Raw genomic sequence first — 72,089 nt, 5'->3', positions numbered from 1 at the left:
TGGTAAAAAGTTAAAAAAAAGAACACTTGTTAGTGAACATGTTAGTAAACGTAAAACAACAAACTAAATCTAAATCTGAAATAAGAACATAATAAATGTCAACATATCAAAATTAAAACTTCAAAGTTTAACTATGTAATGGAACTTTGCACTTAGATATCATATAAACCTAAAACAGAAATATCAACATACACTCAAAAACAAGCACAAGACAAAAACATAAAAAACATTCAAATTTGTAAATGGCACTTTGGAACCCCTAAACTCTTCCATACTGCACGATAAAAATATTACAAAATGGTTGAGGAAGGGATTATTGAATGAATTTTCCCACTAAATCAAAATTAATCAAAAACAACAACGAAAGAAACATAATTACAACACAAACTTCCATGACATCAAAACAGACACAAAGAAATAAGCTCATGCTTTCTTGGAACAACCCACTCTTTATTTTACTCTCAAGTGTTTGCACCCGTTTCCACTTTAATTTCTTGCTCTTAGAGTCTAACTCTATTTGTGTTTCACTGAAGATGCTTCTCCTCATAGCAGCTCCAAAGTTCCTTCAATATGAAAATTGGCACCTTGGCATGCCTCAAATGTGAGTTTTCCAAGTAGTCAAATAGGAAGCAGGGAAAGCCAAAACTTTTCTTCCACAAGAGATTATACAATAACAGAAAAGCAAGAAAAGGTTCAAATGAGAAATAAAGACAACATCAAATGATAGAATTAATGGACATACTCTATAGAAAAATCAAGAATGACAGCAAGAAAATAAGGCAAAGGAACAAAAAGGCACTCAAAATGAACCAAATGAATAGTGTAAGACCTGAGAAATTTAAATAATTACATAAATAATTGTTTAATAAATGTGGGTAGTGGGAACCTTTATATCATTTAATGTTGGGGTTTATGACGTGGAATGGTACTAGTTCAAGTAGTTGAGAGTACTTAGTTATGTGAAGAAGACTTGGGTTTGAGTCCTTTGTATGTTATTTTAATAGTTTATTAATTTTAATGATATGCTTAATCATGATGAGTGATTATAAATTCCTAGATGTATAAGAATTATCACGAAACATGAATTTGTTGAATGGTTGTGCATTGACTTGACAATGGTGTAGTTGTGTGTTTAAATCTTGGCTTATGCAAAATAAGGTTCCTTTTTGCTAAAATTATTTTTGGCATGGATGGATAAAAACAGAAAACCCTAGCCGTAATTGAATGATCATTAAGTTCCTTGTTAATGCAAAATTCGCTAAGAGGGCATTTAGACGCCATTAGACGTGGAAAAAGTATAAGATGCCAAGGAGTGGGATTTTGCTATCATCAAGGATTATAAGCTTTGCAAATTGGAAGCAAGAAAACCATATTAGGGGAGTTGTACCTCTTGTTTTTCTAGTTTAATTGTGTAAACATGTATACAATGTGAAATATCATTACTTGATTATCGTGTTTTCTGGAACTGGGTTGAGTTTTTGGAAATTTTTCAGAAAACGTCTGGCGGACCTTTGAAGCTGTCAAGTGGACCTTCGAAGCCACCAGGCGACACATACCTTTTGATGTTCATTTTTGAGTTCCTGATGGGAATTGTCTGGCGGTGATGAATTGGCGCCAGGCGATACATGGATGTGTGGTGTCGCAACAAAAATCGTGGCGGGACCACGAAAATAATTTAAAAAAAAATAGAGGAGTCGCCACCATAGTTTATTATGGAAAACTATAGAAAAACCTTAAAAAAAGAATAATCTTCGAAACCAAATTTGGATTCGGGAGTCGGTTACGTGTGGGGAATGTATTAGCACCCCACAACGCCCGTCTTAAGACGGTTCCCTCTTTAATTAAGTATGCAAGATAAAATTTGATGTTTAAAATATTATTTGTATTTTTTGGGCCCAACGAGGACTGTACCTCGTTCCTACGTATTTTCGTTTGGAAAATCTGGGATAACGTAGTTCTTTATACAAATATTTGTTGTTTGATATTATTATTAATTTTTTTAAATTTTAGATTATATATATATATATATATATATATATATATATGTTATTAATATCAAAAGAAACCGAGATTCTACATGATAAAAGATTTAGTTATCAAGCAAATCCCAGACTTGACATGATATTAAAAATAATTTTATAATTTTTATTTTTTATTATTATTAATTTTTTTTAAGAAAAAAAAAATTAAAAGCCTGTGAAGGAGTGTTTTGATTACCAAGCAAGTCCGAGACTTGACACGGTATGCAATACTTATATCAAAGAAATAATATAATTTTTTATTTTTTTTATTTATTATTATTTTTTTAGAAAGAATTAAAGCCTACGAAAAAAACCTTTTTAATTACCAAGATAATGACATTCCAAATAAAAGGCAAGAGAATGGTTGAGCATATCAATGACAAACCCAAACCCAAAATCATGACGTCTAGACCCCAAACCCCAAACATATTTACTCATACAACATGTCAATCGATCATACATTTGATATTATAAGAGAATCTAAGCAGTACATGAATAACATTAGGAGCAAAGAGAATTTACCTTAAAGTGACCCCTTTTGCGTGTGTGCTCTGGTAATAAAAAAGAAGAGGGGTTTTCTGAATTTTTTTTCTATGTCTTGCATTGGAGAAATTTTGTACTTATATAGGCATATTGGGGTACCACTGAAATCCTAGTCTTTAATTATAAAAACACATATGAGGAAGGAATTAGTCCTGATGAAATATATCATAGCAATTAAATCGTTACATAATATCCACAATATTAATTATAATTATTAATGAAATATTGCTTGTAATTACTAGAATCATATTTTCCGTCACATAAAGATCGTGATCAAATCATAACATATTATTCATTCTAATTATTACTAGAAAAATTTTCTTCTAATTATTAAAATCGTACCATTCTCTAAAAAACATTATTATCGGGAATATTTACTTCTAATTATTAAAATAATATCTTCTCTGACTAAAAATCCAATGAGACACATCACATAAGCGTAAATTCAAGATATTATACCCTTCTCTAAAATTAGAAATTATAAAATGTCTTTTTCTGACATATCATGTGAAGAATGTAAATAGTAAAGAGTGGAGTGAAAGTATGTACAAGACATTTTGGTTCATGAAAACAGTGTGATGACAAATTAGATTCTCTCTTCTTTTCCTTTATTCATGGTATAATTAAAATTAAAAACCTAACATATTTTTTTATTTTATTTTATTTTTTATTTAACAAAACAAAATGCATTCACCCGAACGAAATTGGATGTTGACATGTGGAATAAGGTATTTTCATGAAAAAACGTTGTTTCTTATGTTTTTTTCACGTAGTAGGGATCGCTGGGTGTTGGTTTCCTATCACCAGGTGCTAGGTCTCTGGTGTATTTTCGTTGGGCTGCAAGATCTAGTCGCTTTGGCGACTACGTTTATTCTGGTCTGCGTAGTTTCGTCAAATTGCGTTTCCCGGTTCGTTAATCGTCCGATTTAGGTGAAATTTTGACAGGTGATTCATAACATATGTGGCTTCAAATATGTTTTATCTAAGTTTAGATTCTTTAGTGAGTTTTTTTATGTTGTCCTCTAGTATAACTTCAAAATACACTAATATTGATACTTTACAAATCTTTTTAATATATTTTAAAACATCAAAATCAATATCCATTGGTGTATTTTCAACGCAGAACAAAGGAACAACTCATAAAACACAACAATCCAAATTTATTTTATCTTTAGTTGTTATGAGATATGTAACACATCTCTTCATGTTGAAACATATATATTTTTAGCGTGAGACTAGACATGAGTTAAATATGTTTTTAGTCCTTTAACTTTAAGTGAAAATTTGAATTAATCCATCTTCAAAACTTTGACCCAATTTACACTACAACAAATTTGCAGATTTTTTTAAGGAATAAGTTGTAGTTAATCCCTCGTTGATCCCTTACAAAACGATTCAAAAGGATCAACAAGGAAACAACGAGGACACTGAATCATAGCTAATTAGCAAATGAACTACTTCGTAGTTAATCCCTAGCAAATTGGTTGTAGCAAATCCCTAGTTAATCCCTAGCAACTAGTTTGTAGCAAATCTCTAGCTAATCCTTAGCAAAAATATTTGTAGTAAATTCGTAGTTAATCCCTAGTAAAATGTTTGTAACAAATCTCTTGCTAATCCCTAACAAACTAGTTGTAGCAAATTCCTAGCTAATCCCTAATAAACTAGTTTTAGCAAATCCCTCGTTGAATCGTACCAAATTTTTGTAACAAATCCCTAGCAAAGTGGGTTAACAAATGTCTCACTAATTCGTAGGTAATGTTCTCTTTTTGTAAGTAATGCGTTGTTATCTACGAATTACCTACGGAACAAATTTCGTAGGTATTGAGCTGGTAGTTTATCTACGAAATTGTGTTTGGTAGATAATTTACATACAACCATTATCTACGAAATTGGAGCGTCCATAACTTATCTACGAAAATATTCATCGAAAAGTTTGTCATCCAGTATTTGAATTACCTACGAAATACTTCATAGATAAATTACCTACAAAATTTTTCATAGGTAATTTACCTATGAAATTTTTCGTAGATAATTTACCTACGAAATTTTTCGTAGATAACAATAAATATATATAAATAAAAAAATCAGAATACCATATATGTTATCTAAATCTTTGCAACATTATTAAATATTTTAAAAAATCACCATTGTAATTATAAAAGCTTATTAATTATTTAAAAGTTAGAATACATTTTATTTAAACTTATAATTAATAAAAAAGATAACGAAATTAATACAAAATAAGTCTGAATACTCGATCAAGAAAGTAATATAAGAAGAAATATAAAGATGAGAAAAAGATACATACAAAAATATCAAATATAAAAAATAAAAACTTCATGAATATACATAGTAAATTAACATAAAAGTTGGGAGTATTATTTGTTATAACACTTGAAGACATTAAATATCTGAAAGGAGAACTTGATTCAAGTGAGAAGCTCCTTTAATTTCTCACGCCGCCTTCTTTTTTATATCATACATTGGTGACACTCCTGCTCTACCAAGTTTGATTGACAGTTCCATAATATACTAAAAATGATCTAGATAAAAAAAGTTACCAGCAAGTCTCTCCTGCCTTCTTTGCTTTAACCATATGATTGCATAATTTTTCAGGAGTTCCATTTTGAATCTATAACATTCAAAAGTCAAGAGAAAAAGAGAAGACATCATAATGAATCTAAATACAAGAGATGGAAATGACCATAAGTTAAAGCTAAAGTCACAAAACTTACAGCTAAAACAGCAACATCAACCACTAAATACATGAAGTCTCCATCTCTTTCAAGATTCTTGTAATACTACTTTGCATTCAGCACCTGCTGACGCACCAACCTGCATGTTAAACATACAACTAACTCAACTTAAAATTTTAGTGAAATAAAATAAAAGGGATTATCAATCACATGTAACTTTCAGCAAAGTATAAAAGTAATGCATAGAATTACTTACCATCCATTCATTTACCTAGCAATTTTCAAACACGTAAGGTTTCGTGACCTTTAGCTACCCATGAGAAATTGATACTTTATTTCAATAGTTAGGCAATAACAAAATGATGTGACAAAAAGGTGTGTTATAATATGTTAATGGTCAAGTAAAAGGGGGAAATATGCCTTCTAATCTACTCTTTCCAACGCATTTTTTAAAGAGAAATATTAAGACTTATGAATATATATTCATATTTTATTTTTTTAATCAATATATTTTATTCTAATTTTAATCTAGAATAGAATACATCTTAAAAAATGTTATCGTTATACAAAATATTGGAGAATTAAACTCTCACATTCAGCTACTAAACTCCAAAAGCATCTCCTATTTGGTGGGCAGAAATAGAAATTATGTCCACTGACTTAAGTTCAGAGGTGAATCCATAACTCCAAATGAAAAATATGTCCTTTGGAATAATAATCTGATCAACAACTCTGAGCGATAAACAAACACACCAAAATAATTTTTTTCAACCAAACAAATGATATACTTCAGCTCTTGCATTACTGGTTTGCAAATGTGCATACGTATTATTTAACACTTTTAAAATTGTTAGTAGTTTCAACTTTTAAAAATATGAAATTATTTGACTTACTATGCATGTGACACCGAGAAGTTTTTGTTAAGTTAGATGTGATGGTTTTAATTTATGAAAATATAATTTGTGGATGTGAAAAACAATAAAAAAGAAATAAAGGGGAAAATCTACCGAAGGTGAAGAGAGGATGTGGTTGTGAAAGAGTTGAAAGAGTTAGGAGTGGCAATGGTGGTTGGACATGAGATAGAAGGTGACCCTTGAAAGTGAAACCAGCACTGCCCACTCTGTTGTGACAGCGGCAGAGGAAGGCGTCGCAGACAAAGAGATAGGAACGTGTGGGTAAAGTCCAGTTGTTGGAGAAACAGGGAAATAGAGAGATCAAAAGCCAGAGAAGAAGACTTTTGTGGTTGCCGGAGAACAGTTGTCTGACCAGAACTCATCGACGACGTAGTTTTCAGAGTTAGTACTTTTTTCAGAAGACGGCCACTAGGACTTCCAAAAATCCAACACTTCCGACACACAACAACGACCACGGTAGGTAGAAACCTTTTTCTGGCCTTATTGTATTTGTTAATCGTTGATTTTTTTAATAACCTCTTATATGGCAGAAACTGTCCGATTTGAATTCGGTTTTACTTATCTGTAGGGTTTCCCAATCATGGAATCATGTATTGAGAGTTTGGTTCAGTAAAGTCAAATTTCCATTTGGGTGTATTGCTGATTTTGTTTTTATCAGTGTACAAAACAGGGCAGTTTGGGTGTTGAATTAATTGATTGAGGTGTTGAAATAATTGTTCATTTAATGTATCTAATTTTTGTGAAATTCGTAAAATTATGATTTTTTACAGAGATGTATTTTCGTCATTGCTGTAAAGCGAAGTGCATTGGTGCTTTGAACGAAAAGTTAACTGTGCCACAAAAGGAGTATATTGCAAGCACCCCGTTTTGGTGGTTTCCCATGTTAAAGCAATCATTGAAGATAAATAGAAATGTTTTATCTCAGTTATGTATTAAATGGGTTGAAAGAAGGGGTGGTTTTGATGTTGGTGGTGAAGTGGTGGACTTTAGTTTATTAGACGTTTGTTTAGGGTTAGGATTGAGAGTGGTCGGAGAAAAAATTGATTTAAATGAGGAAGTTCTGGAGAGTGAGACGTGGAATACTTTTGGGCGTCAAAGAGTTGATGTTAAGTTGATATATGATTTTTTGATGAAATTTGATGATGATGTTGGTGATGTTGAATTATTTTGCAAGCTATATGTTGTGTTAGGAATATCAGAGTTCTTGCTTTCAAGTAAAAAGGGTTGTGTTTTCCCCGTTATTTTTAAAATTGTTGATGACATGGAAAATATTGGAAAATATAATTGGGGTACATTAGTGTACGAGTATTTGGTGTTTAGCTTGTGTAGTGCTTCGTTGGCATTGCAGAACGAACCAAGTCGATTTGAGTTCTATGTGGTTGGATGTGCCTATTTGCTTGAGGTAAAGTGATTTATGTTTTTTAATGTTGTTTACATATGGTTTTTATTTTCCATAAATTGATTTTATTAATGATTTATGTTTTCAGTTATGGTCATTTGATCATTTGGTTGTTTGCTAGTCAACGTTCAAGTGTAAGATGAACTTGTTCCCACGATTGTTGTATTGGATGAATGTGACCGTGGGTGACAAGGTCATGAAGACTGCGTTTGATTACGACATGGTGTGGACGTGTTTAACTATATTAGTTATGTTTGAAATCTGTAAGTTTTTATTGAAGTCAGACATGTGTTTTCTTGTATAGGCTATTGTTGATGTGGCAGTGTCAAAGGAAGAACTTGATCATGCTATTGTAAGAGAAGCATTTGAACAATTTGGCACTGAATACAAAACTCAAGATTTGAAGGACAAGGAAGAGGTTGAGCATTTACTAGAAGATCATGAAGCAGGGATAGTTGATTTGGAACAATCTATGTCCGCATTAGATGACTTGGTTGGAAATTGGAAGGGTCAACAGCCGAAGGATGAGGTCCGAGATGAAGTTGGTGATGATGTTTTCAATGATCGACGTGATGATGTAATGAGTGATGAAAAAGATGATGGTGCACAACAAAGTAATATGTATGATCGTATGAAGGCCCGACCTCGGATGCGGTTCAAGAGTGTTGCCACAAAAACACCATATTCTGTTTATGGAAAGAACAAGTTGAAATCACTACAAATTGGTTGATGTTGTCAATTTGAAAACACCATTGGTATTTTATTTTGAGTTATTTATGAATGTTTGTTATGGATTGATTTTACAGAACAAAGTTTGTCCATGATTCTGTTATCTGTTTTTGTTATGAAAAAGTATGTTGCAGGTTTTTAGATGTTTCGCTTTTATTTTGCGCAGCAGTAATATTTTTTTGTTTATTGTGGGTGGTAGAACCAAATTATTTAACACAACACCCCACTTAATTTCCCTTCACTCCCCATTATCGTGTGAGATAAAAAATATGTAATAGAAGTCCTCACTGAATCTACTGGGGAATTATATTTTGGAGGTCAGGAATTATCAACCATATGAAGTTTACTTTGAGCAGTTTGTGGTTGGCATGTATTTATCATTGCTTACGCAGGATGGGGCTGTGAACCACAATGTTGAACGTAAGTCCCCAGGAAATTGTTTTGTAGTCCCCAGTTTTAACCCATTTATGAAATTTTGTAATTTCAATTGCATGAAGTTGAGTTTGAGCAGTTTGTGGTTGGCACGTATTTGTCATTGCTTAAGCAGGTTGGGGGTGTTTACCAAAATGTTGAAATTTAAGATGGTTATTAAAACTGTTATTCTAAATTTGAATTGGTCATAATAAAAAAAAATTAATTGGTCATAATTGATAGTTTAAAGAACATTTTATTTCCTTCCAAAAATAAAATGTTATTAAAATTGTTATTCTAAATTTGAATTGGTCATAATAAAAAAAAATTGCTGAACAAAATTTTCAAATTTAAGATGGTTATAAAAACTGGTACTGTCAACCAGAATATATAACAACACTCCCAGTTGAGGTACTTTTACTTCCCACTTTCTAACGTAATTGATAGTTTAAAGAACATTTTATTTCCTTCCAAAAATTACATGTTATTAAAACTGTTATTCTAAATTTGAATTGGTCATAATAAAAAATATAATTTAATTGCTTAACAAAATTTTTAAATTTAAGATGGTTATAAAAACTAGTACTGTGAACCAGAATATATAACAGCACTCCCCAGTTGGGGTACTTTTACTCCCCACTTTGTAACGTCATTGATAGTTTAAAGAACATTTTATTTCCTTCCAAAAATTAAATGTTATTAAAACTGTTATTCTAAATTTGAATTGGTCATAATAAAAAAATTAATTGCTTAACAAAACTTTCAAATTTAAGATGGTTATAAAAACTGGTACTATGAACGAGAATATATAACAGCACTCCTCATAACTAAGTAACATTCGACCACCAAAATTAAAAAACCCCCAAATGTGCTGCTTTGAAAATTTTGGTGTTGTCCAAACGCACACCATTGTCAAACACCACAACACGCCACTACAAAACTACAAAACCACACCACAATGCAAACATCACCAACGACTCTGTCAAACAATGTTGCACCAAACACGAAAATAAATAAAAAGTTTTTCTCCCAAAGCTTAAACCTTTTCCAATGGTGAACAAAAAAACACGAACCTTACACTAAAACGGTGTTGCAGAACGACTTCCGGTAGAATAGTTGTCGTTGTCGTCGACTCGTTTCCACTGGATTCGATCCCCTCCACTATCGTCGTTGTCGCAGGTGTGTCCTCTCACGGTGACCGCCTCCCGCCTCGCTTCTCTAACACCACAACTTCTCCGTCTCGACTTCCTCCGACTATCTCAGTCTCTCTCGGTCGTTCCGCCGACTTTCTCACGCTGTCTTCACCTTTCCAAAGACTTGATCACGCTGTCTCCGCCTTTCCTTCGAGTTGCTCACGCTGCCGCCGCCTTTCCTCTGACTTTCTCACGTTGTTTCCGCCTCTCCTCCGACTTCCTCACGCTGTCTCCACTTCCTCCGACTTTCTCTCTCCCTGTCTCACCAACACTCTACAAGTTTCAGTTTTGTCTTACTTTCTCTCTCCATGTCTGATTTAGTTTTGCCAAAAAGAATTTACAGCAAAAACTTCCGCGCACGTGACCATGGGTTCAGTTTCATTTAAAAAAATTAAAAATATAAGAAAAAAAGGGTGCCACGTCACCCATGTCAAAAATGAGTTCGAAATTTATGTTCGAATATCATTTTCGTTTTTTAAAGTATCATATTATTTTTATTAAGAAAAATTATATAATATTTACATACCAAACTTTTGTCGTAGGTAAAGTTTTTTATAATTTTTTTAATGATATTTATTTTTTACACTCATTTTCGTAGATAATATTTTGTATGAATTTTTTTTAAAGTACATTATACTTACCTACGAAATTTTCGTATGTAATTTTTTTTTGTTAACCACGAAAGTAAATGTTATCTACGAAATTATTTTGTAGATAAAACAAAATTATCTATGAAAAAATTTTGGTAGATAACTTTTCATAGATAATTGACATTTTTCTCACTAATCCCTGGTAAAGTGGTTGTAACAAATCTTTGTTGGTCCATAGCAAATTGATCCTTAGCTAAATTATAGCTAATCCCTCACTAATTATAATACTTTATCTTTAGCTAATCCCTAGCAAAATTTTAGCAAATTGCATCAAGTCAAAATATTTCATACTCTTATTATTTTTGTACCTTATAAAATACATTTAATTATCAGTATTATGTAAAAATATAATAAATCTTGCCAACCAATTTATATGAAACATGCCAAATTTTACCACATTCAAAATAGTCAAAGTCAAGAACATAATGAAAGTTTTTAAGCATCATAAATAGAACAATTGTCAACATACATGATTACAATTAAAACAAAATAATATCATCTTCATATTTTGTTCTCCCCGTATTTCTTGATTGGTAGTGATGATATCTTTAATGTAGGAAATATTTGTGTCTTGAAAATCTCTATTTGTGTATGCATTTGTTGTTGCAAAAGTGTTTACATTTCCACTTGTGCTTGCATTTGTGCTTTGAATGCTTGAAATTGTGCATGCATTTTTGTTTGTGCTTGACATTGTGATTCACCCATACTTCAGAATCAACTTTTGGATGCTTTGATTAGGACAAAATCTAACATTGAATGAGTATGACACACGAGAAATCAAATACCCATTATGGACACATGATGACTAGTTATCATCTCCATCCATCCCCATATGCTTGTGATCAAGATGAATCTGTAATACCATAAAACATCCAAGATGAATGTTTATTTTAGTCCAAACATTTCAAAATCAGTGGTTTTGGTTGTATTTCTTTTGTTTTCTTCATAAAAAGGACAACTTATATGTTATTTAGAAAAGAAGACATGTTCACAAGATGTGCCAAAATCTCATAGATGGCCTTATACTTCATTTTGTCTTGATCAAAGAAGAAATCCACCACATTTTAAACATATCAGTCAGGACTAATATAAATTTTACCTACAACAAATTTCACACTAATTAAAGTTTCTATGAAAGTAGGGATAATATATAAAAAATGGCTATATTTCCATCTTAGAAAACTAAATATCACCATAGCAAGTAACATTCAAAACAACTAATTGTACATGTAGAAATTCAGGTCACATAATAGACACAAATAGAGTGCACTCAAATGTAGCACAAACTGAACAAATATTACATTTACTACAATTGCAAAAGTGTGAATACCAACACAAATTTTAGAAAAGATTGAACTTTTCCAACCTAAACTTTTGATCCCAGCTTTCTGCTTGACATCTAAAATTAGCATACCACATTTCCACCATAAACTATAACATTATTCTAATTTGTATCGTGAGCAATCATCACCATACATTTGATGAAGTGCATTTTTCCATTTCAAAAATAGTGGAAGGAAAATGTACAAAAATATTTATGCAAGATATACATACCTCAATGATGGAATGCATGAATTATTTTTTTAGTTGTTACTCTATAAATAGTTTTTAATGATACTCATATTAGTGTGGTTGTTCAAGTCAGGATTACATATTTTTACTGAAAAAAGTATAACATTATATATATATATATATATATATATATATATATATATATATATATATATATATATTTTATACAAGAGCATTGTATGATTGGTGATGGGAATTTGATGAATATAGTAATGAAGTGAAGATTATGTATCATTTAAGTTTATTAAATTACAAGAACTGAATCTGTAGTACCAAATAAAAAGTCTTGATTCCTAAAAATGACATTTAGATATCTAAAAATCCACCATTATTAGAGATAAATTCTTCGTAACATGAGTGTGACTCTAACCTCTACTAGGTGAAGAAAAGGTGAGTTGGCAAAGCAACCAATCAATCAATCAATAACTCCAAACCAATAGGTCCGTTAAAATCGAACATGAACTCGATGTCGCTGCAACCTCTTTAAACCTCGTTCTCTTCAAAATAGATAATATATTAGGAAACTTCTTCGAACCAACTTTAAAGAAGATGAACGAGAAATGATGAAGGTGGGATAATTAATCTGGTTTAGGGACCGAATTTGATGTCAGTGCAACCTCTCCAAGATTTCTTCCATGCCCGTAGAACTGTCTCTACGCTGAACTCAAAACCCTAATGTTCGCACTTCATCGTTGTACGAACTTCGACAACATTCGATGTCTTCGGTGCCTTCAATGCGAGCTTCCAATGCCAATACTGTGAGCCTCTAGTAGTTTAACTAAAGTCGAGGTGATTTGGAAATTGTTCGAAGACAAAGATGATTTGTTCGAACTTAGAAGGTTTTCGTCGAACAGGAACATGTCTTAAATAGTTTAAACACTTTTAAGGTTCATATAATTAAGTTTATGTTTTTAATTTTTTGATTTTGATTTTATATTTAATATCATTCTCTTTTATTTGTATTATTTGTAGTATTTATGTATAGACAAAAGAATTACATACTAATATCAATAATTATTTAAAAAAAACTAATTCTTCTAATAAAAATATTAAATGTTAAATTAATCTTAAGTATATAATTAAATTAAATTAAATATTCATATTTTATAAATAAAATACATACATACAATTTATTTTTATTTATAATGTATCATAAATAATTTATTTAATATTATGTTGTGTCTAATCTCTAACTAATTAACTATAACTTAGCTATCATATTATATTGTGTCTAATTCCTAACTAATTAGCTACAACTTAGCTACCATATTATGTTGTGCCTAGTTCCTCACTAATTAGCTACAACTTAGCTACAATATTAGTTTGTCACTATAATCCTTCACTAATTAGCGAGTAAAATTTTTCCTTACTAATTTCCCTTGCAAAATAGCAAATTTATTGTAGTATTAGTTTTCCAACTTTATAAATAGGTGAATTTAATCATTTTAACCAAATTATGTTAAATTTATTTGACGTTTCAAACGCATTTTTTAACTAACATTGATGAAAAATGCGTCAAATGATGTAAACAACTCAAATGAACTGTGTTTAAAACGTCAAATACACTTAACAAACTTTAGTTAAAAGAACTAAATCAACACATTTCTAAAGTTGAAAGACTATATTGGGCCAAAGTTTCAAAAGAGAGACTGATTTCAATTTTCACTAATGAAAGTTCAAGGACCAAAAACATATTTAACCCGACTAGACATTAATGAATGGTCCGATAATATAATGATTTACATGATAAGTCAAACAAATGACCTCATTATGATAGACTTTCAATGAGTATGATATTATCTTAATAAGTATATTTTAAGCTTAACTAATCGACTTGTAAGATAATATTTTAACTCTCATTTATTTAATGTAAATGAATCTTATCTCAATATAATTATTTTCTTAAAATGATTTTAAAAGAATATCCCATTGTGCTTAAATTGAATATGAGGTATAAAGTAATGTCAACTTAATATAATGTATAAAACACGCACATATTATAATGTATAAAACAGGCACACATAAAAGTGTAAAGATAAGATACGAGGACTACACCGACTAAGGTGTCTTCAATCAACATTACTAATTTTATATCTTAAAATATTTAAATTACTATCAAAATGACTAGATTAAAATTGAAAAAATAATCTAGCTTCATATGTATAAGTAAATTAATTAAATTTACACCCAAAATAACATGAACTATAACCTAACAATTTGAAGTTAAATAAATTAATAATATTAAAACTTTAAGGTGTTACATTTTATATGATAACGCTTTATGCTATGACATTAAATGTATTTAGAGATAAGATCATTTTTGCATTTTAATCATTCAAGTTAATTATTTATTAAGAATATGCTTGTGTGTGTGGGTGATTTATGTGTATACGATGCCTCGGATATCACTCTTTTGGTTGTATTATTTGTATTTCGTTTTATTTGGAATAATACCTAAGTTCATGAGTTTGCTAAGTGGAAAAAGTAAATTGTAAGTATATATAGTTTTGCTATAGAAACATCTAAATTATAATTATTTTTTATTTAAAAATCTATTTTTTTTTCTATAAGTTTATATATATATATATATATATATATATATATATATATATATATATATATATATATATATATATATATATTACCTTTCACTTCCCGCATTTTATTTAAAGAAATTTTTTAGAGTTAAAAGTATAACACTTTTCAAGTGATTTTACTTTCTCTAACTATAAGTATATAATAATTTAACGTATTTAAATTTATACTTTTGGATTGAAAGTAGTAAAATTTAATATGTACTTCATATTTTAACCTTTATCTTTATTTCATAAATTTGTTGAGTCATAATAAGTTTAAGAATACAAAGGTCTTAAACTTTATTCATTTTCAATTTGAAATATATTTAATTATACAATAATATATATGTGACAAATATTTACATACTTTTATAAAATTCTTCTCGTTAACTCAAATTATATATAGATATAATATTTTTTAAAAGTAAAAACTTTAGAATCATAAGAGGGAGAAAGTCACAATAATATAGAAGAATCCATAAATGGATAAAAAAATTAAAATCAAGTACAATATCTGAAAGAGGAAAAGAATCACAATAATAAAAAATAAAATAATAAGTCTTTGTTACCATTGAAATGTTAATACATCTTAATGTTGCATGTAAGGGTAAGATTCTATAGTTCAGTTGTTTAATAGAATGCATAAGATGTTGTAAACTTTGTAACGTATATTTAGTTCGCACTTATCTGAACAGGATTTTCAAATTTTATAATAGACCATGACATGTTGATGCAAAAGTTTATCAAGTGTTTTTTGTCATTTTCTATTAATTTTATTATTGTAATTTTTTATATTTCTTACTATGTTCTTTCTAAGTTTTCTATCAAAAATTTTCACAAATAAGTTCACTACAAATTTTCACGTGGATTTTCACAAATTATTCGTAGCAAAAATTTCATGAAATATAAAATATTTATTGAATTTAAAAGATGACTTTCTTATATATTGCAAGATAATCTTCATAAATTGGATCATAAATAAAATTATATTACAAAAAAGTTAAATTGAGAAAGAAAAGAATATAAGACATTATTATCATTAATGTGACTATTAACTTTTTTTTTTTATATGAATGGTGGTATATCAGAGTAGTTTAACAAGTATGATCAACAACATCTAAAACATATTTTTTCATTCCTTCATTTTGAGTTGAAATGGCATGAATCACTCTATATTGATTGATAAAGAAAGAATTGATAAATAAATAATTTTAAATATCAAATTTGTTATTACCTTGGATTCTGAAGAAAAACAAAATTATTTAATGGAATGAGTTTTCATGAATAAGTACTTACTACAAACAATGAAAACTCAATCAAGAGTCATGTAAATAATTATAATTTATTTTTAAGTATTTGATATCGAAGAAAGAACCATCCTTCTAGTATTGAATATTTATTCATATTATGTTTCCTTTATCATAGTTTAGTAAGAAAATGGGTATGGGTACGAGGATATACCCGTTACTCGATGGGGATGGGGATGGGACAAAAGTTTGATACCCGTTGGGTTTGGGTATGAGGATGGGGATGAATTTTTTTTTACGGGGATGGGTATGGGATAGCGAAACCTGTGCCCGCCCCGCCCCGTTGCCATCCCTATTGATGGTATCACTATGACTGAGTGTTGCATGATCATGATGGGTTTTGGGCAAGTATGGGAACATGATAATCATGCTTTAAATGTAATAGAATTGCGGGGACATGCGGAATAAGTATATAGCTTTTATTGTGGCTCATGCACTGTATGTGAATTGTATGCATGCAAAGGGTTAGGAAAATGAGAAAGGGAAAATAATGTGCGTTGGACTGGACTGTGATGTTTTTAAGGAGCACCAGTGTGTCTACTATTTAAAGTGGTTCCATGAATATGAATGGTGGTTGGTGAAATACATGTTTAATATGTGATATTTGTGTACAAGTTTGTTAAAGCTATTTAAGTTAAGACTGTGCATTTGAGTCATGTGATTTATGGAAATATATATATATATATATATATATATATATATATATATATATATATATATATATATATATATATATATATATATATATATATATATATATATATTCTTGATTGTGGACATGCATAATGATAAGAGTAGAATTAAATGTAACCTGTTTTGGGTGCTAAACTAGCAATGGGTCGTTGCTAGTATAGCATTTGGTTGTAAGAAATTATTATTATTAATGTGACTAATAACCTTTTTTTTATTATATGAATGGTGGTATATCAGAGTAGTTTAACTAGTATGATCAACAACATTTAAAATATATTTTTTCATTCCTTCATTTTGAGTTGAAATGACATGAATCACTCTATATTGTTTGATAAAGAAAAATTGATAAATATCAAATTTGTTATTACCTTGGATTCTGAAGAAAGACAAAATTATTTTAATGGAATGAGTTTTCATAAATAACTACTTACTACAAACAATGAAAACTTAATCAAGACTACCATGCGAAAAAAATAAAATAAAAAACTACATACATCAATATATTATCCATAAAAGCTTAAATTTGTTTAAAATGTTCAAATCTGAACCAAAATAGAAAAAAAGAAACTGAGTACTTGCGATATTAAAATATAAAGACAATTTTTAACCATTGAATAGCAGTACAAAAAGTTTTAAGGAAGAATACCTAACTACTACTGTTACAAGGTTTTTTTTTAAATAGATTTAATTAGTCTTTAAACAAAAAAATAACTTCTGCAAAATTAGTGAAAAATTAATTCCAAAATACATGTAGTTGAATAGTATTAACGGAAAATTAACAAAGAATGTTTTAATTATCTACTTAATACTCAAAATCTACCTTTTAATAGCATTTTTAAAACCTAGATTTTTTTATTAAATACAATTAATATGATAAAATTGACATTATCAGCAATTATTGCTTGCAAAGATTACGAGCGTTACCTTCTGAAATTAGTGTTTTCTTTTTTCTTTTTCCAAGTCTAAAAATCTATATATACGTGTTTGTGGACTTCTGCAGATTATAATTTCTTGGTGACTAAAAGTCATGGCTTCTACCTCCACATTCCAATTCTCAATTCTTATATCTCTCTTTTTAGTTTCATTTTTTTGGATTGTTGAAGGGAATCTTCCCCAATCATGCAAGCAAAATGAGTGTCCCACTTACACTGTAGTAGAAGCGGGTAATGGTTATGAAATTCGAAAATATGATTCACCTGTGTGGATTTCTACCCCACCAATTCAGAACAAATCTTTCGTTGGAGCTACAACAAATGGTTTTATCAGGTTATTTCATTTCTTTACATCGAGTTAATTTGATCTGTAATGCATGAATAAGTTTAGGTTTTGTTAAAAATTTATTTGGAATTAAAGTTGAATAACCATTGGTATTTCATTTGGAATTTTCAGGCTATTTAGCTATGCCCGTGGTAAGAACAACCAGAACAAGCAAATTAAGTTGACAGCACCAGTTACGAGTGAAGTCTCTTTTAATGGAGGAAAGCCCTCCATTGTTGTGAGCTTCTTTGTGCCATTAGCGAACCAAAACAATCCAGCTCTGGCAAATGGACTGAGTGTTAAAAGATGGAAAAGTAAATTTGTAGCAGTGAAACAATTTGGTGGGTTTGTCACAGATTCTAACGTTGGGAGGTATGTTGCTTCCCTCAAGGCTAGTCTTGGTGCAACCAAACGTTCTTTTACTTTTGGCAAGAGTTTCATTATAGCACAATATGATCCTCCTTTTAAATTGACCGATAGAGTGAACGAGGTGTGGTTCTTGTCTCAGTGATCATAGTATCCAATAGACTAGAAAATTCTCTATGTTATCTTCCTAATTTAGTAATAATGTCATAGATGAATGTTACAATTGTATAAATAGAGTGTTTAGCTTTACATTAACATAAAGACTAAAGAAAATAAATGAGGAAGAATAACAGAGTACTTTTTATGTGTATATTTTCCTAGGATTCTCCAAAGTATTAGGTCGTGTTTTATCTAGTTGTAAATTTGTAACATTTGGAGTTGAACTTTTCCATCAAGACTTGTTCTCATATTTTATCTAGTTGTAGATGCTTTGCTTAAATAATCGTGTGTATTCCGAAAATAGATGTCCAAAAGTACCGGTAGATATAGGGTCAAAATATATTAATATTTGACACTTATGATTTGGTTTAATGGCAAACTACATGTAATACGTACTCAACTTTATAATGGGATGAAATAATAATGGATACCTAAATCTCAAATACTTTTTCTCATTTCAACAAAAGGTTAGTGAAATTTTATGTAATAATATTAATTCTCTATTATATAAATATAATTGACGACTTATTTAGAAGCCTGGCAGAAGTCTTGTTAAAAACGTTCATAGATGGTCTAACTATGTTATTATTATATACAAGTTTGTAAAATTCAATTTATTCAAATATGTTGAATATTTATATTTTCTATTAAACATGCATATATAAAAAAGATTGATTACTCATTCACTTTACTTTTTTTTTCTCTTTCTAAATGTGCATGTATCGAAAGATATTGATTAATATTTCAGTTTCTTTATATATATATATATATATATATATATATATATATATATATATATATTTAGCGATATGTCATGTGTTTGTTTCATAGTACATAGAAGAAGTAAAAATGATGAAGTTGGAACTTCATCGTAGAGTTACTCATTTTGTATGTAAGACTTTTGATAAAGGAAGAATACTCACTTTAGAATCAATATATATCTTTATACCAAAAAGTCTCATATATAAGAAAAGTGACTCCACAACGAAGTTTCAATATCTTTTCTTTGTATTTATGCTCTAAAACAAATATATGACAACATCCACGTTAGTGCTACTAGGCTAGACCCCACCATAGATGTATCAATGAAAAATAATAAACATAACGTTGACTTTGTTCAATATGTCAAATTGTTACCATTACTCCCTTGATTAGAACATCACACTACAAGAAAAATGTGATTTATTTAAAGATATTTACATACGATCTTAATTTGTAGGTAACATAGGTATTATATATGAATTTTACCTATAAAATTGAGTTACACAATTTTTTTTTTTTGACATTTGGCGCGTTAGAATGAGAACATTTGCGAAAGATAGTATACGTAGGTAATGGTAAAAAATTTGTATGTAAGCAAAAAAAAAAGTACGTACTAATTTTACATACAAATTTATAAATGATTATTTATTAAAAATAAAAACCAAGGTTTATTCTTACGCTCACTCACTCAAATTTTTTGTTACTCGCGCTCCCTCTTTCCAAAAGAAGAAACCCTCACAAAATTTCTTTAAAATCACTCACAAAGAAACGTTATTATAATTATTACTATGTTTATTATTCTTACTACATTGTTATTATTACTATTATTAGTATTATTAATAACAACATTGCAGAGTTTGGATCAATAATTTTGTGACTTTACTTTTAGAAAAGATCACGTGACTTTATATTATGTTACATTCATATATATATATATATATATATATATATATAGAGAGAGAGAGAGAGAGAGAGAGAGAGAAAGTATATGAATAAAATAAAATGACACTACAAAAATATTTAATTTTAGAAGGGGTTAATTAGTTGGGGTCATAATAACGTCCAGCAAAATACAATATACCAGAGGTTTCAAAAACTCCAGTTAAGTACCAGTAGATATAGGGTCAAAATATATTAATATTTGACACTTATGATTTGGTTTAATGGCAAACTACATGAAATACGTACTCAACTTTATAATGAGATGAAATAATAATGGATACCTTAATCTCAAATACTTTTCTCATTTAATTTCAACAAAAGGTTAGTCAAATGTTATGTAATAATATTAATTCTCTATTATGTAAATATAATTGACGACTTATTTAGAAGTCCGGCAGAAGTCTTGTTAAAATCGTTCATAAATGGTCTAATTATTTGCAACTTTTTATTTATTTTTTTGTTAAAAAATAAATAATTACAAAATCAGTAAAATAATAGAGTTGAAAATTAACTTTTTTCATTATGAATAATTATTTAAATTTAAAAAATAAGGATAAAATTCTAAAAATAAAAACAAAAGATAACATATGTATCTTTGTTTATATATATATATATATATATATATATATATATATATATATTATTTTTTTTAGTTGTATTATTATTATTAATAATATAGTTCGACACACATTTTACTTTTATTTATTATGGAATCATATTTCAATTATTTTCATTTTGTATTTGTTTTGTTGTTAATTTATCTTTAAATCTTTGAACTCAAGTAAGTAGTTACTAAAATTAGTAAATTAATAAAACTGAAAAATAATTTTTTTATTATGATAATTATATTGCATTTATAATAATAACTATTAATAAATTACTATAGTGATATTATTATTATTATAAATAATTTTATCACTACGAGATATTATTGTAATTTTTTTTTTGTTATTATTATTTTAATTAAACATACATTTTATTTTTATATTATACATATCATATTTCAATTGCTTGCATTTTTTATTTGTTGAGTTGTTGATTTATCTCTACATATGGGTAATTACTTAAATTCAAATAAGTAGTCACAAAATCTACTATAAATATAGAAATATAATGTACTTGTGAAATATGAAACTTACCCTTATTTAAATCGCTGACACTTGTCCATTTTACTTACATTTGTTGTTTTGGCGCCAATGTAGATCACTCCTTCGTTCAAATGTTGTCATGGTGTATATGTTTTATCCTTCTTCCTCTTCTATGCATCTGAAAATATGTTTTCTTTGTTCCTTTTCACTTCATCTCAACGTAAATCCTACTCTTCCTTCTTCCTTTCCCAACCCTCAAAAGTGATTCCTCTGCTACCCCTCTAACTCCCAATCTTTCACTCCTCTCTATAAGACTCAAGGAAATTAATTAATTAATTAAATAAATAATTAATAAATGTGGGTAGTGGGAGCCTTTAAGACAATTAATGTTAATTTATATAACGTGGAAGAGTACTAGCTGAAGTGGTTGAGAGTACTTAATTGTGTTCGAAGGATTTGAGATTAAGTTCTCTGTTTGTCATTTGTGTGTTATTTAATGATTATTATTGTAATAATAATATGCTTGATCATTGCCAAATTTCGTTTTGACATGAAGGTGAAACATATGGGAATCGTTTTGAGAGCATTAGGATTGCATTTCAGAGAGGATTGAGGGTTGTTTTTGGAAGGTGTCAAGGGAGGCCATTGTTGACCAACAAGGAACTCTAGAATTCTCGAGTTTAAGCAAGGAATTCAGGTTAGGGGAGCTGAACTACGTGTATTTAGATTCCTATCATTTTGTTTATGATTGTTTGTAATATGGATTTTCAAATATGGTTTAATCTGTGAAACTACATATTTCTAGAATTTTTCCAGCAACTGCCTGAACTAGTGTAGTGCTTGGCGGTGAGGTTTGAACCACCAGGCGAGAGCTACAAAATTAGTGGGGTTTGGAGTACGTATCGTCTGACGATGGGGAAGTTTACGCCAAGTGACAACTAGAAGACAAAGAGCACTGCAATGCGTAGCGCTTGGCGGCCTAGGCCTTCCGTCAGGCAGTCTGGAACTAAACTTCGCCTAGTGGCTTTGGAGTAGCGCCAGACGATAATGCAGAGTCAGGATTTGTGACTTGTTTGCTTTTGCGTGGTTTACAAGTCTTTGGTGATACCTTAAAGATCATCTTGCTAGAGTGTTCCTTGAATTGTGGTTCGGGATAGGGGAAAAACATGTGACATTCCTTGAGTTGTGGCTTAGAATGACATCTCTTGAGTTGTGACTCGAAATTGCGGATGAACACAAGGAATCCTTAAGGTATGGCTCAGATTAGCGAGTGTTGTCGGTGTGAGTGTGCGAGTTGTGGCTCGTATGGATGAGTCCAGAAGATTGTCCTCCTTGGTAGCTAGCCGACGAGTTTGATAGTCTTGGGAGATTACGAACTATGCTCGTATTGAGAACTCCACCTAGCGTTACGTAGTCTGGTCCGTAGTAAGTTTCTCGCACGTGTTCTACAAGTTATGGCTTGTAGGTGTGGCAGCAAGTGTATCTTGATGTATTCATCTAAAGACGTAGAACACGGATAACATGGTGGTGGCCATGTGGTATGGAATCAAAGGATATAGTTCCTTTGATATGAGTTTGCTTATATATATTTGAATTACATATATGTTTTTATACTGTTAGCTCACCCTATCTACTTGTGTTTGACGATGACCGTGTATTGCGTTACACGTGAACATATGATGTTGCAGGTGGATTTGGTGAGGCAGAGAGTCGGAGCGTGGGCTATCTTGGGGATTTTCTACAGAGTTTTATTGCTTTATAGATTTTGAGGAATTGTAATAATTGTTGCTATCAGACTTTGATTTTTCTATTCGACCTTTTATATTTTGGCAGATTTTTGAATAAGTGGAGATGAATTGAATGTTTTAAATTTTCCCGTTTTTTTGGAAAATGAAGTATAATAAATGAGGTTTCCATCATATTTCTTTATTTTATTATTTAGTTAGTATATCCAACCGGGATGTTACATTCTCTTTATCCTTCCTCTCATATTCCTATGATTTTTCATTAACCTCTTTACAAATTCCTCTTCTTTCTTTTTTTTTTAATTCACAAAACCCTTTCTTTTTTTCGGTCTTCCTCCTCACTATGTCTTTGGTCGAGGTAAAAATTTCATTCTTCCTTTGTCAGATTTGGGTATGTTTTTAGGTGTTGTGTGGTGCCCTTGTAGTGGTTTCTAGATTATTCATCTCCATTGTGGTTGTGGGTTTTATCGAGGAGTTGATTTTTAGGGTTTATGGTTCTCTTTGATTTTTTTTTTCATTTGGAGTTGTGGTTATGTGTTGTGCGTTTATGTTGTGTTGTGCATTTGGGTTATGGGTTTTCGGAAGAAGTTCATTTTTTCAGAGGGTTTGTGGTGCTGTTTGATTCTTTGTTTTGGAGTTGTTTCCGATTGATTTGTGTATTTATACTTGTGGAAAGTTTTCTGGATTATTATTCTGCATTGTGGTTGTGGTTTTTCCTGATGTTTTGATGTTTCGTTTTTTGGGGTTTAGGGTTATATTGTTGTTGTGTTTAAGTTTTAAGTTCCATGGTAGAAGAGTCAAAATGTACTTCTGTCTTTAAACAACAACAAATTAAACACAATCTCCACTCAATCAATGATGAAAATTTCTCCTAAATTTGAATGAAAGTTGTTGGGTCTTGATATGAGTTTCGTGATTACTGATATGCGAAAAATGTTATCTTTTTTATATTTTTTAAGGTTGCAATCTACCTATATTTTGAAACTTTTTTAAATTTATTTAGATAAATATAATAATAATTATATTATTATTTTATATGAAAAAAGACATGTGTGCATGCACGAGTCACAAACTAGTATTATTTATTAAAAATAAGAAATCAAGGTTTATTCTCACTCTTACCCACTCAAAATTTTTATTACTCGCGCTCCTTCATTCTAAAAAGAAGAAACCTTTACAAAATTAATGAAAATAACTCACAAATAAGAAACTATCTCAAAACCCACTCAAAACTCACTCGAAACAACTCATTTGGATTTTTCGAGGAGGGATTCACCATGAGATTCAATCAAAATGAAATATGAGTCAAGTCCACACAAGAGATAGACACCACCTTGAACCCAAAACTTTAACACAATAAATTTATAGATTTGTTTTTAAAGAAATGGAGAGTGTATAATAATTAATTCTTTATTATATATTTATAATGAGAATACGTATATATTAATATTTTATTAATGATATTACTTCATTATAAATAATATAGGATACTAGTGATATTTTTGAAAATTCTTTTTTATAAATTTTTCAATGTTTTATTACAAAAAAAAAATATTTGTCACAAAAATATTATTTTTGAATAGTAATATCATTAAATATGTATAAAGAAAGAACGAAATGTTATTGATATCCTCATCAATAAATAAATAACAAAAATATTAAAATTAAATTAATATGAACTTCAAAATTAAGAATATTTTTTTGATTTTGGTTTCTCAAACTTAAAAAAACATCACTATAACCGCATAACTACGTAAAAACTAATTTAGTTTCTTAACCATGAAAAATAATTTATTTTAGTTTCTTAAATTTATTATAAAGAGACTAAAAAGGTTTTAAAAACTTATACCATTTCTCAAATTTAATGTTTGGATATTACGAACATTTTCTTTTCAATTTTAATAATTTGAAATAATATTTAAAGTTTGACTGTTAAAATCATATTTAATGTCACAGTTAAGGTTAATGACAATCAAAGTAAAGACATATATATTCACATCTTTATTATAAACAATATATATTTTTTGTTTTTAGTGAGCCAAATATGTTTTGCAAGCACTCTAACTCCAAATATTTCAGGTGCTCCAAGCTCTAACTATAGGGTTACTTGACCTTTCCAAGGATATTCATCCTTTATCAGGGTACTCATTTTTTCTCAACTGAATGAGGGTTGTGTATGTAAAAGACACTCCGACAATGAAGTCAACCAAGTGTGTTAGCATATAAAAAATATAATCAGTAATGAACATAATCAATCAATCTTGTGCACTATGCTATTTATATTATGCTTATGGGCTTTTTACCTATATGGACCTGACCCATGACTAATTAGCTTGATTAACCTTTGGTTAATCCATCTGCTTATTAGTTACGATTTTAAGCTAGTCAACTTAGCCAAAGCATTAAGAACAAATTATAAATAATGAATTGGATTTTCACATGATGTTGGAAAGGCGAATATATTTTATATGATCAAATAACTACGTCAACCTCCAAAAAGAGTGTTTAGCTTTACATTAACATAAAGACTAAAGAAAATAAATGAGGAAGAATAACAGAGTACTTTTTATGTGTATATTTTCCTAGGATTCTCCAAAGTATTAGGTCGTGTTTTATCTAGTTGTAAATTTGTAACATTTGGAGTTGAACTTTTCCATCAAGACTTGTTCTCATATTTTATCTAGTTGTAGATGCTTTGCTTAAATAATCGTGTGTATTCCGAAAATAGATGTCCAAAAGTACCGGTAGATATAGGGTCAAAATATATTAATATTTGACACTTATGATTTGGTTTAATGGCAAACTACATGTAATACGTACTCAACTTTATAATGGGATGAAATAATAATGGATACCTAAATCTCAAATACTTTTTCTCATTTCAACAAAAGGTTAGTGAAATTTTATGTAATAATATTAATTCTCTATTATATAAATATAATTGACGACTTATTTAGAAGCCTGGCAGAAGTCTTGTTAAAAACGTTCATAGATGGTCTAACTATGTTATTATTATATACAAGTTTGTAAAATTCAATTTATTCAAATATGTTGAATATTTATATTTTCTATTAAACATGCATATATAAAAAAGATTGATTACTCATTCACTTTACTTTTTTTTTCTCTTTCTAAATGTGCATGTATCGAAAGATATTGATTAATATTTCAGTTTCTTTATATATATATATATATATATATATATATATATATATATATATTTAGCGATATGTCATGTGTTTGTTTCATAGTACATAGAAGAAGTAAAAATGATGAAGTTGGAACTTCATCGTAGAGTTACTCATTTTGTATGTAAGACTTTTGATAAAGGAAGAATACTCACTTTAGAATCAATATATATCTTTATACCAAAAAGTCTCATATATAAGAAAAGTGACTCCACAACGAAGTTTCAATATCTTTTCTTTGTATTTATGCTCTAAAACAAATATATGACAACATCCACGTTAGTGCTACTAGGCTAGACCCCACCATAGATGTATCAATGAAAAATAATAAACATAACGTTGACTTTGTTCAATATGTCAAATTGTTACCATTACTCCCTTGATTAGAACATCACACTACAAGAAAAATGTGATTTATTTAAAGATATTTACATACGATCTTAATTTGTAGGTAACATAGGTATTATATATGAATTTTACCTATAAAATTGAGTTACACAATTTTTTTTTTTTGACATTTGGCGCGTTAGAATGAGAACATTTGCGAAAGATAGTATACGTAGGTAATGGTAAAAAATTTGTATGTAAGCAAAAAAAAAAGTACGTACTAATTTTACATACAAATTTATAAATGATTATTTATTAAAAATAAAAACCAAGGTTTATTCTTACGCTCACTCACTCAAATTTTTTGTTACTCGCGCTCCCTCTTTCCAAAAGAAGAAACCCTCACAAAATTTCTTTAAAATCACTCACAAAGAAACATTATTATAATTATTACTATGTTTATTATTCTTACTACATTGTTATTATTACTATTATTAGTATTATTAATAACAACATTGCAGAGTTTGGATCAATAATTTTGTGACTTTACTTTTAGAAAAGATCACGTGACTTTATATTATGTTACATTCATATATATATATATATATATATATATATATATATATATATATATATATATATATAGAGAGAGAGAGAGAGAGAGAGAGAAAGTATATGAATAAAATAAAATGACACTACAAAAATATTTAATTTTAGAAGGGGTTAATTAGTTGGGGTCATAATAACGTCCAGCAAAATACAATATACCAGAGGTTTCAAAAACTCCAGTTAAGTACCGGGGTTTTTTTTAAAGAACCCCAATAATGTTTAAATTTTAATTAATTTTTGCATTTTATTTTCTTTTGTAATTTTTAATGATTTAGAAACAGTCTCAGGAGCTGCAGTTCTATCTCGCGTGGTCGTGTTGCATATCTTTGTTGCGTGGTCGTCTCTCAGAGAAGATCGTTCTCCACTCTCCACCGTCCTCCACCACCACTGCATATCCTTCTTCACCGTTCTTCCTCACTGTCTCATGGAAACTTCTATGTAGTGAATCTTGAGGTAACGAAGATTGCTCTCCCTTACTTCCAATTTCGTTTACATACTTCATCTCCCTATTTCGTCTTTCGGTTTTTCTCTTTCGAACTCCCGAGTTCGTCTTCCAGCATTTCAATCTCGGTTTCGTTTTCATTTCATTTGCTACTATGTTCGATTTTTTGCTTTCAATTTTGTCCTAATTTTGTTTCTCTTTTCAATTTTGTCACGACGTGCGATTTTGCCACCGCCAAGTAATCGTGCCATTGTTACTTTCTGTTCGTGCTCCTCTTTTCATATCAGGTTTTTTGCTCTTTTCATATTTCCGTGTGCCTCTCATCAAGACTGATACAATTAAATGTTTTATTTTCCAAAATATTCTCGAACTCTGGTTCTACGATCATAATATTTTTTCCCCGTTTGTCATAATGGTGATATGTGATCTGCAGAGGTGTATCATATATATTTCAACGGTGAACAATTTTACATAACAGTTTTATATTTATGTAAGAAAAATATCAACGCCGACCATTATGGATGAAGAAAAGTTCAGTCTCATTTTTAACTCTTCAATTTCAGAGTTAGCTTGCTTCAAATTCAGTTAGCCTTCTACATATCCATGAGACTAAAAAATCTGCATGAGACTGAATCTATGCATTCATAAGGTATTTTAAAGACAACTTTAATTAATCTCACTTTTGTGGTGTGAAGGACTAAAGCAATGATTTAGAAATAAGTCTAATAATATCAAAAGCATACCAGTTTCCCATAATTTTTCTTCACTTCTTCTTTCATTTTGATTTGGTTTTTGATTGATGGAGGAAGTGCAGAAACCAGAGAAGAATCAACTGATAAGTCAAAATCATGTTTTAGGAGAGTAAGGAAGTTTCTTTAATTGGTATGTAAACTCTGAATATTCATTTTACATAAGTTGCTTGCTTTTGCAAGGTATTTTGAATAACATTGGGAAGAAGCTTTTCCATTTAGTAATCGACCAAGAGTGTCATACCTTATCAATAAATGTGATGAAATATATATAAAGTGATAATTTTCTAGAATAACAATGAAAGCTATATTGTTTCTACAAGATATAAACCTCAAGAAAGTCTTCAACAATCTAGTAGAACCCATAGGTTAAAATTGGAATATGTAGAAGAAGATGAAAGGTACAAAATAACAGTAAAACATCGTTTATATTTCTCCTCAATAGAAACTAAAGAAAAAAGAAGCATGCAAGAAAGAAAAATGCATCTCATGACATCAAGTAGCACCAAATAGCATCAAGTAAAGAAACATGCTTTTATATGGAAATTTGGATTTTATAAATGTGTTGTATATGTGTATGCATTTTTATATGTTTTATCTGTTAAGCTCACCCTATCTGCTTGTGTTTGGCGATGATCGTGTATGCGGTACACGTGAGCAGATGATGTTGTTATAGGTGGTTCTGGTGAGGCTTAGCTTCGGAGGGGGGATAGCTTGGGAGATTATTATTTTATGGATTTGAGATAATTTGTAAACTCTTATGAGAGGCTTTTATATTATTTCCAGTTTTACTATGGATTTTAGATTTAATTGGAAGTAATAAAAGTTTTAAATTTCCCGCGCTTTTGGGAAATGATGTTTATTAAATACAACATAATTATTATTTTCTTTATTTTATTATTTAAATCCGTAATATCCGGTCAGGATGTTACAATTTGTGTCTTATTTAATGGATTATTATTTTAATAATAATATGCTTGATCATGATGAGTGATACTATAATCTAAGATTTATAGAAATTATCATGAAACATGAATTGGTTGTGCACTTACTTTGTGCAAAATAACCTTTTTTTTGCCAAATTTCATTTTGACATGAAGGTGAAGGGGTAGGGAAACCCTAGGAGAGGCAGCCAAAAGGGTTGGGAAAACAACCCATAATTAATCTTGAATGGCAATTAAACATAATCTTAATGCCATTTTTGTTTCTGGATTAATTAAGCTTATTTAAGTGAATTTAGAGAGAGAGAGAAGAACATAGAGAGGAAGACAGTCTAGGGGAACATCTAGGAATCGTTTTGAGAGCATTAGGACTGCATTTCAGAGAGGATTGAGGTTTGTTTTTGGAAGGTGTCAAGGGAGGCCATTGTTGACCAAGAAGGAACTCTAGAATTCTCAAGTTTAAGCAAGGAATCTAGGTTAGGGGAGTTGGACTCCGTGTATTTAGATTCATATCGTTTTGTTTATGATTGTTTGTAATCTGGATGTTCAAATATGGTTCAATATGTGAAACTGCATATTTCTAGAATTTTTCCAACAACTGCCTGAACTGGTGTAGCGCCTGGCGATGAGGTTTGAACCACCAGGGGAGAGCTACAAAATTAGTGGGGTTTGGAGCGTGCATCACCTGACGATGGGGAAGCTTATGCCAAGTAACAGTTGGAAGATAAAGAGCACTACAATGCGTAACGCCTGGCAGCCTGGGCCTTCCGCTAGCCAATTTGGAACTATGCCTAGCGACTTTGGAGTAGTGCGACACTATAATGCAGAGTCAGGATTTGTGACTTGTTTGCTTTTGCGTGGTTTATAAGTCTTTGGTGATACCTTAAAGATTAACTTGTTGGAGTGTTCCTTGAGTTGTGTCTCGGGATAGGGGAAAAACACGTGGCATTCCTTGAGTTGTGGCTTAGAATGACATCTCTTGAGTTGTGGCTCAGAATTACGGATGAACACGACGAATCCTTGAGGCATGGCTCAGATTGGCGAGTGTTGCCGGTGTGAGTGTGCGAGTTGTTGCTCGTACGGATGGGTCTAGAAGATTGTCCTCCTCGGTAGCCAGCCGACGAGTTTGATAGTCTTTGGACATTACGAACTATGCTCATATTGGAACTCCACCTAGCGTTACAGAGTGTGGTCCGTAGCAGGTTTCTCGCACGTGTTCTACAGGTTGTGGCTTGTAGGTGTGGCAGCAAGTGTATCTTGATGTATTCATCTAAAGACGTAGAACACATGTAACATGGTGGTGGCCATGTGGTATGGATTCAAAGGATATAGTTCCTTTGATATGAGTGTGCTTATATATTTGAATTATATATATGTTTTTATACTGTTAGCTCACCCTATCTGCTTATGTTTGGCGATGATCGTTTATTGCGTTACATGTGAGCAAATGATGTTGCAGGTGGATCTGGTGAGGCAAAGAGTCGGAGCATGGGCTATCTTGGGGATTTTCTATAGAGTTTTATTGCTTTATAGATTTTGAGGAATTGTAATAACTGATGCTATCAGACTTTGATTTTTGTATTCGACTTTTAATATTTTGGCAGATTTTTGAATAAGTGGAGATGAAAGAAATGTTTTAAATTTTCCCGTGTTTTTGGGAAATGAAGTATAATAAATGAGGTTTCCATTGTATTTCTTTATTTTATTATTTAATTAGTATATCCGACCGGGATGTTACACTCTCCTTATCCTTCCTCTCATATTCCTATGAATTTTCATCAACCTCTTTAAAAATTCCTCTTCTTTCTTTTTTTTAATTCACAAAACCCTTTCTTTTTTTCGGTCTTCCTCTTCACTATGTCTTTGGTCAAGGTAAAGATTTCGTTCTTCCTTTGTCAAATTTGGGTATGTTTTTAGGTGTTGTGTGTGGTGCCCTTGTAGTGATTTCTGGATTATGCATCTCCATTGTGGTTGTGGGTTGATTTTTAGGGTTTATGGTTCTCTTTGATTTTTTTCATTTGAATTGTGGCTATGTGTTGTGCGTTTATGTTGTGTTGTGCATTTGGGTTATGGGTTTTCAGAAGAAGTTCATTTTTCGAAAGGGTTTGTGGTGCTGTTTGATTCTTTGTGTTGGAGTTGTTTCCCATTGATTTTTGTATTTATACTTCTGGAAAGTTTTTTGGATTATTATTCTACATTGTGGTTGTGGTTTTTCCTGATGTTTTGATGTTTCGTTTTTTGGGGTTTAGGGTTATATTGTTGTTGTGTTTAAGTTTTAAGTTCCATGGTAGAAGAGTCAAAACGTACTTCTGTCTTTAAACAACATCAAATTAAACACAACCTCCACTCAATCAATGATGAGAATTTCTCCTAAATTTGAATGAAAGTTGTTGGGTCTTGATGTTAGTTTCGTGATTACTGATGTGCGAAAAATGTTATCTTTTTTATATTTTTTAAGGTTGCAATCTACCTAGATTTTAATACTTTTTTAAATTTATTTAGATAAATATAATAATTATAATTATATTATTATTTTATAAAAAAAGACATGTGTGCATTCATGGGTCACAAACTAGTATTATTTATTAAAAATAAGAAATCAAGGTTTATTCTCACTCTCGCCCTATCAAAATTTTATTACTCGCGCTCTTTCATTCCAAAAATAAGAAACCCTCACAAAATTAATCAAAATCCACTCAAAGCTCACTCTAAATCACTCATTTGGATTTTTCGAGGAGGGATTCACCATGAAATTCAATCAAAATGAAATATGAGTCAAGTCCACGCAAGAAATAGACACCACCTTGAACCCAAAACTTTAACACAATAAATTTATAGATCTTCTTTTTAAAGAAATGGAGAGTGTATAATAATTAATTCTTTATTATATATTTATAATGAGAATACGTATATCTTAATATTTTATTAATGATATTACTTCATTATAAATAATATATGATACTAGTGATATTTTTGAAAATTCTTTTTTGATAAATTTTTCAATGTTTTATTACAAAAAAAATATTTGTCACAAAAATATTATTTTTGATTAGTAAAAGGATATTCGACCTCTCCAAGAATATTCATCCTTTATCAAGGTACTCGTTCTTTCTCAACCGAGTAAGGGTTGTGCCTGTAAAAGACACTTCGACAGTAAAGTCGGCTAAGTGTGTTAACATATAACAAATGTAGTCATTAATGAACATAATCAATCTATCTTGTGCACTATGCTATTTATACTATGCTTATGGGCTTTTTACCTGTATGGACCTGACCCAATGACTAATTAGCTTGATTAACCTTTGGTTAATCCATATGCTTATTAGTTACGATTTTAAGCTAGTCAACTTAGTTAAAACTTTCGAGTTACCAGTTTTGGTTGGCCAACATGTATTCAACCAAGTCGTCATGATGCTAGATAATACCACGAGGGCCGAGTACATCTAGGCACTGATGACCAAGGTGTATTTGGATGTGTGAGGAATACTACCTGGTTGGTTGATATATAGTCGTCGAAGTTGTCACATTGTGTGTTCATATCATAAGGGCCGTGTACATTTAGGCACAGGTGGTCGAGATGTCCTCAATCATATATGGTCGAGATGTTGAGAGGGTGGGAAGATGAATGAAGGGGTTCATTTGCCTCACGTCAGTGCTAAGATTTTTAGAATTTGCTTTGCTGCCAATATCTATAAGAGAAGTTCAGTACTCGAGAGTTAACTAGTAATAAGTATGGTGTAAGACCCGAAAAAAATTAAAATAAAGAGAAACACATGAAAAAAAATTGATGGTTTGATTAAAATTGTGGATTTATTTAAATTAATTATTTTATTATGGTATTGAATTATAAAATATGGAATTATTAGTTAAATGATTTAAGCTATTAGTTTATTTATGTTAATTATTAAAAATATGAAGTATGGCATATATATGTTTAGTGGCAGGTATTTGCTTGGTGTGTGTTAGGGTCACGACTGTGACCCTGACTAGCGAAAGTTTGGGATCCATTTTTAAGAAAATGATATATTAACAAAGTTTTTTTTAACAAAATTTGATAAACTACTAAATAAGGTAAAATAAATATTATTTTTATTACTTCATTTTCATTAAAAAATAAAAAATTAATCTACTTTAATCTATTCATAGAAAGTTTGTGAACTTTGTCAAAAAACTTTTTTGTCAAAACTTCATTTTCCTTTTAGATTTCTCTCTCCCACATTTTTTTTGTCGCAGCATGCAAACACTCATATTCTGTTTTGATTTTTTTAAACACGTTGTTGCTGCAGATATTAAAAAGATAAACATGATTTTATTTTGAGAAGAGAATCTCAACTGAATCGGGGAGTAAATAATAGTCAAGGTTAGGGTTATATAGTTGAAGGGAGACGGTCGTTAGGGTATCTATTGTCCTAACTACACCATGAACCAGGTGCAAGTACACACAATATACAGTAAGCAACCATCGACGACCTTCAAGGCCGCTTACTCTATACTAAGGAATCCCTTAGTATATAGTAAGCAACCATCAACAACCTTCAAGGTCTCTTACTCTGTACTAGGGAATCCTTTAATACACAATAAGCAACCATCAACAACCTTCAAGGTCGCTTACTCTGTACTAAAATATCCCTTAGTACACAGTAAGAAGCCATCAACAACCTTCAAGGCCACTTACTCGGTACTAAGGATTCATACATAGTAAGCAACCATCATTAACCTTCAAGGCCGTTTACCCTGTACTAAGGAATCCCTTAGTACATAGTAAGCAATCATCAACAACCTTCAAGGTCGCTTACTCTATACTAAGGAATCCCTTCGTAGACAGTAAGCAACCATCAACAATCTTCGAGGTCGCTCACTATGTACTAAGAAACCTCTTGGTATATAGTAAACGATTATCAACACTTATATTAATCACCCTACATTGAGGAATATACCAGTATGCAGTAGGCGGACTTAAGCATCCAACTGACAGGCAATAAGGAAATCTCCATGAAAAATACACTATGAAGCTGCACGAGTAAGAGGTAATCATCCCTATCCACTCAACTAATTAGGTGCCTAAAGAGTATCCAACCCTCAGATCCCACATGTCCGCTTATCGGATATTGTATACTTAGGATCCCCCATAAGTAAACAATATCTGTCCATATTGACTCATAAGCTGCCTACCAGTAACTATTGAGGGTTCTTCTTGTAATTTCACTCACTACCACTGGATTCAGAAATAGTTAAAAGAGGTATTTTAGGCTCAAAAGCTCATTCCAAGTAGGACCCACAAGTAAAAGGGGTATAAATAACACATTGTTCTATGCATTGATTACGCATTAAAATATTGTTTGAATCCTTGACATCATCAGTGCTAACTTAAGCATCAAAGTGTCTTTTGCATGGTGTAAGACCCGAAAAAAATTAAAATAAAGAGAAACACATGAAAAAAATTGATGGTTTTATTAAAAATTAGTAATATTCCTTAGGGATGTTACAATTGGTATTAGAGCAAAAGTTTTGAAAATATTTTTTTAAATATTTTGGGGCTAGTGGGGAGTGAGCTTATCGATGTGGTGGTTTTGCTGTGAAGGACTTCTTGCACCACAAGCCAGCTGAGTTCACTGGCAAAGCCTCTTTGGATGAAGCGGAAGCATGTCTCCGCAAGTGTGAAAAGATATTCACAATGATGAGCTGCGCGGATGAGCAGAAACTTCTATTTGCCACGTACTTTCTGAATGATGATGCTGAGTACTGGTGGGCGGGGATGCAACAACAGATGTAGACCCGAGAGGAACAGATAGATTGGACCAACTTCAGGACACGTTTCCTGGAAAAATACTTCCCAGACACAACTAAACAAGACAGGGAAGTTGAGTTCCTTCCACTGCAATAAGGGGATATGACGGTGCAGGAATATGTGAACAGGTTTGAGCACCTGGCGAGGTATTACTCGCAAGCTATTTCTGAAGAATGAAGATGTTTAAAGTTTGAGCGAGGACTCAGTCATGAGCTGAAGAGGGTGGTAACACCTTTGCGAGAGAGAAGATTCCCAGTCTTGGTGGAACAGGCCAAGAGTGTTGAGCACCTGGAGAAGGGCCCTGGGCCAGTTGTGAGTAAACATCAGAAAAATGTCGCTGAAGCTAGGTAGATGAAAAAGCCTTACAGCTGACCACAGGCATCCCAGGGTCCCACTTGCTATCAGTGTGGCAGACCCCATCTGAAGAGAAATTGTCCCCAGCTGGTAGGCGGAGTAGGAGGGTCAGGCGACCGTCGCAAGTGTTTCATATGTGACAAACCTGGGCACTTTGCAAATAATTGCCCAGAAAAGAATAGTTTGAGTGCGAAGAAACCAACAGCATCACCCGTAGAAAGGGTGAGAGCGGCCGGCAGGGTCTTTGCCATGACATCTACTAAGGCTACTCAGTTAGGTAATTTAATATTACAGTCTTGTTTACTCATGGGGCATGATGTAATGGTATTATTTGATTCTAGCGCAACACATTTGTTTATCTCTAATGGTTGTGTGGGGAGATTGAGCTTGGAGCAACGTGATTTGGGGTGTGAGTTGCTTGTTTCAACTCCTTCCTCAGGTCAGGTAGCTACCAATTCAGTGTGTGTTGGGTGTTCTATGGTGGTGGAAGGTCACAGATTCAAGGTGAACTTGGTGTGCTTGCCCTTGAAGGGACTGGATGTGATATTGGGGATGGACTGGTTGTCTAACAATCACATCATAATTGATTGTGGACGGCGCAATTTGGTATTCCCAGAACATGAAGGGTTAGAATTGATATCAACTCGGGAAGCTGTGAAAGCACTGCAAGACGGGGTCGTGTGTTTTATGGTGGTGGCCAAGCTAGAGAAGAAAAGTGTTGCGGAGATGATCCAATCTATACCGGTGGCTAGCGAATATGCGGATGTGTGGTTTATTTCCCTTCCTAATTTATCTTCCTAGGGTTGAGTGTGGTTTATTTCTCTACTTTAAACACATGACCATGGAATTGTTCTTTGCTAGTTGGTTGAACAAATGCATTATGTTATTTTGAAATACCATATTCAAGTTTAACTATGATATGTAGATGGTTTCGAGTCTAAGTATATGAAACAGAAAAAAAAAGGGATGGTGTGGGTAAAGGAGTATGACAATTTTGAACAACTATTGTGCGAGTATAGTGTCTGCAAGTGTGTAATTAATTAGAAGCTCAAAATGGTTGGTCTCGTCAAGGGATTATGCTTTGAGTTCTTACCCACTTCATGAACCTTTCAATTGAATATTCACAAAAGCGATTTGGTGGGGAAACCATTATTGTTCAGTCCACATTGTTTTCTTCTCTTCTTGATGGCACTTCTTACCCAACCCGCTTCCATTTCTGAATTACATAAAAACTGTCACCCTGAACTTTTTAATGTCCTTCCTTCATCATCGTAAACTTTACGCTATATTATTATTTTTTAATCAAACCTAATTTATAGCAGCTGCATGCGTGCGAATTTAGGGTTAAATTAATTTAAAAGCTGGAGTCGTTCAATATTTCATTTATAATCTGCAACATAAATTAAATATAGATGGTAGCCATCTCCTTTTTTATTCATTTGTCTTCTTGTTGTTGGTTTGGAATGTTGAAAATGTGAATTAGTTTAAGGAGTGAAACTCGGTATATGCATGGTGTGGTGAAGGGATAAGTAATGATGTGTGTAACAATGTTGTGTTGGAGGTAATGGATAGAATGGAGATTTGTTTGTAAAGACAATACATTTTTGTCCACAAATATTTATTGGCTGAAGAGAAGAGAGATTCAAAGAGTTCAAACTCTAACAATGGAATTCAGCATTCAAGTATGTGATGGCTAATGTTTTACATGTTTATTTATATCATAACAGCTTGAACATTAGAGGAAAAATGAGAAACAAGGTAAAAGCCTCATCATCCTTAGTTTTTTTTTAAAAAAACTACCAACCATATAAAAAACCTTGGTCATCGAGAGGGCTCTGTGTCTCCTTGTGGTGTGTGTTCTTTTTACAAGATACTGCTATTTTGTTTATTGGAGGAATTGGTGTTTGGAATTAGAAGAAAATGAAGTATATTGTATGGGAACGACAATGAGTGCATGGTTTCTGTTGCCATTTAAAACCCTTTTACAAACTGCATAGAATTAGATTTATTTTGCTGCTTTTCTGATTTTGTGTGAGTTCTTAAAGCAATTTCGTTTGTGAGCATTAATTGTTGATTTGCTTATTTGAGTCTGAACTAATTATTGGTGTATTGGTTTACCATTTTAAGTTGTCAATATTTGTTTGTTTGGCGGTCCTTTGCACTTTCAATTTAATGCATGAAAAAATAGATGAGCTAATGTTGAATAACCCAGATATTGCACCAGATATATCTTCAAATGATCCAATTGGTCTCATATTTGGTAAGGAGCATCCAGGTCGGGTCAAAGGATTGTCATATGGAGCTTGTCCCACTCTTGCATTTAAGCAATCCACTACTAGGTTAAATGGTATGAATTTTGCTTCATGTAGTGCAACATCAACAAATACGGATGAGAAGTTTCTAAAGATGGAAAATAAGCTCACAACTCTCAAAAACCAAATGCAAACATTGGTTGCCTACATTGCTTCTAGAGATGACGTTCTTGACCATTTTGCTGCTATGGCTGCTGGTTTGGTACATACTTCGGTTAATGATGTAAAAATTAATAGTTTATTTAACAAATTACATAAGTTTATTATAATACACATGTGAATTTGAATAAGTTATAAGTTTTTTTTTTATTCCAGGTACCCGATTTTGGAAGTGGTGCTCCATCACCTATTGGTATAAGAAGATCAAGCGAGGCAGAAAAGACAAGTTAGGAACATAGCTATAGGGATATAGCTCTAGAAATTTAGGAAAATGTATTATAATAATGTTTTAGATTTCTTTTTGGCTTTTGTTTTCAATGTGAGAACTTTTGGATGGTGTTTCATGATATCAACTTTTTTAATATGAAATATGAATTATGAATGAAAGTATTATTGATCAAGATGTTGTCTATGATTTTTTTAATTTTATGGAAAACAGGTTCAATAATAATGGAAAGCAGGTTACATAAAAATAATATAAAAAAAATCACATTCAAATTATGACAGTTGAAACGTTGTATAACGCATTCGTACAGTGCAAATAATGGCATTTGTAGGTGTTGTATTTCGCATGATAATTCTTTAAAAATAAACAAATTAAGACGATTCCCACTGTCATTATTTGCACACAAAATACGGCGGTTCGAACTGCCATTATTTACGCAATGCATTTAATGGCAAGTGTTGCAGCGTTTCGTCCAAGACCGCCATATTATTCATTGAGGCAGCAGGATATATGGCGGTACTCGTATCTGCCATACGCGCAAAAATATGGCAGTCAAAATCGCCATTTTATACCCCAAATAACCGCCGTATTTAACGATTTTTTTTGTAGTGTCAAAACTACCATTTTAATGTTTTTCACGTCTCACGCTTAGCTCCTCCTAACTCCTAAACCTACTTAACCACTACACCATTTATTGTTTTTAGTAACATTTTCTTAGTTACGTTTGTTTAAAATGTTACAATATATAAATTTCTTCATACTACTGTAACATTTTTCATATAAATGTTACTAAAGGCTAAAATTAACTTTTTTTTCTTTTTTTTGTTACTTGTTTAATTTATTTTTCCTTTGTAGTCTCATTTCATTACGAAATTTTCTTTTCCTTCCCTTTGCCAAAAAGACCTCAGTAGCTCTTTCTCCCACCCTCATTTCAAAAGGGTTTAATCTCCTAAACCGAAGTTAGATTCTAAAATACGCGATCGATTAGGTGTTCTTCCACAACTACGTTATTCCTGAATCCTAATTTCAATTTTACAAAAATTTCTTCCCTCCAGCGTCGCGTTGAAGCGAGAGCGAGGACCATCCTCTCTGTTTTCGAGGGTTTCTTCCATCATCACCGTCTGTGACGTTGTTATAGATGTCGCCGGCAGCGACATAAGTTATCGTCTTGTTCCATCATCCTTCAAAATCTCGTGTAAGGCTTCTCTTCTTCTTCCACTTCAAACCTGTGTCTCTAATCTTAGACCAACCATGAGAGACCAAACCTCAGCTTCAGTGTGTGAAGATTTCACTCCGAGTCTCGATCAAACATTGTCATTGTGAATCTGATTCTTAGTACATACTTTATTTCATTTTTTCTTTTTGAAATTTTGTGTTTGTTCCCCTAATTTATGAACTTCTCAATGCTTCACGTTCTTGTCATTGATGACAACCTCGTTGAGAGCAAGGTCATTGAACAATTGCTCAAGATTTCTTCTGCAAATGTTGTCGTTGATGGCAACCTCGTTTATAGTATTTTGGCTTGGATGAAGAGACCAGTTCTCTTGGGTGGGATGTAAGTGAATTTTGTTATTTATGATGCATACTTTCTATTTATGCTTCAGAATTCTGTTCCTTGTTTCAGGGTTAGTTATGGCTCGAAAACGTTGCATATATATTAGGATGACAACATACTATGAAAAATAATATACTTCCCACTTGGTCGGTAGCTATCTCGCGCACTATCATAGGCTAAACTAACCTGGCTGCTGTTTTTTGCTATAAAATGGTTCCTTTATATAGGTTTATTGCTTTTTCAAGTTGCTGCTATACACACATATAATCATGCATGTGTTCCTAGCAATCACTGATAATTTTGCTCTTTTTTATTCCATTCTCTTGGTTGGAAACTGATAAAACACAAGTGTTATAAATTTTAGTTAAGGAGAAAACTAAGTTTAAAAAAGTAACAATAATATATATCTAACATTATTTTTATGGTAAGGTAATAGGGTAGAAGGATAGTTAATCTTCCCTTTTTTATGACTTTTTTATGCTTTCGATGCAATTATTAGTTGTGTGAACGTAGGTATAATATGATAGAACAAGGGCACGTTTGGACAAAGTTTTCTTTCTTTGACTAAGTCAAGATCAACAGCAGAAATGAGGGGTGAGATTGTCTTTGGTGGTCTTGCTTGGTCCAAAAGAGGGGTTAGTTTCCCATATAAAACAAGTTCTTATTTGTCTTCTTATATTTTGCGTTATCTATAAACTTGCATATGATTTAGTTTTCTGTAAAATTTAACTCACTGTAGTATATATATTGTAGTGATGATTAGTGATTCGTTGAACCACAACTCAATTGTTAATGGTGCACGAGGATCAATAGCAACTATTTGTGTTTTTCAACACAATGGTGAGTACAATTCTTTGTTGTATACTAAAATAAGTTGAGTTAGTAGTCTTGGAGTCCCTGGCTTTTCAATTTCACACACTGTACAAAAGGAAAGAACTTTATTTTAAGTTGTGGTTTGGGATTCATCCTACATATGTATAGGATAGTTAAATTTCAGTGACCTCATTTATGCTAACATATCTGAACAGAAAGGGGAACTTAACTAGCTTAAGATTAAATATGTTTATATGTAGTTTGAGCACTTGGTTAACTGCTAAGTTATATTTTGGTTTCTCTCTGTTTGTGTTAATATGGTGTGCTCTCTATTTGCATGATATTATGAATGGATTCATAATATGAATGGATTCCTATTTCTTAAGAAATTGAAAAGTAGAAAACCTAGGCTTTTCTTATTGTTTAGAAATTTTTGCTCTTTTGAGTGCATATACAGAAACCTAAGCATAAGAGATGTATTAAAATTCAAGGTTCAGTAACTTTCAACTGTGGAATTTATCCTAAACATAGATGGAAGAGATTATAAATTTTAGTATCTTAGACCTGATGTCTTGTGAACAAGTTTACAAGGTCATTCGAATTTAGAATTCCTGTGCCACATGCCTCCATGTTCTTTTCTGTTTCTGATGTTAAATGATGCGAAAGGGAACAAAACAGAGCACAATATGGTGGTGGGATGGGAACATAATAAAGGTTGTTGTTGAGTTTGGTACTGTAAGGTAGGAACTAGTTTGAATGATTATGCAATAAATGTGTTCTAAGATGAGATTTATGTACAACACATTTTATGCTTTTAGAATATTTCTTCTCTAATCAATGTATATTTAATTTTAGGCCTATAGAAATTGCCACCATTGCTTGAGGATCGCCATTGGATTTTTCTTCTGTTAATTTTTGGCAGATAATCAAGTAGAACCGCCTTCAAGTTCAATTTTGTATCCTCTCTCATATTGGACATACAGGGACAACTCTAGTTATATTCCAGGTAACATGTTTTAGATGTTTAAGGATATTTATGTGGATGTGAACAACACAACCTTTGAGGTATACCTTTGTCATTATTTATCCTTAGCCTTGAATATGCATGTTCATAGTTTCAAATGAGGAACTTGGAAAGATAAATTACTTCCTTCTAAACATGTTGAACACCTGTTATAAAAGCCACTGAAATCTTAATATTATAATTATGAGATTCACTGTCATTATTAAAGTGCTTTGGTATTTATAGGAATCAGTGATAACTTTTCTAAATTTTCATTATAGTCAACATATAAATTTTAAATATTTTTCAGGAGATATTATTGGAGGCCAATATTTAAGTTCTTTTTTCTTCATTTTCATATCACATACTCTATAAATGATGCCTTATGGAATTATTCTAACCTGCTGCAACTACTTTTTTTTAAGCCAAAATGGTTAATTTACTATTATATAATCTATGTGCATATTAATAATTTTTTCTATAAAGACAAAAATAAAGACAAGAGGCATATCTATTTTAGAATAAATAAATAATTTGGATTTTAAATAGGTGAATAATTGTTGAATTTTGAGAGAATCAACCTCACATTTAGTTTTATAGTAAGTAAAATGATTGATAAGTTTATTCGTTATTAAGTGTATTGTGGCATAAATTTTACTAATTACAATTTTTTAAAACTATTTGAATGGAAAAACACTAATACTTTTAATTTTATAAAAAAACCAAGTTTCTTGTTTTGCTTTCCCCTTTAATCACTTAATGATATTTTTGATGATTTTGTTTTTCTCTCCGTCATGAATGTATTGGCTCAGATATTCAGGATAAAGAAATTCTAACTTTTGTCACAATGCTAATGGACTTCACCAATGATTGATTTGCTTTCTCGATTCAGTCATTTGTCTATCGTAATTCACATCATAGTTATATTTTTCTTGACAATTTCTAAATTTCTATGTTTATATTAGTTTTTAAACTTCTCTTGATTGAGGTCTTACACTTATGTTGTGGTTGATTCGTGCCTTTTTGCAATATCAGGGAATAAGTAAAACTGAAATCATGTCTCTTGATTTCTCCATTTCTGAGAATGAAGGAACAGTAGAATGTTATGAAAACACTTTCATGGAGATGAAAAATCTTAAAATACTACTTAATAGAAATGTTAAATTTCTTGATTCTCACCTCTGATGTATATACGCAATGCCATAGCTGTGAATGAATTTCTTGGTCATAGTTGGAGAAAGGTAATACACTTTGTTTGCAATGGTTAATATATTTTGTTACTTGGATCCTTTTATATAACCACAAACATAATTTGTTTTCATTGAATATGTTTCTTCTGTAACATTCAACTGGTTTGCTAAATTTGCATCTAAAAGTTAGAAAACATTTTGTAACAGTTTTAAAATGTTAAAAATAAAGGCAATTTGTAACATTTTTTAATTGTTACAAAATAAGATAATTAGTTACATTTATTTAAATGTTAGAGAATATATAGATAACATTTTTAAAGTGTTACAAAAATATTAAATTCGCAACATTTTTCTAATGTTAGTAAAGATACTGATTAGTAACATTTTTAAAAATGATGCTAATAATGCATAAAAATGTTGTTAAAACCTTTTGGTAACATGTACTATACACAACATGTGTATAAATGTTGCCTTTGCAAATAGCAACATTTTTTTAGATTTTAGCAACATTTTTTAAATGTGATTAAAACTAATATATCTAGTAGTGAACTAATGGAAAGGTGATATGGTAATTTGGTGTGTCAGATTCATTCATAGGCTGATTGGAATCATAATAGTTATTGTTGCATCTACATCATTCATATCATTAATATTAATACTTATTTTTATATTCCATGAAAATTTCTCATTGAGTTTGATGTAGTTTTGTATTAAATATGAATTTAAGATGGAACATTAAACATGACTAAAGTCCAATATACTATCTAACCTCTTAATATGGATAATATTCTATTAAACTTAAATAGAATTATCAAATATAAATAATGAAAATTATTCTTATTTTGATTAAATTTATTACATAAGATAAAACATAATAATTGATTGTTTAGTCTTAAAATAATATTGTAAAATTAATTATTATATTTAAGTTATTGTTTGTTTTTAAGTTATATATCTCTATCGCGATTTTATTTTAAAAATTATTTCATAAGTCGAAAGAGAAAGATACATATAAGTAATTTTTAATCTCAATTTCTTCTAAATAGATAAGACTTTCTAACATATTGAACCAAAGTCACATAGATATTCCACGATTTTATATTTTATACCCTTGAACCAAAGTCACATTCTAATTCAAGAAGACAAGTGAAAGAAATAAAAATAAAATAAAAGATAAACATAAGTGAAATTAAATATATAATTTCATCATTTTGACAGAGTGAGTAAGTACACAAAAAATGACGAAGGATGATTTTTATATCATTATAGATTGTGGAATTTAGACTAATTTAAATATGTACTTTCTATTACATTTAAATTAATTTCATCATTATCTTAGTTAAGCCTTCAGTTTATTTGGATAAGAATAAATAAAGGAAAAATAATAAATATAGAAAAACAAATGAAAACATAATTGTTTGGGTACACATATAGTGTCTACCTCAATAAAAAAGTTCACCCGCAACCCACCCAACTAGTGGGTACTCATCTAAAAATTGCTCGGGGATATTTTATTGTGAGTAGCCATGGATACCGCGAATATTTAAAAAAAATTAATTTTTAAAATAAACTTTAAATAAAATTACAAAAAATATCTCAAATTAATATATAAATTAAAATTTAATTTTAATTAAATTCAATCTAATAAAATATAAATTAAATTTTAATTTTAATTTTAATTAAATTTAACTTAATAAAATATAAATTAATGTTTAATTTTAATTATTTGCGGGTAGTATGATACTCGCACCCGATTCGTTTCATAAATGGATATTAAAATATCCTTTATTTGCCACTTGTGGATAATAAATACCCGCACATACCAACTATCTGTCACGGATTTTATCCGTGGATACCCATGGGCGCAAGTAGGTTTTACATCCCTATCCATACCTGTCACATTATAGACATGGTAACTGTGAAAATATTAAATGCTTATCAACGTAGTATTAAGTGTTGACTTGTGGTCAAAATTTTGCACCCCCTCACAATTAGTGCACTTTGGTAAGGGTTTAAATATGTAGCCCATTTATAGTCAATGAGACAACTTCAATAAGGTATAATGCAACATATTTAACATGATCAAATTCCATGTGAGATAATTGGTTCACAACTACCACATTATAGAATGTTATCTATGAAAATATTAAATGCTAACCAATGTAGTATTAAGTGTTGAGTTGCATTAAAGCTTTTGTACACCCTTACAATCAAAGTTATGTGGTAATATATAGCCTACTTGTAGTCAATAAGGTCTAATGCAACATATTTAACATGATCAAATTTCGTGTGAGATAATTGGTTCACAGTTGCCACATTACAAATATTAAATGCTTATCAATGAATGTAATATTTTATGTTGACCTATGCTAACGATTTTGCACACCCTCATGACTAGTGCAATGTGGTAAGGGTTTCAATATGTATACCACTTCAATAAGGTATAATGAAAGGTATTTAACATGATCAGATTTCGTGTGAGATAATTGGTCCACAATTGTCACATTGCAGACATGTTATTAGTGAAAATATTAAATATTTAGTAATGTAGTATTAAGTGTTGACCTGCATTAAAGATTTCGCACACCCTCACAATCAGAGCTATAAATTATATTAAATGTTTACCAATGTAGTGTTGGATTGAGGATAACTAATGCAAAAATAATAAATTCAATTTTTCCTTCCCATCAAACTACTTTTACAAAAGCATTTTTTTTAAATAAAAATATAAAAATTTATAGATGAAAAAAAAAGTGGAAATTAAAGTTACTTAAATAGAATAAAAATGAGTAAAAATCTTAAAATATAGATTTAATTAATGTAATAAAAAAAGAATAATATTATGAATACCGAAATATACTTATTTTAATTTTAATACAAATGAGTATGAATTAAATTAAAATTGAGAGATGATTGATTATGAAGTTATTAGTTTGTAACCCTAAAAGCGTAGAATGATCTTTGCATATTTGGAAAGATGTTTTTTCTCTCTACACCCCACTATTGTAAAACACTTTCCTTTTTCGTGCCTTTTACAAAAATAAAAAAAAAATCAAAAGTAAATGACACGTCAGAGAGTTAAATTGGGAGTCAGATTTGGGAGTTAAAATATCATTTCCCATAAAATATAATGGTCCATACATGGCTTCAATGATATCACGTGGTGCACAAGTAGGGAACATGGAAAAATTAATCACAAAGACTATGGTATGGGTCCCACTAAGCTAAAAGTGGACTATATTCTAAGAGAGATGAATAATACATTCAAGTTTGATTTGCACCGAAAATTCAACGAAAGAGAAAAACAAATGCATGTGGGGTCCATTGTCTTCAACCAATTAATACATATGAAAAGAAACAACAAAAATGTTTGACCAATCAATTAAATCCCTACACTTTGCACTATGAACATAAAGTGAGAAGGAACCAAAAATTACCACAACTATGCAAAAGTCACGTCACTACTAAGTCTAAAATAAAGAAAGGATTAGGCCAATGGGAAACCAAAAGAAAATGTGAAGGCTGCAAGGTAAAAACCATTCATGCAAAGAACCAAAACTAACTCAAAGTTATTTTAAAGAACCAAGTGCACACAAGAAAAGAGACCCAAGGAATTGTGTAAGGCTGCACTCAAAAACCAAGGGAACAAACTAGAATTTTTGCACGTGAACTCCATGGTTTTCCTAAGCACCACCGAAACTGCACCATGAACACACGTAGAACCATTACTACACTACATTGGAAACAAACTAATACCACACTCACATCAACTCATTCCAACCAAAACTCCTCACCATTTGAACGTGAAACCCCACTGCACCAATCTTACACCAACTACTCATCATGATTTGTGAAAGGAAAACAAATGTTGTGGTACCTAATAATAATATACTAAGATAAATGGCTTTTAAAAATACAAAAAAACTTCACCCAAGCTATCAGGGACTATGAGCCACAAGGAGGGTTTTGATTTGCTTGTTCATCTTCTCAACTAACGGTTTAGGTGCTAAGATAGGGAAAACGAAAATGAGAAAACAATGTGCTAGGCTACCAAGTGAATGAACACAAGACCACCCCAAAACTCATGCACGTCTAATAATCACCTAACTAACAAAGCTTCATGAAAGATTGAAAGGAGAACCACACCATGCAAACATGAAACCATCCCAACAACACGAATCCTAACTATAACATGTGAAGGAAGCGTGGGAAGGGAAAATGACAAATCATAATTTGTTATAGCTGTAGAACACGTGATAACATCTCATGGAAATGGGGAATTAAGAAGAAGTAATAGGTAGCGCAAGAAAAATGGTTATTTAGCAGATTTTGTGCAATGAGAAAGGGAAGTGGAAAAATATAACAAACTCTCTCTATATGCTCTTTCTGAAATTCTTCTTGCTACTAGAATATTTTCTTCTTCTTTGACTAGAATTTTGTTGTTATGTGGATTGATTCAATATTATCAAAGTTGATTGCATTGGTTCAATAGTTTTTCTGTTTCATTGGTGCTTTCTTTGCCATCAATGGCTGAGTATACCCGGTTGAAAGAATTGTAAGCGCAAGTGGCTCATCAAGGTGAAGAACTTAGACGCTTGGTGAGTGTGATTGAGTTATGTGATCAATCGCAACGCGAAGTGCCCTCTCAATTGCAAATGGCTCAATAGGATCATATGGAACAAATGCAAAAAGCTCTCGACCTTTTGCTTTAGGCCTAATCTCAGTTGATTGGTGTTTTGAACTTAGGTTCCCCTTCCGTTAACTCGACGCATACTCCCTCTTTTCGGGGGCGAGATATCTCATTTGTATTTCCACATTTTGATGGCACTACACCAGTGTTAGAATGGATATTCAAAGCTGAAAAGTTCTTTAGTTATCATCATACTCCTGATATCGATAGAGTTGACATAACCGCCATTCATTTTGAGAAGGAGGTTATTCCATGGTTTCAAATGTTGCAGAAATTGAATGTTGTTTCAACATGGACTACGCTCACATCTTCCCTGGAATCTCAATTTGGGCCCTTTTTTGATTGTCCCATGGCCCAATTGTTTAAGCTCCAACAAGTGGGTACCGTGTTTGACTATTACCTCAAAATTTTGTCTCTAGCTAATAGCTCCTCGAGGTTATCCGATGCCACTCCTTTTTTATCAGTGGCTTGACTAAAGACATTCGTCGCGATGTTCTTGTCCAATCTCCTGCCTCTATTTTTCGAGTTGTATCTCTCGCTAAATTGTATGAAGAGAAATATGCATCCATGCCTCCTTCTCCACCTTCAAATTCGATTCCTCGATACTCTCTAGTTTTATCCAGCTGTAGTGCTCCTAGCATTGGAAAACAATCTCTAGTTATCGCCACTTTGCCTCCTTTGTTACTTACACCTTCAACTCCTCTTGTTTGTAATGCCAATGTTAAACAGATTTCTCTTGCGAAGACGCAGTTACGAAGGGAGAAAGGATTATGTTACTTCTATGATGAAAAGTTCACATTCAATCATCGAAGCCCTCATCGATAATACACTACTGCAGTAAGGGCTTTTTGCCTCAGTTATTTTCCTCATTTTGCCTCAGGTCTGGAACCGAGGCATATTGGGATGAGGCAAAAAGGCACCCCTTTTGGCCTCGGGTGTTACCCGAAGCCATAGAATTTCTTTTATGCCTCGGTTCTAAATGAACCAGAGCCACAGTGTTCCATTTCTGCCTCGGGTCAAAATAGAACTGAAGCCAACCATCCTCGCCGGCGAAACGTAGCAGCCACCACCATCTTCTTCCACGCATCTGCACCATGCTCGAGCAAGTACCATGAGCGAACCAAATCTGCATATGTTCGCTGTCAGCCACCGCGCCACCTGCAACGAACCATAACCACGACCAACCTCCATGGAAGCCACTGCATCACGTTCAGCAGCACCACCGTGATCGCAAGTTCTGACACCGCAACAACAGACTGCGTCCGTAATAGCAGCAACACCATCTGGACTTGCAACCACCAAGGCAACACCTGCAACGTTCACCATCAACACAGATCCACAACCTGCACTTAATCTGCGCGAAGCGAAACACGAACGCACATCCAGCCTCACCTGCACCTACGGACCACCATCATCACGCCACCGTGAACAACGCACCAGATGCAGAGAGCAACACAACTTGTTCGAGCCTCCGTCCATTGCAACGCACGACAATAGCACCTCCATTGGCGAACGAAGGCAGCGAACCACCATTGCTTCAGAATCACCACCACTGCAACAACGCAATGCCACCACCACCTTCGAACAGATCGGAGCCACCAGAGCCACCATTGTTGCATTTGAAACGTCGACGACATCACCACCGCGCCTGGAACAACCATGTTGGAGGGAGAAGAGAAAGTATATTGTTGCAGAGAGGGGCGCAAGGAAGAAGAAACGAAAGGGGGCTCGCGAATTTGGTGCCCTAATTAAACCATATAGCCCCAGTTATTAATTGAACCAAGGCATATAGCCCTATTTGGCACCGGTTCAGACCCACCCGAGGCCAAAGAGGTAACAACTAGTGGGTTTTTGGCTTCGGGTATGTGTAACCGAAGCATATGAGCCTCCTTTGGCACCTATTTTTGGCGAACCGAAGCATATAGCTCTCTTTTGCTTCGGGTTAAGCTGAACCGAGGCATAAAAGTTGTCTGAAATTGCAAAAATGCCACCGTGCCATTATATGCTTCAGTTCCTGGACAACCGAGGCATATAAGTCGAGGTAAAAATCAATTTCTGCACTAGTGGTATTTGTTCTTGCACAAGGAGGAGGACGTCGACCCAAACGCGAGCCCTCAAGGGGATCATGTAAGGACTGTACCCCTAGATGGTGCTGTGTTGGGTGCGGATTATCATTTGTCCTTAAATGCTTCGATTCATGGTTGTTCTTCATGGCTTACCCATTCAAGTGTTGGTAGATGGAGGAAGCTCTGACAATTTTTTACAACCGCAGATAGCAAATTTTCTCAAGTTGCCAATTGAACTAGTATCATCTTTTAAGGTGATGGTAGGTAATGGGAACTATGTGGCAGTAAAAGGAATTATTAATGACTTGTCTATTTAGGTGCAAGGACGTCACTTTCAGTTACTTGTATTCTTATTGCCAATGTCGGGGGTTGATTTGATTTTGGAGGCTCGGTGGTTGAAAACAATTGGACCTCACATTGCTGATTATGCTTCACTCTAGTTGAAATTTTTGCATCAAGGAACATTTACCACCTTACAGGGTGACGTGGATCTCTTTCCTACTTAGGCTCATCTACACCATATTCGAAGAATGGTGCATTTGATGCCATAGCATAGGTTTTCAGTCTACACTTAGTATAGTCTAACTCACACAAATTTCCATTGTCTCGATTGTCGGATGAAATGGACCCTGTGATAGCCTTTTTACTTCATCCTTATGGTTCCATTTTTGCTACACCTACTTCTTTGCTTCCTCCTAGGACACACGATCACTCTATTCCTTTGCTCGCGGGAACTGGTCCTGTGAAGGTCAAGCCTTATCGGTATCTATATAGTCAAAGAGAGGAGATTAAGAAATTGGTTAATGGCATGTTGGAGGACGACATCATCCAGCCAAATCGATACAAAATAACTTTTCGCACCCAACATGGTCATTATGAGTGGCTTGTCATGCCATTTGGGTTAACAAATGCCCTAACCACTTTTCAAAGTCTAATAAATGAAGTCTTCAAAGGATTGTTGCAGAGGATGGTGTTAGTGTGTTTTGATGATATATTGGTGTATAGTTCCACCTGGACTGATCATTTGTCTCATCTCGAGATGGTTTTGAACCTCTTACAACAACATCAATTGTATGTTCGTTTCTCTAAATGTTCCTTTGGTGTTACAGAAATTGAATATTTGGGCCATATTTTGTCAGGTAATGGAGTTGCCATGAATGCACAGAAATTAGCAGCTATTACAGATAGGCCCAATCCCGCAATCTCAAACAACTTTGCGGATTTCTTAGGCTCATGGGCTATTATCAAACATTTGTGAAGATTAATGCTATGCTAGTTGTGCCTTTAACTGAATTATTAAAGAAATACTCTTTTCTATGGTCTGCGGTTGCTACAATAGCTTTTGAGAAACTCAAGGAAGTGACGATTTTAGCTCCTGTTTTAGTAATTCCTAATTTTAAAGAACCTTTTATTTTGGACACTAATGCGTCTGGAGTGGATATTGGCGTTGTGTTGAGTCAAGGGCTGCACCCAATCGCTTATTTTTCTAAGAAGCTATCTCCCCGACTACAGAAACAATCTGCTTATGTTCGGGAATTTCATGCTATCACTGAATCATTGGCAAAGTTTTCCCACTATTTGTTGAGACACAAATTTATTATCCAGACAGATCAAAGGAGTTTAAAGGAGTTGATAGAGCAAAAGTTAGGGTTAATTCATTTTTTGGTCCTCTAATTATGATGTGGGGTTCATTTTGGTCCCCTAATTTTTTTGAGGTTCAATTTAGTCCTCCGGTTTTTTAAGGAGGTTCAATTTTGTCCTCGACGTTAACAACGTTAAAAAAGTTAACGGTAGACTATTTTAATGTGATATTGTGGCAGTTGTGCATTACATGGCAGTGTATTACGTGGATGTGGATTTGAGTTAAAACAAATTACTTTGTTTTGAAAGGGGGTTAGGGTTCGAAGGAAATAGAAAATACAAGATCAAAGTGCGGAAATTGGTGGATAGCATAATCAATCGAAGAAAAACCAAACGAAGAAGAAGGATTCGAAGATGAAGTGTTCGCTGTCATCTTGGCTGTGGCTTGTCGTCGTCGTTGCCAGTTCGAAGGTTAGTTTTGGCGATATTTGCGTTATGAAGCAAATTGGTTGTGTATTTGTTTCGTTTAACTTATTTATTGTTGAAAATATGTTTTTTACGGGGGTTGTTGTTGGTTTGTGTGTGATTTTGTTTGTTTAGATTGTGAGTGGGTTGTGGTCCCGTTTCTTTTTCGTCAGTGGGTTGTGGTCCCCTTTCAAAGGATAGTGTGTTTAACTTTTTAGGGGTAGGGGTTGTAAAATATGTGCTATTCGTGGGCATTGGTAGTGCATAAAGTAACTAATATGTTTTTTTATAGGTTGGGATGTGTGATGATAGTTTTGAGGTGGTGGTCCACCACGGGGGATACTTTGAAATGGATGATACATTGAATTATAGTAATGGGGAAATGAGCACCTTGTCTTGTGACCAAGATATGTGGAGTTTTTTTGAGATAATGGGAATACTTAGGGAAATGGGTTATGTAAACATTAAGGAGTTATGGTATAAATTTCGTAAGTTTGCTGTATTGGAGAACAATTTGCAGAGGTTGTCTGATGACAAGGGTGCAACACCTGAGGCAGAAATTAGGATTGAGGATGAAGGAACTAATTTTGATCATATTGTGAGTGAGGGAGAACTACATGATGTAAGTGTCCATTATCAGGAAAATCTGAGCGAAGGTGATGAGGAAAAAGAGGTTGAGGACGAAGGGTTGGAATTTGATTACAATGTCCATGTAGATATGCATGATAGGGGTTTATTTGATGGACAGTGATGATTCAAGTAATGATCAATCAGTGGGTAGTGCCAGCAAATGTAAGGCAAATTTTGGGACCTTTAAAATTCCCAAAAGCATGGCCCAATATGAATGGGAAAATGGAACATATTTTTAAGATAAAGAGACATTTGTAGAAGCAATTAGGACATATGGAGTGCAATTTGGAAGAAGGCTAAAATTTCTAAAAAAAGATAAACGCAGATGTAGAGTCAATTGTTTGGGTGCGAAAGGAAAATGTACTTGGTTTGCCTATTGTGCCTATGTCGCTGCAACAAGCATATGGTAGTTAATAACAAACACAAGTGCACTAGAGAATTCAATGTCAATGTTGAATGCTAAGTGGTTAAGCAGTAGGTTGGAAAACACATTGAGAGAGAATCCAAGGCTAAGGCCAATTGATATTCGCAAAAAAGTAACTAGGAAGTGGAATATTGTTGTCACAAAGTCCATGGTAGAGCAAAAATGTTGGTTGTTGAGCAAATGGATGGGTCCTTTGTAGAACAACTTAAACGAATATATAACTACGCACATGAGATTCTTCGATCAAATCTGGGTTCTATAGCGAAGGTGAAGGTCGAAGGAAATGAAGGGGACAAATATTTTGCCAGGTTCTATATGTGTCTCCAAGCATGCAAAGATAGTATGATTTCATGTCGCCCTTTTATAGGTTTAGATGGTTGTTTTCTGAAACACAAGTATAGGGGTGAACTCCTAACTGCGGTTGGAAGGGATGCCAACGACCAGATGTTACCAATTGCATGTGTTGTTGTTGAAGTGGAGAATAAGGAGACATGGACATGATTTTTGGAGTTGTTTATTGATGATCTTGGAGGACCAGATATTTGTTCATCGTACACTTTCATGTCATACCAACAAAAGGTATGTCTATTAGTTATGCACACTGTTGTTTTTCTGGTGCACTACAACATATAGGGTGTTGCTGTTAATTGAATTTAATTTTTTGGTGTAGGGTTTGTTGCCTGCTATTCAATCTCTCTTGCCTGGGGCTGACCAAAGGTTCTGTATGAAGCATTTATGTGCAAACTTTAGGAAGAAATTCCCGGGAAAGAATCTGAAATCTTTAATGTGGGAAGGGGCTCATAGCACTTATCCACAACATTGGGAGAAAGTCATGAGGAAAATTAAAGAAATTAACATAGATGCTTTCAAACATCTGTTAGCAATACCCCCAAGGTAAATCTGTGAAATATTTATGTCAAATATTTCTTGAACCATTTATGATGTCTATTTGCCACTTAAATATTAGTCAAAATCAAGGTTCATCCCCAGACCTTTGTGTGACACAATCGTCAATAACATGAGTGAGGCATTCAACAGTGTAATTGTAAAAGCAAGGAGTAAGCCCATAGTGTCCATGATAGAGAAAATACGTCTTTATATGATGCAAAGATGGCTGAAAATAGATCAAAGGCTAAATCATTGAAGAACTCAATCTGCCCAAGAATTAGGACCAGATTGAAAAATGGGACTGCCAATTCCATAAACTGGATTCCCAGGTACTTCACCAACAACTCAATCTGATTTATACTTGTAACTAGGTTGTCATTTATACTTGTATTGAGCTATTATTTAATGTGACAAGTGGTCAGCAAATCAGATATTTGAGGTTAGGCACAAATCATTTGCTGGGAGAAATTTGTGGTGAACATAAAAAACAAACACTGCACCTGCAGGAAGTGGAGTATCACAGGGATACCTTATTGTCATGCAGTGGCTGCAATGAAGTTTCTAAACTTGAATGAAGAAGATTTTATCAGTCATTGGTTTAGAATCTCAACCTACGAAGAGATCTATAATTCAATCATATACCCTTGCAATGGTCAGCATCTGTGGGTAGAAATAGAATTTCCAGATGTACTGCCCCCTCCTAAGAGAATTCTTCCTGGAAGACCCAAAAAGAAAAGAAGACTTGAAGCTTGGGAGAATAACAAGAATGGGAAGCAGGTTACAAAACATGGCTTGCCTAAAAAATGTGGCATATGTAAAGAAGTAGGCCATAATCAGAAAAGTCCTCAAGCACCACCACCACCACAAATAACACAGCCAACTAATGTGGGATCAGACCAGCCACCACCACAAACAAGCCAAGGACCAGAATCATCAGAACAGCCACTAACACAAACTCAACCACTTGAATCATCAAACAGCCACCACTAACACAGGCCCAACCACCTCAATCATCACAATAACCACCACTAACACAGACCCAACCACCTCAATCATCACAGCAACTAACACCAACACAAACTCAGGCACCTCAACCATCATAGCAGCCATCTGAATCATCTTAGCCACCTCCACGACAAACTAAAGCAGCTCGCTCATACATCACACCAGGCAACAACACCAACAGTTGGAGGAAGTCAACCATGCAACCCTTCAATCCGTCGTCCAACATAACTATACCCAACAGAAGGCAAAAACTCCAGCACAAGAGAGGACGTGTATGGAAGCCATGAAGCTTATTTGTGCTTTTCTTTTTTGCTGCACCTTAGAATATGGGGGCTATGATGTATTTTAGAGCTTTTAAGTTTCTAATTTCAGATTGCTTTGTCTACTTTTATATTTCAACTCTGACATTTTTAGTTAAAACATCCAGAACAAATTCTATGCAATTGGATGTATTTTGTGATGGAAGCATCAAGTACAATGGTTTGATTATAATATAATATTGTTTTATGGATCTCAAAATTTTTGTTTATGAATGTTTATAATGGATGTATTGGTCAGCAGACATTGATTTATTTAATGCCAACTTTTCATTAATTTACTAGCGTTCAAGGATTACATCAACTCACACAAATACAACATTCAACCCCACCCAATACAGATTACATTACATATTTGTCATCATTCGTGACACCATAATGAAATTAACTACAACCAACAAACACACCGTGAGAGGAAAAGCCACCACCGGGAGAGGAAAAGCCACCACCATGATTGGATGAGCTTGGATTTTGCATTCCCCGCGAATTACACGACCAAGAACAAGAAGACTCCCCCCTCGACATCATTCACAAACAACATCCACCAAATGATGAAGAACTCCCAAACAAAGAAGATGAATTGTAAAATTAGGGCTCACCAATTCTCCCTCCATATAATTCATTGCCACCTCATCACAGTACATTCATGCTCAGCTATTAAAAAACCTGCCACGTTTCTGTTCTAAAGTGACACAGGTGCACTATTTTGACGCTGTTTAACCAAAGATAACGGGAGGGACCAAATTAAACTATTTTAAAAAACTGGAGAACTAAATTGAACCTAAAAAAAGTTAGGAGACCAAAATGAACCCCACATCATAATTAGAAAACCAAAAGATGAATTAAGCCCAAAAGTTACAACGCCTAAACAACAACAATGGCTGCCCAAGTTTTTGGGGTATGATTTTGTTATCCAATACAAGCCAGGCACAGAAGACATCCTTGCTGATGCGTTGTCTAGAAGCTTCTTTTTGGCTCTATTTGCACCTACTCATCCTTGGTTAGCCAAAGTTGTGGAAGCCCTCCAGCAAGATGAAAAGGTTCGCGGACTATATAATCAGTGTTTACAAGGCACTAATACTAATACGACTTATATGGTGAAAGACAGCTTATTGTTCTGGAAAAGGCCGACTTGTCATCCCTGCTAATCAGGCAGTTAAAATTCATAATATGAATGAATTTCATGCTTCAAAGATACGCGGACATGCTGGTATAACTAAGACAATTTTTCGAATTTGCTCTTAGTTTGTTTGGCCTAAAATGCACCAAGAAATTTGGCAATTTATCAGAAATTGTAACATTTGCCAATAGGCTAAGGTGGATCATACCCTACCTTCAGGGTTGCTTCAACCTGTTCCTATTCCTCAACAATATGGGAGGATGTTTCCCTCGATTTCATTACACATTTGCCAACATCCCAGGGTTATTCCACTATTCTAGTAGTGGTGGACAAATTGTCTAAACTCGGCCATTACATTCCTCTCAAGGATGAGTTTAACAGTAAAGTGGTAGTTGAAGCATTCGTAAATTCGGTGGTAAAAATTCATGGCATGCCTAAAAGCATTGTATCTGATCGAGATCGAGTTTTTATTAGCTCTTTTTGGCAACAATTGTTCAAGGCTCAAGGGACTTCCTTAGCTGTGAGCTCTGCTTATCATCCCCAAAGTGATGGCCAAACTGAGAATTTAATTAAAACAGTGGAAATGTATCTTCGGTGCGTTGTCTTTGATAATCCTAAGTTATAGTGTTCTATGTTACCTTGGGCACAATTTTATTATAACACTTTGTTTCATCATAGCTTAGGCATGTCCCCTTTTAAAACAGTTTTCGGCAGAGAACCACCCACGGTGCTTCCTTATGAGTGCGATGCAAGTGATCATATTAGTTTGCAAGAAATGTGAAGAGCTCGAGATGTTCTTTTACAATAGTTGTAGTTGCATTTACTCAAAGCTCATAATTATATGAAATTCCAAGCATATAAGAAGAGGAAGGATTTTCAGTTGGCGGTGAGAGATTTCTTTGGTAAAGTTGCAACCGTATCAACAACATTTTGTGGCCTTAAGGAGAAACCAAAAGCTGGGAATGCATTTTTTTGGCCTATTTGAAGTCGTGCAAAGGGTGGGAACAGTCGCTTATAAAGTGAAGTGACCTAACATTACAAAAATTCATCTTATATTTCATATATCAATGTTAAAGAAGTTTCATGGAGATTGCACTCAGTAGTATTTTCCTTTACTTCTGACTACAATAGAGGAAGGTCCTCTGTTACACCCTTTAAAGGTGTTGCGTATTCACCATATCGTGCATGATTCGCATAAAAAAACTCAGGTGTTGATTCAATGGAATATAGGAGGACTAGAAGCTGCCACTTGGGAAGATATAGAGAGTTTCAAATCGGGTTATCCTAGTTTCATCTTTAAGGACAAGGTTGATGTAAAAAGGCGGGGTATTGTAACATGTGAAGGAAGCGTGGGAAGGGAAAATGAGAAAACATAATTTGTTACAGTTGTAGAACACGTGGCAACATCTCATGGAAATGGGTAATTAAGAAGAAGTAATAGGCAGAGAAAGAAAAATAGTTATTTAGCATATTTCATGGAATGAGAAAGGGTAGTCGAAAAATATAACAAACTCTCTCTCTCTATATATATGCTCTTTCTAAAATTCTTCTTGCTACTAGAATATTTTCTTCTTCTTTGACTAAAATTTTGTTGTGTTGTGGATTGATTCAATATCATCAAAGTTGATTTCATTGGTTCAATAGTTTTTCTGTTTCACTAACACTACACCAGATATGAAACGAAATTGAAAAGCGCTCACTGCCAGGTTCTCGGCCAACATCACAAAACTACACTCCAACTCCAGTAATGAAAAACACATGGCAAGGGAAACATGCATACCCTATCATTCATGATAGATTCAAAGTTCAAAAAAACAAATTATACCATCAACAACAACACACGTAGCAAGGAAACATATGACATTCAAGCATTTATACCAAGCCTAAAATACAAACAAAGAACAAAGTCAACTTCATTAATCAAACGACAAGCAAACAAGAGAAGAAAGTAAGGTCAAGCTTCTCCTATTTGGTTCAAAGGTCCTTCCCGAAGCGTCTCCCTCGTTACCTCACTTCACTTCTCTATGGCTTCTCATGGTTCCTTCCTTGCCACTTTCTTTCCTCCCTTTCTTTACACACAAAGACCTAAATAACTTAAGATATATACCCTAACCAACCATCACACTCCTCTACCCCTATAAAACCTGACTTATAACCCTTGTTGCACTGAATGCATTTTGCTCTTGCTATTCCCTTTCCATATGTTTGATGTTTTTCCCTTTCTTTTCTCTATATATAAACATTGCATCTTGCTCTCGGGACTCTCGTTGTATACTCTTAATTAATTCAATACAATTCTCTCTTTTTCTCCTTTTTTTCTTTCCTAGTTTACGCACGCCTTTTCTCTGTTTCTTTTTGCTTCGTTTCTTTCTTTGCTGTGAGAGTTGATGATTGCAATATGATATTAGTGATCTTGGTGTATTCACGCTTTGTTGCAACTTTTTCTGCCTTTTTTGTCTTTTGCATTCTTGGTCTTTTCTTTCCTTTTCTGCTATTTTCTTTTACCTTTTCTTTCTTTTTTGTTCATCATGACTAACGATAATGCTCTAAAAGATTCTCTTTACCTTCACCCAAATGAAAATCCTGCTACAACTCTTGTTTATCTAGCCTTAGATGCTGCAACTTACCATTCTTGGAGTCATTCCATGTTAACAACGCTCAATGCCAAGAATAAAATCGATTTTTTTGTCAAGAACAACCTTCAACCAAAACCAGATGATGCTAGTTTCTTTGCATGGTATCACTACAACACTATGGTGGCTTCTTGGATTGTTGATTTTGTCTCTCCTTCCATCCGACAAAGTATAATCTGGATGGACAATTCCTACGATATTTGGACAGATCTGAAGCATTGTTATTCTCAAGGCGACCTTCCTCGTATATCTGAATTCCAAATGGATGTACCTTCTCTTTGCCAAGACGATCTCATAGTTTCTGAATATTTTACAAAACTCAAGGTCATATGGGATGAGCTCAGCAATTTCATACTTGAACCTCTTTGCTCATGCGAGCCCAAATGTGCTTGTAACGTCTCTACCATTCTTGCTCGATGAAAGTATGAAAATCAGGTCATGCAGTTCCTTCATGGTCTAAATGATCATTTTAATAATGTAAAGTCCCATGTTCTCTTAATGGTGCCTCTTCCACTTGTGAATAAAGTGTTTTCCTTGGTGGCACAACAAGAACGTCAGTTGTCAGAAACACACACACTTGTGGCGAAGGTAAATCACATCAATGGATCCAGTAACATCAACTCCACCTCTTCAATTTCTTGCCAATTTTGTGGCAGACCTAACCATATCGACTTTGTCTGCTACATGAAATACGAGCTCCCTAACCAAGACAACAAAGGTTATAAAGGATCTGGTGGAAAATGTTTATGCATTCACTATGGTCGAACGAGACACACCATCTAATTCTGCTACAAGAAGCATGGCTTCCCTCCTGGCCACAAACTCCACAATGGTAAACAAACTCAAGTTCACAACGCCATCGCTAATGAAGAACTTCCTAACACCAACAATAAACCATCTATCGATGTACCTAACATTCGTCTCACACCATAACAGTTTCAAATTCTAGCAGATCATTTTAAACAAACCAATATTGACAATTCTCAACCTTTAACCTCTCATATTGTTTCTATCTCTACCACCAGCCCAACCACTATTAGTAATATCAACTCTTCTTATACTTCAAACAAACTTGTAATTTTTTGGCTTCTTGATTCGGGTGCAACCGATCACATATGCATATCCATCAATCTTTTCTAATCATATACAAAAATCATACCTATTTTTGTCAACCTTCCTAATGGTAATACTATCACGGCTACCTACAGTGGCATTGTTCATCTCACAAAAAATCTGTTTCTAAAAGATGTGCTTTATATTCCATAATTTTCTTTTAACCTAATATCTATATCTAAATTAATGTCATCTCTTCCTTATACACTAATTTTCTCTTTTGTTGATTGTATTATTCAGGACAACCAAACCAAAGAGAAGATTGGTTCAATTAGTGTAAAAGTTGGTTTCTATGTGTTCAATTATGATATTGTTACTTCAAGAAATAATGCTTGTAATAACACGCTTTTCTACTTCAAACTATAATTTGTAGCATATCAGAATGGGCCATCCTTCTAATGTTAAACTGTTTGCTTTAAATGTTAAATGCCCTCTTATTACTACTTCTCGTAACACTGCTTTTGATACTACTCGCTCAAAATGCATTTTTGATCTTTTGCATATAGACATTAATACCTATTAAACGTTGTTCATGCCTTAATTTTTCATGCTCATCTTCCCACTAATTTCTAGTGTTTTTGCTTTAAATCACGCTGCCCTTTTTATCAACTACACACTTACACCATTGCTTAATAATGATACCCCTTATGAAATTCTTCATGGGAAATTATATGACATGAACGTGCTCCGTGTTTTTGGCTGCCTATGCTACACTAGCACTCTCACTACACATAGAAAGAAACTTGAAGCACGAGCTATCCTTGGCATCTTCCTTGACATCCCATCCAATACAAAAGGTTACCTCTTTCTCAATCTCAAAAGTTATGAAAATCAATTCCCATATAAATCCACCTCTACAAATCTTATTCACTCAAATATTATCTCTCTCCCTCTCCCTAAACCATACCATTTTAACTATGATGACATCTTCTTTCCCCCTTCCAATCCATCCACTAATTCCCCTCCCATAATTGATATTTCCCCTACTCCTAACACTATTATGCATAACCCCTCACCTGATACTACTATATATGTCCCCACCATCCCTGATGATATGAGTTGCATCATGGCCCAAATGAAGAAGGACTAATGCACAATTTTACAGCAGTATTTTTTAAAGTTATTAGTTTGTTTAAATAATGGCCCAATTCTTTGTAAAATTGACTGACCAAATTATGTTTTGTTTTAATCAATCAATGGGCTCTAGTTTAGTTTTATTTCAAGTTGTAATAATGATCCAATTGCAACTTAGTCATCAGCCTTTGGGAAACCAAAAGGATGCATAGCTGAATGCTTTTGGGTTGCCACAATTTCAGTTACAATTAGCCATTAAGTAGTTGGATCATTAATAACTTTAAGTAAGATGTAATTGCAGTTTATGTGTCTTTTGTAATTCCAGTGGTTAAAGCTTCTATATATGCTGAACCATTTTATCAATGAAAACAAGTTGAGTTTTATTCAAAACTACTGGAGTTTACCTCTTTTATTTTAGTGAGAGCGATTCTCCTATGTTCTTGAGTGATTTAGGAACCCTTGAGTTTTATCAAAGGTCCTTCCTCCCTTTGTGTGTTTAAATTCTTAGGCTTATCTTCCATCCTTGGAAGTGTGACGTCTATCAATTTCCACTCCATCTTCTTATCTATTTCCATTTTCTTGTTTTAAAACACTCAATCTTGATGAACGTTCGCTTTATTTGAGGCATGAGGGACACAAAATTAAGTTCAAGTTTATGACACCAAGACAAGTCAGTAAGGATCAACATAGGCTGAAGGAGAAAATATAAAAAGAAAGAATAGAAGAAGAAGCAATAGAGAGTGAAGAAAGAAGGGAAAATGAAGAAAAATTAAAAATAACTAGAAAAAGAGAGCACGAAAAATTTATTTATTAATGATTTTTCTTCTATTGTTTGTGATGTCATTTTACAGCACATTTATAAAGAGCTACAAGCTTGCTCATTATATAAGGTGCATTTAAAAGAGATACATTTCACATAATATAACTAAATAAAATAATCAAAATAAATACAACAATAGCTTAAATCACTTAAATAATTATGTCATTTTTCATAATTTAATAAAATAATTAAATTAAATAACTGAACCATCTAAATCAAGCTATTAATTTTTCCATATGTTTCTCTTTATTCTAATTTTCCTTAGAGTCTTACAGAAATGACTAATGGGGAGAAGACGAAAGTGGCCAATAAAAAGACCTTCAAAAGGGAGAGAGACAAAAGTGAGAAGAGGTTGAAACCTGGAAGAAGAGGTGCCTTGATTGTAAGAAAAAGCAGAATAAGGAGACAAAATATTTGAAGAAGGAAAATAAAGGTTTCAAAAGAGGCAGTTGCTGAGGATAAGAAGGCCCACGTAAGAACCGTGGTCGATTTGATTTAGCTTCAAAAATTTATATTATTTGAGCATATAATGGCTCTAACAAGGCGCTTAGGCAGGTCGAGTGCCTATACCACAAGGTTTCTTTAAAGGATGTAGGTTTTGATGTTAACAAGGACATCTATGAAGATCGGATGGATGTTGATGACACAACGATTGAAAAGGCAGAAGATAAAATGGCCATGATTGAGAATGTCCGTGATGAAGATGGTGTTGGTTATGGATTTGATGAAGAAACCATGATGAATATGATGTAATATCATTAATAAAATATTTAGTATGGATTATTCAAGTTTTTTTAGGGCAAATATTTGTACCTATTATTTTTAGAGGACCCAATTATGTTGTGCCCAACATTTTGATATATGGTTATCAAAGTTGTGTTCTTTTATGTACAAACTTTATTTCACTATTTCGTTAAATTCTACGTTAAATTTACTCTATTTTATAGTTGTCGAGAACTGATGAATAATTTATGTTTCATCTATGTATGCATAACTTTCCTTTTATGCAGTGTTATGCATCTTGGTATGCTTCATGCCCTATGTTTGAAGTCCTATCACCATATTCATATGAAGATGCACGTGGTTTGCTTAAAGTTGCTATAACCTGAATCCTGTTGTTTTTCTTGAAAATGAGTTATTGTATGTTTGTTTGCTTCATTCTCACCCCCTACACAACCCTTCACCCCATCCATGGAATAAGTTGCCATAGTTTTAACACCAGTTATAATAATAATAATAATAATAATAATAATAATAATAATAATAACAATAAATTATTATTATTATTATTCCAAGGAATATTTAATTTGTATATTATGTTTGTTGAGTCATTCCCTCTTTTGGTTGAAGCTCTTGATTCGAGTGGTGAATAATGTTATGTAGGACATATCTTTGGGGGTGGATATTGGATCTATAACTCAAAGTTAATGAATAGTACTATGTTATTTTTTCTATTTTTTAGACTTATAACTAGGGGTTGATCCCTAAAGTATAACTTGACTTATCTTTGAACAAATAATAACCCTAAAAGCCTGTGCTGACATCCAAATGGAGGAGAGCATGTCACTCTAGATTGGAATGAAGTAAGTGCTTCCTCATTAAATGTTTGAACTTTGGAACATGTCATATTTAATTAAATTATCATTATTGATATGATTTTTATTGTTGTCTTTGATGGGGATTTATTTTCTCCATGTCGATCATATTAGAACATATGGTAGTGCCTAAATGTATAGGAAGATTGATGGGGCATGTAATGCATGAGAGGTGGATACAAGCATAATGTTTCTTTGACTAAAGCAAAATTTTAAGCAATTGGTGAGATTGTTGCACCCTTGGTTTTGTAACCATATACCTTCCTTTTTTTTTATTTTTGTTTTTGGGTTGTTTTACTTCATGAGTGGGATAATTTGCTTGCTACAGTTTTCACATTGAAATTGTATTCTTGATATTTTCTTTTAGTTTTGACTGAATGAATGGTATAAATTAGGCTATATTAACTAAGTATTTGTCTTAGCAAATACCAACAACAACTTATATCTATCATGAGCCTTGGGAAATGGGAGGTGCACAAAAGGAATGGTGTTGTCTATCTTAAACATTAAAAAGGTAGGTTTAAGTTGAAATATCAACATAGACTTTGATATCATTATAGATATTGTTAAAGATTCTTGTAAGTTTTCTTTTCAAACTGATTCGTGTAAAAAATAGTTAAAATGATGAGGCATCATCTTTTAAGGCTTGCTTTGAAGGGTTACTTGATCTATCTGTGGTTACTTGATCAAGAAAAAGGTTAATACCCCTTTCAAGGCTTGACAGCGATTCTCCACATTTTTATTTGGAGTATTACGGTGGATTTGAGTGCAATCAGGAATCAAATGAGGAGAAGGTGCACGCTGAAAAGTTTGTTGCTACCAATATATGCCTTATCGTGTTTTACTTTGGTGATGTAGATGAATGCTAATTAACTACGTAATTATCTGTGACCGTAGATTTAGTTCCTAATGCCATGTTTGTCCCACTTTACATTTTGTAACTAGCACTTCATCACTATGTTAATAACATTCAAGATATCTACCGTTATAAAATGCACTATAGTGCTCTCACTTTCAAAAAATAGATTACCTTAGATAAAATAGTATATAATATTAATGAGTGATGAGATTTTAATATATAAAGTTATGTATGTGTGGATATTTGATCAAGACTAAAGTTAGTCCCCTTTCAAGGCCTGTGAGATCTTAAAACTTAAGGTTTGCAAAGAAAGTGATGTATATATGTTTGCTTTTGTAGTGTGTGTGTGTGTATGTATGGAAATAACATCATAGATCTCTGCTTCAATCCTTGTTATTTAGTCAATTAAGTTATTTTGGTCATTTAGATTTTGTGAATATTTTTAAACTAAATTGTTATTGGAGCATTTGTTTATGTTTTAGAAACTTTAGGTGTCGAAGATCCTCGATGCCTCATTGCAGGCTTGGAAGTTTCAATCTGAAAAGCAAGTTAGGCAAACAAATATGATATACTTTATGATTATATGTTATATAGCCCATGTATTGACTGATTCTTTTTTCTTTTGTTGTTTTTCGAAATCTTCATGAATGTTCTTTGCTTTAACATGCTTTTATAGAAAACAAATAAGGTAGGCACCAAACATATAGTTTCATTGCCTTTTATTTATGTATTAAGAAAAAACCAAAATGACACTACACCAAGCAAAGTAGTGGCAAGAATGATAAATCACAAGAAATTGTTAGCCAAACCCATGATATATTAAAAAAAACTTTAAAAAAAGGTTTCCAAGTGGACAAATAATAAAATATGATAGCTTAATTAAAAGTGAGAACCATATTTGGTGTTACCACCACTCACCACTATCACTACTAAAAAAACTCATATTTCCTATCAATTTTGTTTTGAATTTTTTTTTAGGAAATACTTATAAATTTTGTTATGAAAAAAAAATTTGCAAGAAATTGCTGCCAATTTTTTTGCAAAATATTTTCTATAAAACACTTTTAACAACAAATTTTGTAGAAAATAATTACTCACGAAGAAATTACTTGTCAATTAAGATTTTTAGAAAAATAACATAAAGTTTTTTCTTGCAAATTTTTTTAACAAATTTGTAAAAAAAATCTCATATAATATGAGATTTTTTAGTAGTGTATGCCAAAAAAGAAGACATGGAGAAGTAAAAATCTCAACCTCTTTTTTGCTTTTCTGAAAATGGGTTCATAGGAAGCAATCTGTTTAAACGGATCCATTAGTTGTGCCATCCTTTATATAGATATTAAGGAGGATATTATTGATTTTCGTGATTTTGTTACTATTTTGACCCTGTAGATTACTTTTAAGCATTATCAACATTTTCTGAAGAATATGTTTGAGATTATGATATAATTGTGAATTATGATAAACTTGGGTGTCAAAGATGAATTATGATAAATATTTTATAATATTAATAATAAAAATTAATAATAATAGTGAAATATGATAATAATATAAATAAGTCTATATTAATAATACAAATTAAATAATAAATATTAACAATAATAATAATAAATATATATATATATATATTTATTACAAATAATTTGATTTTTTTGCAATTTTATCTATTAAAGTAAAAAAAATTATTAATTATTAATTTTATCTATTAAAATATTTTTTTATTATTGTTTTATAATTTTTATTTGTTATAATAATTATATTTTTTCTTATAATAAATATATAATTGTTATACTCAAAATACGGTAACTGTTACATTTAAAAAACATTTAATTTCTAATTGCAATAAATATTTATTTTAATTATTCATGTATTTAAGCATTACCTAAAACAATTTTTTAAATTCATATTCGAACATACTATTATAATAATCTATATGTAAAAATATTTTAATATATATCACAATATAAGACTATAATTATTTACTTATTCTCATTATCATCGGTATTAATACATTTTTTTAAGACCCTAGAAAATGGCGTTTTAAAAGTGATAGTGGTTTAAAAATAGTGAGACTCGATTATTTTAATATTAAAAGGTTTTAGTATAAATAGAATTGTTATAAACGAGTTTCATTATTTTAAAACACACCATCTCTCTAGAAACCACTTTTCTAGAGTTCTTTGACTTCTCTCTAGAGGTTCTGTCTCTTTGGTCATCTGATTGAAGAACTGAGACCGTAGGATTGATCCTCTCGGCAAGCTCTTCAAATTGGACCGATCAGTTTCTCCGTTCGCGTAAGTTCAGTTTCCGCTCTTTTTTTTAGTCTTTTTCTATTTTCTGTTGCATGCGACGTTTTAATCATCAGTATGAGTCTCTACTGATCAGTGATCATAACGGTATGTCCTGATCGTTCTTGTGATGTTTCTATGTGTAGATAGAGCATCCTGTGGAGTTAGAGGTGTTGACGTTTTTAAGGCGTTGACGTTTATAAAGTTGTCTAAACATGATAACAGGTAAAGGAAGCTAACTGTTTTACTTGAATTTCATCTAGAAATCATTCTGATGACTTTGAATTGCATGATTGATTGTTGTATGAGTGCTTGAATTGCGTAATTGAGTGTATGCTTGGATTGTGCTAGATTTCTTTGTTGTTGCATGTGAGAATAGATTAGGAATCTGGTATTTTCGCCTAAGCGAGCAGCTCTCGCCTGAGCGAAAATACCAGAAACTCATCCCCTGTTTCTGCGCAAGATCTCACCTAGGCGAGCCAGTCTCGCTTAAGCGAGAGTCACTCTCGTTTATGTGAGACAACTTAGCCTGAGCGAGAATTCGCCCAAAGTTTGGGTTGTTCTCTGTTTTGAGCCTCGCTCATGCGAGAATGACTCGCCTAAGCGAGAGAGCCTTTTTGCCTAGGCGAGACCTTCTAGCTTGGGCGAGAACCCCTGCAGTTAAGTGTTATTTCTTTGTTTCTAATGGATGAAGCTATGTTTGAATGTTAAAATATGAACTTAGTTATGATATGCATGAATTATTATGACTGGTAATATGTATGGTGAAATTACATGAAGTTGGAATATAAGAAGAAGTGGTTGAACTAGGATTTCAAGGGAAATTCTAAGAGGAATGTTTTAGTGTATGTAAGGAGATAAGGACTCAGTTTTGGTTGGTATCCTGACGCTCCAAGTAACCATTAAGACTCATGTAGAGTATGATGGATTATGTCGGGAGGAGTAGCAGGAGGTCCTGGTCTATGGACCCGATCCGCCATAGAGGTGATGGGACTTACCTTGGGAGTGGTTGGGTGATAACCCCTTGTGTCCAAACTCTGCAGAGTTTGGGAACCTTCGCAGGTGCAAGCCACCAAGAGATCCGATGTCGCTTACATAATCCGGATATTGAGTCTAGAGTCATGTAAATGTGTTGTGGTGGTCTATATGATTCTGGTGATAATGAGAAAGATTGCATGGTTTCTGTTTATAATTGAACTGCATGATTCCTTAATCAGATTAGCTTACCCTTGCTTTTTGTGTTCCTGTCTTGTGTTGTATGTTTCCTTTTGCGATGATCACCTATTCGGTGGGAGCAGATATGGTTGTAGTGTCAAAGGCACTTCTGGAGGATGAAGAGCCATCGTGTTAGTGTTGAAGAGGAGGTTTCCAGTGGGAGCTTTAGCAGTGGTCGGTAGTACAAAGTTTATTAGTTTAGTTTAAGTGTATAAGTGATATATTTTTATAGTCATACCTTTTGTAAGACTGTATTAATATATTGGGTACACTGGATTATCTGTTTTGGAACTATGATGAAACTCCCTATTTTTATTAGTTTTAAGCTGCTGAAATTGGGATGTTACATTTTTATTTTTTATAATTTTATTTTATCTATTATTTATTCGGTATTAAAATCAAGTTTAATTACTATTAAACTTTCATATTTATTGTATTATCCTTAACTTTTATTCTTTATATATATATTTTAAATTGTTTATAACTAGATTATCTGCTACTTACATGTATTGTCTGATATTTTTATTCTTAAAAGTATTTATTATTTTTTTTTAATTTCTAAATATCTTTTAATATATATATATATATATATATATATATAAAAGCTAAAAGAATAAAGTAACATATAATTTTTGTAGAATAAATTTACAAATAAAAAATAAATCAAGCTAAAGCATTTTATTTAATATAATATTTAACTTAAAAGTTTAATTCAAAATTTTAATCTTATATATCAATTTTATAATTGAAACAAAATCATATTAAAATGTTATTTTTTAATTTTAATTATTCAAATTAATAATATTATACTTTATTATTTTCATTTAAAAGTAGTACAAAATAATAATATTATTTTTAATTATTTTGTTATCAGAAATACATGTGATTAATTATTTAAATGTTTTTATACCATTTGTAACGTCCCATTTAAATAGATAAATCTAATTTAATAAAACGTCACATACATAAATATCCAGAGAGTATGAAGGTTTGGGATATGAAATACACAGTACCCCAACATATCCATTTTACATAAAAGAGGCCCCACACGGCCTAAAACAAAGCATACTAGTGAAATAATTGTACTAGGTCTTGTACAGACAAAGGGAATTATAACTAATAAAATCCTTCAGCGATGGGCTCTAGAGTGGGCCCAATACCCATCCAGTCCATCAAGTTGTAGCATCCCTATCATCATTTCCACTGCCAGGGGTTCTCACATCTGCTCACATCAATAAAATTGATGATCATCGCAATAGAGGAAACCACACACAACATACAAGCAAGCGAAAGGGTAAGCTTGTGTAAAAGAATCTTATATCATTACAATCAACATGCAGTCTCAGGTCAAACATAAATAACAAACATTCACACATGGATTACCCAAATCACTTAAGACCCCAAGACTTGACTATCCGAATACGTAAAATGAGGCACCACCACAAGGCAGTGGAATTACGTCCTAACAATGAGGCATCACCACGAGGCCTTCGCGGAATTACACCCTTACAAGAGGCACCACCACGTGGCCTTCGTGGAATTACATCCTGGCCTTGAGGCACCACCACGATACTCGCGTGGAATTACATCCTTATGTTGAGGCACCACTAGGAACTCTCACCACGAGGTTCATGGAATTAAGTCCAATAGGTGAGGCACCACCAGGGACTCCCATTAGGAAGGTCCATGGGATTACATCCAGCAAATGAGGCGCCACCATGAGCTCTTGCTATAAGAATCATGGAATTACGCCCTACTCATACTTTGTACATGTTTCAACAACCAATCATACAACTCATGCTTTCCAATTCAAAACACAATGAAGCAACATATCATTTACATCTTAACCTCATATATTAATCAAGGCACCATCCCTCAAACTTTTCTAGTAAAGCATTCAAGCCAAGCAAATAAACAACCACATCATTGGCCATTCACGTTATAGCACAAAACCTGCCCCAGTCTCACTCAGGCTAGAAGACCTCACTCAGGCGAGAGATCCTCTCGCTCAGGCGAGCCCCTTCTCGCCTAAGCGAGATTACACCTCGCTCAAAGTGGAGACAAGTCGCCTGAGCGACAGTGGTAGTAGAGTTTGGATTTGCTTGGATATGAACTCTAATAGACAGTGGTAGTAGACAAGTCGCCTGATGATGAATGGCAATTCTCTTACGTCATTTATCTTTAGCTTTGGATTCTCTATTAGAGTTTGGTCTAAGGTTTCACTAAGCCACTTTGCTTTAATGATATTAATCTTGAACTCCCTGCTACAAGAATGAACATCAAGTAGTTTCCTCAATTGCCAAATCTTACGGCTACGAACATAGGAACAATATGCGGACCATTGACATTTATTTTGTGCACCCAAACAACCAACCCTAACTCGCTTACTATCATTTTTCAAGAATTTCATATTTCTCCCTGCATGAATAGCATAAGCCCTAATGGCATCCTTGAAGTGGTTGTTGTCTAGAAAAACAGTTCCTACTTCCCATTTGTAATCTGCCATACTTTTTGGCATTACAAATGTCTGGAATGGACCACATCTTGTCCTTTCATCATTGTTTTCTTCATCCCCAGCTGTTTCACTCTCGCTATCTGGCCCACTAAGTAATTCTTCTAAATGCCATTCATCATTAGATAACTCGATTAAATGACATGCTCTATTTTCAAATTTACCTCTGCAAGAATCATCACTTTGAGGCATAGTTTCCACTTCAATTTCACCTTCCACTTCAACATCACTATTCAGACCACTAGCATCCCCAATCTTTACTTCAGCAGCCTCTTCATGGGCCTCTACTTCACCACCGTGGTGGACAATAACATTGAACCTATCATCACTCATTGCCCTAAAGTAAATTAAACAGATAAAAAAGATGTATTATTAAGCCTACTTTAACGCAATGGGGGACCACTGCTACAATCAATTACAAATAAAATAATGGGAACCATTACACCAACATCGACAAACGACAAACAAACCAACTAAAATAATACCCCACTGAACCCCACCTACAAACACAAACTACACAAAATCATGGAAGTAATTTAGAAACTATGCAGAACATCACAACAATCGAAAGACAAACAAACCCAAAAATAGAATTACGAAAATCCTAACCCACGAGCAAACACAACCTAGAAAACCCTGAACCCACTTACCTCGTTGATGATGATTAACTAGAAAATTGAAATGAAGAGTGCAACTGCAATCCAATGATGAAATGGCAAGTATTAGCTGCTTCCTCTGCAAATCTGAACTCAAGAAAGACGAAGATAAAGAAATTTCCCTAATTGCAAAATTTTCCCTAAATTGAAAAATTAACGTTAATTAGCCACCTGTACAGTACACGTAACACACCCTAATACAAACCGTGCCACCTGTACAATGTTCCGTTAATGATTTAAACGGCGTTACAGAAAAGGAACAAATAAAACACGAATTGCGAAAATGAGGACCATTCTAAACATTCGGTAAAAATGAGGACCATTTTAAACATTCTGTGAAAATGAGGACCATCCGCAACAAACACTACGAAAATGAGGACCAAAAATGTATTTAAGCCTAAAAAATTATATATATATATATATATATATATATATATATATATATATATATATATATATATATATATATATATTAATATTGGTTCATATATGGTCAATTCATCTTAAATATTGATTTAAATTTTTATATTTATGCTTTTATTAACAAATATTAACATCTTACTTTATTTTGTATCGTTATGTTGTACAGTATCTATAATAAACAATTTGTATCGTTATGTTGTACAGTATCTATAATAAACAATATGTCTACATTTAATTTTAACAATATACAAGTATATGCATTTCATTTTAGTATAACATATAATTCCAATGTTTAATTATAAATTTTAAGCATACAACAATATTGTTTTAATATTGATATTATTATTATTAGTTAAATTATTATTAGTATAATCTAATATTATTATTTTTTAAAATATTATATATATATATATATATATATTTAATTACACAATTATATTAAAAAATTATTTATTTGAAAATAATAAAAATTTTCATAATCTAAATTTAAAAAAAAAAACAGAAAAAAATAGACTCGTGCAATAATACCTTAATTTCCTTGTTGTCGTTGTTCTTACCACAGGCATAATTAAATAGCTTGAAAATTCAAAATAAAATACCAATGATTACTCAACTTTAATTCCAAATAAATTTGTGACAATACATGAGCATATAGACTATAGAGTACCTTATTTAATGGTATTAATTGTACTTAATAAAGAAAACAGGTAGATTTTAAAAATGCTATTAAAAGGTAGATTTTTAATATTAAGTCAAATAATCAAAACCGTTGTTTTTAATTTTTCGTTAATGTATTCTTTAAAGACTAACTAAATCTATTAAAAATAAATCGTGACAATATTAATTAGGTATTCTTCCTTAAAACATTTTGTATCCTATTATATTATTATTATTATTTGTATTACAATTATTTAATTATTATTATCATCAATGTTACTGTTAATGATATTTAATATTATTATTAATTTTATTATTACTATTATTATTACTTTATTACTACTACTATTATTATTATTGTTATTATTCCCTATTATTA

At 32.5% G+C, this 72,089-nt stretch overlaps 2 protein-coding genes and 1 long non-coding RNA gene across 4 annotated transcripts; all 3 read left to right on the top strand.

Moving 5' to 3' along the window:
• Nucleotides 1–16,408: 16,408 nt before the first annotated feature.
• On the top strand, nucleotides 16,409–18,554 carry LOC114174500 (heme-binding protein 2-like). The gene is made up of 3 exons (XM_028059339.1): nucleotides 16,409–16,460; nucleotides 17,808–17,970; nucleotides 18,094–18,554. Exons 1-3 carry the CDS (start codon nucleotides 16,409–16,411, stop codon nucleotides 18,470–18,472), a joined length of 594 nt encoding a protein of 197 aa, XP_027915140.1. The 3' UTR covers nucleotides 18,473–18,554.
• A 17,173-nt stretch (nucleotides 18,555–35,727) lies between these two features.
• Nucleotides 35,728–36,222, top strand: LOC114174499. Its single transcript, XM_028059337.1, has one exon. The coding sequence runs from the start codon at nucleotides 35,728–35,730 to the stop codon at nucleotides 36,220–36,222; it is 495 nt and encodes a 164-aa protein (XP_027915138.1).
• Nucleotides 36,223–38,993: 2,771 nt separating this feature from the next.
• LOC114171194 lies at nucleotides 38,994–42,807 on the top strand. Of its 2 annotated transcripts, XR_003601385.1 has the most exons (5): nucleotides 38,994–39,673; nucleotides 40,187–40,308; nucleotides 40,427–40,513; nucleotides 41,342–41,492; nucleotides 42,525–42,791. It is a non-coding gene; the product is annotated as an uncharacterized LOC114171194 (long non-coding RNA). The 2 variants fall into 2 exon arrangements; XR_003601380.1 differs by having other exon boundaries at nucleotides 41,342–42,807.
• Nucleotides 42,808–72,089: the final 29,282 nt, after the last annotated feature.

Source organism: Vigna unguiculata, chromosome 2 (assembly GCF_004118075.2).
Source record: "Vigna unguiculata cultivar IT97K-499-35 chromosome 2, ASM411807v1, whole genome shotgun sequence".
NCBI classification, from domain to species: domain Eukaryota; kingdom Viridiplantae; phylum Streptophyta; class Magnoliopsida; order Fabales; family Fabaceae; genus Vigna; species Vigna unguiculata.
Note: the sequence above shows the minus strand (reverse complement) of the source record. Positions and strands in the feature narration are given on the sequence as shown.

Bases quoted from the DNA above. Each gene is read 5' to 3' on its own strand.
- LOC114174500 (XM_028059339.1), top strand. From the start codon at position 16,409: ATGCGGAATAAGTATATAGCTTTTATTGTGGCTCATGCACTGTATGTG. The intron at 16,461-17,807 runs GTATGCATGCAA...GGATTGTTGAAG, and splicing joins TCATGCACTGTATGTGAATT to GGAATCTTCCCCAATCATGC. The intron at 17,971-18,093 runs GTTATTTCATTT...TGGAATTTTCAG, and splicing joins ACAACAAATGGTTTTATCAG to GCTATTTAGCTATGCCCGTG.
- LOC114174499 (XM_028059337.1), top strand. From the start codon at position 35,728: ATGGGGCATGATGTAATGGTATTATTTGATTCTAGCGCAACACATTTG.